Genomic DNA, 72,089 nt, shown 5'->3' with positions numbered 1-72,089 from the left:
GCTTAGCATAATGATCGTTAAGTTTTATTGCTATTGCTTTCTTCATGGCATATACATATTCCTTTGACTATGAGATTATGCAACACCGGGATACCGTAGGAATGCCTTGTGTGCTATCAAATGTCACAACGTAACTGGGTGATTATAAAGATGCTTTGCAGGTATCTCCGAAGGTGTTTGTTGGGTTGGCATAGATCAAGATTAGGATTTGTCACTCCGAGTATCGGAGAGGTATCTCCGGGCCCTCTCGGTAATGCACATCATAATAAGCCTTGCAAGCAATGTGACTAATGAGTTAGTTGTGGGATGATGTATTACAGAACGAGTAAAGAGACTTGCTGGTAACGAGATTGAACTAGGTATGAAGATACCGACGATCGAATCTCGGGCAAGTAACATACCGATGACAAAGGGAATAACGTATGTTGTCATTACGGTACGATCGATAAAGATCTTCGTAGAATATGTGGGAACCAATATGAGCATCCAGGTTCCGCTATTGTTTATTGACCGGAGAGGTGTCTCGGTCATGTCTACATAGTTCTCGAACCCGTAGGGTCCGCACGCTTAACGTTCGATGACGATTTTGTATTATATGAGTTATCTGATTTGGTGACCGAATGTTGTTCGGAGTCCCGGATGAGATCACGGACATGACGAGGAGTCTCGAAATGGTTGAGAGGTAAAGATTCATATATAGGACAATAGTATTCGGACACCGGAAGTGTTCCGGGGTACCGGTACATATCGGGTCACCGGAAGGGGTTCCGGGCACCACCCCCCCCCCCCCCCAGCAAAGATATGGGCCTTATTGGGCTAAGGGCGGGATAGACCAGCCCCTGGTGGGCTGGTGCGCCCCCATATAGGCCGAACTGGAGGAGAAGGAAGGAGGGGAAAGGAGAAAGGAAAGGGGAGGATTCGGCCTCCCCCTTTCCTTCTCCCCCCCCCCTTTCCTTCCCCCTCCGACACTTATGGAAGGGGGAGGCCGACTTGGAGGAGGCGCCCAAGTAGGATTACTCCTACTTGTGGCACCCCTTGCTGCCCCTCTCCCTCTCCCACCTATATATATGTGGGGGCACCGCTAGAACAAACAACATCTATTCCTAGCCGTGTGCGCCGCCCCCCTCCACAGTTTTCGCCTCCGCTCATATCTTCGTAGTGCTTAGGCGAAGCCCTGCACGGATCACTTCACCATCACCGTCACCACGCCATCGTGCTGACGAAACTCTCCCTCGACACTTTGATGGATCAAGAGTTCAAGGAACGTCATCGAGCTGAACGTGTACAGAATTCGGAGGTGTCGTACATTTGGTGCTTGATCGGTCGGAACAAGAAGTTCGACTACATCAACCATGTTGTCAAACGCTTCCGCTTTCGGTCTACGAGGGTACGTGGGCACACTCTCCCCCTCTCATTGCTATTCATCTCCTAGATAGATCTTGCGTGGACGTAGGAAATTTTTTGAAATTGCATGCTACGTTTCCCAACAGTGGTATCAGAGCCAGGTCTATGCGTACATGGCATGCACGAGTAGAACACAAAGAGTTGTGGGCGGTGATCGTCATACTGCTTACCACCGATGTCTTATTTTGATTCGGCGATATTGTTGGACGAAGCGGCCCGGACCAACCTTACATGACCACCTTCATGAGACCGACTCCACCGACAACCATGCAACTAGTTTTGCATAAAGGTGGCTGGCGGGTGTCTGTTTCTCCAACTTTAGTTGAATCAAATTTGACTGCGACCGGTCCTTGTTGAAGGTTAAAACAACAAACTTGACGAAACACCATTGTGCTTTTGATGCGTAGGTAAGAACGGTTCTTGCTAGAAGCTCGTAGCAGCCACGTAAAACTTGCAACAACAAAGTAGAGGACGTCTAACTTGCTTTTGCAGGGCATGTTGTGATGTGATATGGTCAAGACATGATGTGATATACGTTGTTGTATGAGATGATCATGTTTTGTAAAAGTTATCGGCAACTGGCAGGAGCCTTATGGTTGTCGCTTTATTGTATGAAATGCAAACACCATGTAATTGCTTTACTTTATCACTATGCGTTGGCGATAGTTGTAGAAGCAATAGTTGGCGAGACGGCCACGACGCTACGATGGAGATCTAGGTGTCAAGCCGGTGACGATTGAAATCATGACGATGCTTTGGAGATGGAGATCAAAAGCACAAGATGATGATGGCCATATCATGTCACATATTTTGATTGAATGTGATGTTTATCTTCTATATGCATCTTATTTTGCTTAGTACGGTGGTAGCATTATAAGATGATCCCTTAACTGACTTTCAAGGTATAAGTGTTCTCCCTGAGTATGCACCGTTGCGAAAGTTCTTCGTGCTGAGACACCACGTGATGATTGGGTGTGATAGGCTCTATGTTCACATACAACGGGTGCAAGACAGTTTTGCAGATGCGGAATACTCGGGTTAAACTTGACGAGCCTAGCATGTACAAACATGGCCTCGGAACACTGGAGACCGAAAGGTCGAACGTGAATCATATAGTAGATATGATCAACATAGACATGTTCACCATTGATGACTACTCCATCTCACGTGATGATCAGACATGGTTTAGTTGATTTGGATCACGTATCATTTAGTTGACTTGAGGGATGTCTATCTAAGTGGGAGTTCTTAAGTAATTTGATTAATTGAACTTAACTTATCATGGACTTAGTCCTGATAGTATTTGCAAATTATGTTGTAGATCAATAGCTCGTGATGTAGCTCCCTGTTTATTTTTGATATATTCCTGGAGAAAAATAAGTTGAAAGATGATAGTAGCAATGATGTGGACTAGGTCCGTGATTTGAGGATTATCCTCATTGTTGCATAGAAAAATTATGTCCTTGATGCACCGCTAGGTGACAGACCTATTGCAGGAGGAGATGTAGACGTTATGAACGTTTGACAAGCTTGATATGATGACTACTTGATAGTTTAGTGCGCCATGCTTTATGGATTAGAACAAGGACTTCAAAAACGTTTTGAACGCCACAGAGCATATGAGATGTTCCAAGAGCTAGAATTGGTATTTCAGACTCATGCCCGAGTCAAGAGGTATGAGACCTCTGACAAGTACTTTGCCTACAAAATGGAAGAGAATAGCTCAACCAGTGAGCATGTGCTCAGAATGTCTGAGTACTACAATCGCTTGAATCAAGTGCGAGTTAATCTTCCAGATAAGATAGTGATTGACAGAGTTCTCTAGTCACTATCACCAAGTTACCGGAACTTCGTGATGAACTATAATATGCAAGGGATGACGAAAACGATTCCCGAGCTCTTCGTGATTTTGAAATCAACGAAGGTAGAAATCAAGAAAGAGCATCAATTGTTGATGGTTAACAAGACCACTAGTTTCAAGAAGAGGGCAAAGGGAAAGAAAGGGAACTTCAAGAAGAATGACAAGCAAGTTGCCACTCCCATGAAGAAGCCCAAAGCTAGACCTAAGCCTGAAATTGAGTGCTTCTACTGCAAAGGGAATGGTCACCGGAAGCGGAACTACCCCAAATACTTGGCGGATAAGAAGGATGGCGAAGTAAATAAAGGTATATTTGTTATACATGTTATTGATGTGTACTTTACTAGTGTTCATAGTAACCCCAGGGCATTTGATACCGGTTCGGTTGCTAAGATTACTAACTCGAAACAGGAGTTGCAAAATGAACAGAGACTAGTTAAGGGCGAGGTGACGATGTGTGTTGGAAGTGATTCCAAGGTTGATAAGATCACCATCGCACACTCCCTCTACCTTCGGGATTAGTGTTGGACCTAAATAAATGTTATTTGGTGTTTGCGTTGAGCATGAATATGATTGGATCATGTTTATCGCGATACGGTTATTCATTTAAGTCAGAGAATAATTATTGTTCTGTTTACATAATAAAACCTTCTATGGTCATACACCCAATGTAAATGGTTTATTGGATCTCGATCATAGTGATACACATATTCATAATATTGATGCCAAAAGATGCAAAGTTGGTAATGATAGTGCAACATATTTGTGGCACTGCCGTTTAGGTCATATTGGTGTAAAGCGCATGAAGAAACTCCATACGGATGGATTTTTGGAATCACTTGATTATGAATCATTTGATACTTGTGAACCATGCCTCATGGGAAAGATGACTAAATCTCCGTTCTCCGGAACAATGGAGCGAACCAATGACTTATTGGAAATAATACATATCGATGTATGCGGTCTGATGAGTGTTGAGGCTCGTGGCGGGTATCGTTATTTTCTAACCTTCACACATGATTTGAGCAGATAGGGGTATATCTACTTGATGAAACACAAGTCTGAAACATTTGAAAAGTTCAAGGAATTTCAGAGTGAAGTGGAGAATCATCGTAACAAGAAAATAAAGTTTCTACAATCTGATCACAGAGGTGAATATTTGAGTTACGAGTTTGGCCTTCATTTAAAACAATGTGGAATAGTTTCACAACTCACGCCACCTGAAACACCACAACATAATGGTGTGTCCGAACGTCGTAACCGTACTTTATTAGATATGGTGCGTTCTATGATGTCTCTTACCAATTTATCACTCTAGTTTTGGGGTTATGCATTAGAGACAAATGCATTCACGTTAAATAGGGCACCGTCTAAATCCGTTGAGACGATACCGTATGAACTATGGTTTGGCAAGAAACCTAAGCTGTCATTTCTTAAAATTTGGGGTTGCGATGCTTATATGAAAAGGCTTTAGCTTGATAAGCTCGAACCCAAATCGGAGAAGTGCGTCTTCATAGGATACCCAAAAGAAAATGTTGGGTACACCTTCTATCACAGATCCGAAGGCAAGATCTTTGTTGCTAAGAATGGATCCTTTGTAGAAGAAGGAGTTTCTCTCGAAAGAAGCGAGTGGGAGGAAAGTGGAACTTGATGAGGTAATTGTACCTTCTCTCGAATTGGTAAGTAGCTCATCACAGAAAACCATTCTCGTGATGCCTACACCAACTAGAGAGGAAGCTAATGATAATGATCATGAAACTTCAGATCAAGTTACTACCGAACCTCATAGGTCAACCAGAGCATGTTCTGCACCAGAGTGGTACGGTAATCCTGTTCTAGAAGTCATGTTACTAGACCATGACGAACCTACGAACTATGAGGAAGCGATGATGAGCCCAGATTCCACAAAATGGCTTGAGGCCATGAAATCTGAGATAGGATCCATGTATGAGAACAAAGTATGAACTTGGGTGGACTTGCCCGATGATCGGCAAGTCATTGAGAATAATGGATCTTCAAGAGGAAGACGGACGCTGATGGTAGTGTTACTATCTACAAAGCTCGAATTGTCGCAAAAGGTTTTCGACAAGTTCAAGGTGTTGACTACGATGAGATTTTCTCACTCGTAGTGATGCTTAAGTCTGTCTAAATCATGTTAGCAATTGCCGCATTTTATGATTATCAAATCTGGCAAATGGACGTCAAAACTTCATTCCTTAATGGATTTCTTAAAGAAGCGTTGTATATGATGCAACCAGATGGTTTTGTCGATCCTAAAGGTGCTAACAAAATGTGCAAGCTCCGGCGATCCATCTATGGACTGGTGCAAGCATCTCGGATTTGGAATATACGCTTGGATGAATTGAACAAAGCATATAGTTTTATACAGACTTGCGGTGAAGCCTATATTAACAAGAAAGTGAGTGGGAGCACTACAGCCTTTCTGATAAGTATATGTGAATGACATATTGTTGATCGGAAATGATGTAGAATTTTCTGGAAAGCATAAAGGAGTGTTTGAAAGGAGTTTTTCAAAGAAATACCTTGGTGAAGCTGCTTACATATTGGGCATCAATATCTATAGAGATAGATCAAGACGCTTGATAAGACCTTTGATGAGTATGTACCTTGTTAAGATTTTGAAGGAGTTCAAAATGGATCAGTCAAAGAAGGAGTTCTTGCCTGAGTCGTAAGGTATGAAGTTGAGTAAGACTCAAAACCCGACCACGGCAGAAGATAGAGAGAGAATGAAAGTTATTCTCTATGCCTCAGCCATACTTTCTATAAAGTATGACATGTTGTATACCAGACCTATTGTGTACCTTGCCATGAGTTTGGCAAGGGGGTACAATAGTGATCCAGGAGTAGATCAGCGGACAGCGGTCAAAAATTATCCTGAAGTACCTAAAGAGGACTAAGGAAATGTTTCTCGGTTATGGAGGTGACAAAGAGTTCGTCGTAAAGGGTTACGTCGATGCAAGCTTTGACACTGATCCAGATGACTCTGAGTCTCAATCTGGATACATATTGAAAGTGGGAGCAATTAACTAGAGTAGCTCCGTGCAGAGCATTGTAGACATAGAAATTTGCAAAATACATACGGATCTGAATGTGGCAGACCGGTTGACTGAACTTCTCTCACAAGCAAAACATGATCACACCTTAGTACTCTTTGGGTGTTAATCACATAGCGATGTGAAATAGATTATTAACTCTAGTAAACCCTTTGGGTCTTGATCACATGGCGATGTGAACTATGGGTGTTAATCACATAAAGATGTGAACTATTGGTGTTAAATCACATCGCGATGTGAACTAGATTATTGACTCTAGTGCAAGTGGGAGATTGAAGGAAATATGCCCTAGAGGCAATAATAAAGTTGTTATTTTATATTTCCTTATATCATGATAAATGTTTATTATTCATGCTAGAATTGTATTAACCGAAAACTTGATACATGTGTGGATACATAGACAAACACCGTGTCCCTAGTAAGCCTCTACTAGACTAGCTCGTTAATCAAAGATGGTTAAGTTTCCTAACCATAGACATGTGTTGTCATTTGAGGTAACACCCCGATAAGCATGCTACAGTAACCTCCTGCTAATGACTGCCAAGTCATCACAATTATTTTGTCAATCATCACTTTGCTCCAAATCAAACCCAAATTCAAATTTAAATTGCAAGACAAAATTTTATTTCTTCAAACAGTAAAACAAAAATGTCCGTTGTGTGGCAAATATTAAATAAGAAATTGTGATGAATTAACCAACCTCATTTGAATTATTAAAATGCCCTTAACAAATTAATAAGTGGTGCAACAGCACATAACCTAGCCATTTCGAATTCTAAAAACAATTATCCTTTTCCAAATATTCTACAGACTTGTGTGTGGCTCAACAATATTGCCCTGAATTTTTGTGTGAAGTTTCACATTTTACTAAATTCATTTGGTCGCTCAATTAAAATGAAGAGTAGTAAACAAATAAAGAAAAACAGAAATAAGAAATAAGAAAATAGAAAGGGGCCTAAGTTCTACTGTGCACTTAGGCCTACTAGCTACAGGTGCGGCCCAGCCCACCTGGAGTTCCCTACTTCCTCCTACTGCTCATCCGAGCTCGGTGGCCGCCGGGCGCTCGTCCAGGCCGCGGATGGCCACGCGGTGACCATCCGTCGTGCCCCCGCGCGGTTAAGGCCACCCTTGACCCCCTGGAAACCCTAGCTACCCCCAGTTTTCCCCCTCGCTCTCTCTATCGCTCCCGCCGTGAGCTTGCCCGAGAGCTCACCGCCGCCGCTCGATCCCACGGCCACCGTGCCCCGATTGCCCCGCCGACCTGCCCGAACGGCTCCCCGACGTCGACTACGTCGAAAGGAACGAGCCGGGAAGCCTCCACGCTGCCGCCATTTTCTTCTCCTTCCTCGGATCGCCGTCGTCTGTCGCCGTCGATTCCGGATGCTCCGCGCCTCCCCGAGCACACTGCCACTTCCTTACGGCTCCCGGTGAGCCACGGCATCTCTCCCCTCGCTTCCCCGCACGGATCCATCACCGTAGCCACCACTGCAATCGCCGCCCGAAGCTCACTCCGCAGCGGAGCTCATCACCGTCATCCTCGTCGATGTCATGCTCACCCGGGCTCGCCACCGTGCTCTAGGCCTCGCCAGGACCCCGTAGAACCTCCCCAGTAGTCCTGTCGTGCCCTCTAGCCGCAGTTCGCGCGAGGGCCGAACTCCGGCGTCCGCTCCGCCGCTCGCCGCCGTAGTTTCCGGCCATTTACGTCCGCACCGCCACCGTAGATGGATGTGGCATTGAACGCTCGATAGAACGAGCCTAAGCACACCTCGAACGGGCCACCGTAGCGTTTTTCCGGCCAAGTCCGGCGACGCTCCGCCGCTGAAATGGTCGCCGGTGTTGCTCCGGCCGCCACGCTGACCTGGCGCCGGTGGGTCCCGCCCTGTGCCACTGACTGTGGGCCCCACGGGCCCCTTTGACCCCGGTGACTTGGGTCAACGCTGACTGGGCGCCCCTGTGGCTATGACATGCGGGCCCCAGTCCTTTAAACTGTTCAAAATAAATACATAATTAGGTAATTAATTAATTTAATTAATTAAATGGCTAAGCAACCACTGACAGTAGGTCCCACACAATTATTAGTCTAATTAGATTAAACTAACCCCACTGTTAGTACATTGTCAATGACATGTTGGTCCCACTGGACCCACCTGTCTGGTTTGACTGGTCAGCCAACCTGTTGACCTGCTGATGTCAGCATTGCATCATGCTGATGTCATAATTCCCTTTTCTATTAAATATGTAAATTCCAGTAAATGTTAAATCTTTGAAAATTCATAGAAAATAATCCGTAGCTCGGATGGAAATACTTTGTACATGAAAGTTGCTCAGAATGACGACACGAACCCGAATACGCAGTCTGTTCATCCACCACAAGTCCCTAGCATAACGAACATGCAACAATCCACCTTCATTTCATCTGCCCGAAAACGTCAAACACCAAGAATATTTTCCCGGATGTTTTCCCCCTTCGCCAGTAGCACCTACTACTACGATAGTTCACCTCTAGCACCGCTTAATGCCATGTTACACTTTGTGATGCTTTGATTGCTCTGTTATTTATTGTGTTCCCCCTCCTTTACTTCTTTCCGGTAGACCCCGAGATTGCCGGCGACCCCCAGTTCGACTACGGTGTTGACGACCCCTCCTTCTTGCCAGAGCAACCAGGCAAGCCCCCCCCCCTTGATCACCAGATATCACCTACTCCTTCTCTCTACTGCTTGCATTAGAGTAGTGTAGCATGTTACTGCTTTCGGTTAATCCTATTCTGCTGCATAGCTTGTCATTGTTGCTACAGTTGTTGCCCTTACCTACAATCCTAAATGCTTAGTATAGGATGCTAGTATTCCATCAGTGGCCCTACACTCTTGTCTGTCTGCCATGATATACTACTGGGCCGTGATCACTTCGGGAGGTGATCACGGCCATATGTTATATACTTTATACTGTTACATTACTTATGATACTGTTCAGAGATGGGGGGTGAAGGGGCAGGTGGCTCCATCCCGATAGAGGTGGGCCTGGGTTCCTGACGGCCCCCGACTGTTACTTTGTGCCGGAGCGACAGGGCAGGTTGAGACCACCTAGGAGAGAGGTGGGCCTGGCCCTGGTCGGCGTTCGCGGTTACTTCAAAATAACACGCTTAACGAGATCTTGGTATTTGATCTGAGTCTGGCCACTGGCCTATACGCACTAACTAACTACGCGGGAACAGTTATGGGCACTTGACGTCGTGGTATCAGCCGAAGCCTTCGTGACGTCAGCGACTGAGCGGCGCGCACCGGGTTGGACCGTGTAACACAACTTCCTTCTAAATGGAGGTTGCTAGGTCTGCTCACCGGCTGCGTATGCAACGTGCAGGTGTGCAATGGGTGATGGGCCCAGACCCCTGCGCGCATAGGATTTAGACCGGCGTGCTGACCTCTCTGTTGTACCTAGATGGGGCTGCGACGTGTTGATCTTCCGAGGCTGGGCATGACCCAGGAAAGTGTATGCGGCCAAAGGGGATCGAGTGTGTTGGGTAATGTGGTGCACCCCTGCAGGGAAGTTTATCTATTCGAATAACCGTGATCTTCGGTAGCAGGACGACTTGGAGTTGTACCCTGACCTTATGACAACTAGAACCGGATACTTAATAAAACACACCCTTCCAAGTGCCAGATATAACCCGGTGATCACTCTCACACAGGGCGACGAGGGGAGGATCGCCGGGTAGGATTATGCTATGCGATGATACTTGGTGAACTTACCATCTACTCTCTTCTACACGCTGCAAGATGGAGGTGGCCAGAAGCGTAGTCTTCGACAGGACTAGCTATCCCCCTCTTATTCTGGCATTCTGCAGTTCAGTCCACCGATATTGCCCCTTTACACATATACCCATGCATATGTAGTGTAGATCCTTGCTTGCGAGTACTTTGGATGAGTACTCACGGTTGCTTTCTCCCTCTTTTCCCCCTTTCCTTATTGTCTGGTTGTCGCAACCAGATGCTGGAGCCCAGGAGCCAGACGCCACCGTTGACGATGACTCCTACTACACCGGAGGTGCCTACTACTACGTGGAGGCTGCTGACAACGACCAGGAGTAGTTTAGGAGGATCCCAGGCAGGAGGCCTGCGCCTCTTTCGATCTGTATCCCAGTTTGTGCTAGCCTTCTTAAGGCGAACTTGTTTAACTTATGTCTGTACTCAGATATTGTTGCTTCCGCTGACTCGTCTATGATCGAGCACTTGTATTCGAGCCCTCGAGGCCCCTGGCTTGTATTATGATGCTTGTATGACTTATTTTATTTTTAGAGTTGTGTTGTGATATCATCCCATGAGTCCGTGATCTTGATCATACACGTTTGCGTGTATGATTAGTGTACGATTGAATCGGGGGCATCACAAGTTGGTATTAGAGCCGACTGCCTGTAGGAATCCCCCTTCCGCACTCCTTGGCCGAAGTTGAGTCTAGTCGATGAAAAATGTTTTACTAACATGGCTGTGCGGCCCATGGGCCCACGTTGCCATTGGGTGGTATTAGAATCTTTTATTCCTCGTCTATACTCTGGGACTCCGATCTCTCTTCTATTCGGGTTAAATGAATTTTACCAAATCTAACATTAGGATCTCGTGATCACTTTCACCCGGAGAGCCCCTTATCACAGATGATCGCCTGCTGCGCCAGAGGATTTCGAAAATACTCTACGATGTTCTTCCGAGACACTTAGTGCCATCGCTTTTGCAATTCCCTTCCATCGATAAACCTCTATGGATAACCACGTACACTTGCCGTTCTAACTATCATTCCCCGCTGATCTTGTTATTTCAAGATACACTGATACTCTCTTTATTGTTTCGAGAATCCATTATGCCTGCTGCCTTGCAGCTCCATTTCCGCTTTAATACACCTAAGGATAATTCCTCACACTCCTCGAGGATTCGTTCATCCCCAGTTGATCATGTGTTTCACAAAATTCTTTGAAATGCTATTCGGTCTTCCAAAAATCGTGAGCAACCTATTGCTCTTGAAATTCTTCTTGCTTGCATTAGGATCAATCCCATAAGTTTGGAATCTTATTGTCATCCTTTGTCATTGCCATTTTGAGTCCGTTGATTCAATGTGTTGCGAATGCACGCAATCCTCAATCAGATCCTAGAATTCATCCTTCTGGCTCAGACGTCATTTTAAACATGAGCTGGATCTCGACCAATCAAATTGCCATCGATTGTACCCCTAAGGCTATTCAACTTATCCATCCCTAATCAGAGCATTGCTTCTGATCCCTTGTCTTGGAATTCATAATTCCTTTTCAATTGAGCTTTGAAGTAGTCAGTTGTTTCTATCATCTGATCTCCTTGCATGCTTTCTTCTTCTGGTTGAGTACCGATGCTCACATCAGATCCCTTATGGACCACCAGATCCTTTGTTGAATTTTATCCGACAACGTCCTTCATATTCAATAACCTTGTGAGCCTTTCCTCAGATACATGATGCCTTTGGTAAATTGTATCCTCTGCTTTCTCAACCATGCTTTGCTTTCGAGCTTGAGTCATTTACTTCTGAAGCTTCTGGTATATGTTTCTAGATGCCCCGATGGGTTGAACCTATACCTTGTCTAAAACCGTGTGAACCCGAAAGTTTTCATGAGTCATACTCTTCTGGTGCTTCGCCAGAAAAAAATTCAACACTGCAACTTCTTCAAAGACGAGAAGTGAATGAAAGGTTATGCATTAAAGAAGTGGGAGTCGACCTTGAACTTTGTGTTCATGCCCATGGACCCGATGTGGAACTTATCATGGAAGCTTCTTGCAAAATATTTAATCATTTGGGTAATTCTTCCGGTGTCAATAAATTGGATCCCTTGCAGCTATGGTTCCGACCATATTGTTCTTCTTTGATTCCATTTCTCAGGCAAGTTTAAATATTTGTCTTCTACGGATCAATACCCCAGTCCAACCTTTACTTTGATCTATCGTCGTGTATTACACTCTGGTATCTCAAGAATATCATGGAACTGCATAACTTCTTATGGGTTCTTCATCAACTGTTATTTCTCACCGATTCCAAATTTCCTGGGTTCTGGGTTGTCGTCAACCGAGAACACTGATTAGTGAATCGAATCAACACTGTGATTCAATACTCCTAGTACTTTGTTGTTGAGACGTTTAATACTCCATCACGTCACTCCTAGCATGATCGGTTACTTCATGATCGTGCTAATTTTAACTGTGCTACCTGGTCCTTCTTCCCGGAGCACAAATTTCGACGGTGAGCTAATCTTACATCGATCTTCCTCGTCATATCATTTCTCGTTGAACAAAAAACTTGATTTCAATTTTGTGCCGTACCCAAGGTTCCAATAACCTTTCGTTTCATCATTCCTTTAACTTGATGTCATCGCCGATTGATTACATCTTCATGAAATATCTCAACAAATGTGTCATGATCATCATCAGCATTCTGAGCTCTTCCGGGATATCAATTGACTTCATGATGAGAAATACCATCCTTGCCCTCGATGATTTGTGTTGTCATCGACCACTTTATTGCCTTCCCTCCAACACAAACTTGTTCGTGTTCTGTGTTATACCTTGAGTTCCTTGTTATCTAGCATTTGTTCTTCTTTACCTTGGAGGATTACCATCTTTTATATCAAGAATGTCGTGAGGATTACTCCACCTCTTAAGAATTCTTGGTATAGTGATACTTCTCACCATCACCATTCTTTCTTGGTCCCCGTGTTGATTCCAACCGGGGTACCAACAAGTGAACGGTGTTGTTTGGATTCTGCCCTTCTAGCAACCCTATTGCTTTGAAGTTAACGGTCTACATTTCATTCTTAGACCATTGGTTATCGAATCACCATTCTAACATTGGTCATGCTACCTAAGTCCATATTTCGGGTGCACCTTTCAACCAATGTTTAATTGCGTTTGTTTTCCTCGGGCATACCTCATTATGTCATTTGATCTGACAAATGTTATCTCCTTGTTCACATACTTGTGGAAATCCATCTTTTGGAAATCTCGATTAATTGTCGTTGAGTTCATCAGCCACCTCCTCATCCTCTCCTTGGTTTAATGATGAACTCTTGTTTCGGAACTCGCTCCCGTAGTTCATTCCCCGAGAATCTTACCATGACATTTCGTCAATTTGTGTTGCACCTTTTCTTCTCAGGCATCCTGAGTCTGAGGTATCCTGACGCCAATCAGATCTGAATCTCGGTCAGATATGATGGTTGGAACATATTTCCAAGAGTTATAACATTGGTCTTTATATGACTAGGTAAGGTGACGTCATGCCTAGCACACCTGACCGGAGGACCTATTGTTACAATTTCCTTTTTAGCAAGGCTATCCATTCTTCCATGAGGAAATTGTAAAACTTATTCTACAAGTTGTTCCTGATGGATCCTTCATGTATCCGAAGTCTGACCTTTGCTTGAAGACCATGTCAATGCTATCTTGAAGCATGTATGTGGTACTCCGAATTTCAATAAGAACATTTGAAGCACAATGCTAAATTTTCTTTATCAATTATCCAAACACCGTTGTATGGGTAATGGCATGAAATTTCTCTCCCCTTTCCTAAAGGGTTTTATACGTTATATCCCGTCATGGTTATCATGCTCTGCTTGCCCTTGGGAAGGATATATCCTTGAAATATGTGTTTAAACACATTTTCCTTTCCATTGTTCTATTTAATCTGATGATCACCTTTTCCTTTCCATTGTTTTGTTTAACCTTTCTGGTGATCTATATGATCTAAGCAGTAATATTCTTCTGCTTATGTAAACACTTAGGTGTACAATCGTGTCGGTAAGACCCTGTTACTATTGTTGATGACATTCCGGTAACCACCGATGGACGAGAACTTTGCCTATTGGTACGCCTTGTTCAACGAGCAGGAGAATGGTTCTGTTCGTCCCTTGCCCTTGGCACCGACGTTGTTGCCGACATAACTGACGGTCTACCCTCTGACATGCCTTGCTATCATGACCATGCAAGATGTCACCGCTCCTTCTACCTTTATCCCGTATGGTGGGCCCATAACCCACAGTTCCACGGGATCGAAACCTGACTCTCTTACACTCCTTGTTCCCAAGATTGTTCCTCGCGTATGTAATTCACGGCTACCTTCCGAGAGATCATCAATTCTGGTACGAAACACAATATTTATTCTCGTTGCTCTAAACCCCTTTCACACTCTGTTTCCGACAACGAACGATTGTCTATCCGCTTGAAACTTCTTATGGTACCTTCGAACTTTACTCTCGATGTGTTTTAATTGTTCAACTCGAGAGGTACTCGTATGCTCATTCATGGGATAATCCTAGATTATTACCCTTACAGCATTCTGTCATTGCCGATCTGCCCCGTTACCTATTCGTAAGTACGAAGGAACCCCCGAAGAAAGGGTGACGACTTCATAATGATGACCTGAAGCTGTGGAATGAAGACATCAATGTAATGGATCGATCTCTTCGAGAAGAGCAGCCAAGATTGAGAAGATCTGTTAGAATTTTGTAACCAGACCTTTTCCCCTTACTCTACCTCTTAAATCTCGGGACGAGATTTCTTGTAGTGGAGGTCATTTGATGTAACACCCCGATAAGCATGCTACAGTAACCTCCTGCTAATGACTGCCAAGTCATCACAATTATTTCATTAATCATCACTTTGCTCCAAATCAAACCCAAATTCAAATTCTAATTGCAAGACAAAATTTTATTTCTTCAAACAGTAAAACAAAAATGTCCGTTGTGTGGCAAATATTCAATAAGAAATTGTGATGAATTAACCAACCTCATTTGAATTATTAAAATGCCCTTAACAAATTAATAAGTGGTGCAACAGCACATAACCCGGCCATTTCGAATTCTAAAAATAATTATCCTTTTCCAAATATTCTACAGACTTGTGTGTGGCTCAACAATATTGCCCTCAATTTTTGTGTGAAGTTTCACATTTGACTAAATTCATTTGGTCGCTCAATTAAAATGAAGAGTAGTAAACAAATAAAGAAAAACAGAAAACAGAAATAAGAAAATAGAAAGGGGCCTAAGTTCTACTGTGCACTTAGGCCTACTAGCTACAGGTGAGGCCCAGCCCACCTGGAGTTCCCTACTTCCTCCTACTGCTCATCCGAGCTCGGTGGCCGCCGGGCGCTCGTCCAGGCCGCGGATGGCCACGCGGCGACCATTCGCCGTGCCCCCGCACGGTTAAGGCCACCCTCGACCCCCTGGAAACCCTAGCTACCCCCAGTTTTCCCCCTCGCTCTCTCTACCGCTCCCGCTGCGAGCTTGCCCGAGAGCTCGCCGCCCTCCACCGCTCGATCCCGCGGCCACCGTGCCCCGATTGCCCCGCCGACGTGCCCGAACGGCTCCCCGACGTCGACTACACCGACTACGCCGAACGGAACGAGCCGGGAAGCCTCCACGCTGCCGCCATCTTCTTCTCCTTCCTCGGATCGCCGTCGTCTGCGCCATCGATTCCGGATGCTCCGCGCCTCCCCGAGCACACTGCCACTTCCTTACGGCTCCCGGTGAGCCACCGCATCTCATCCCTCGCTTCCCCGCACGGATCCATCACAATAGCCGCCGCTGCCATCACCGCCCGAAGCTCACTCCGCAGCGGAGCTCGTGATCGTCGTCCTCGTCGATGTCATGCTAACCCGGGCTCGCCACCGTGCTCTAGGCCTCGCCAGGACCCCGTAGAGCCTCCCCAGTAGTCCTGCCATGCCCTCTAGCCGCAGTTCGCGCGAGGGCCGAACTCCGGCGTCCGCTCCGCCGCTCGCCGCCGTAGTTTCCGACCATTTACGGCCACACCGCCACCGTAGATGGATGTGGCATTGAACGCTCGATCGAACGAGCCTAAGCACGCCCCGAACAGGCCACCGTAGCGTTTTTCCGGCCAAGTCCGGCGACGCTCCGCCGCTGAAATGGTCGCCGGCGTTGCTCCGGCCGCCACGCTGACCTGGCGCCGGTGGATCCCGCCCTGTGCCACTGACTGTGGGCCCCGCGGGCCCCTTTGACCCCGTTGACTTGGGTCAACGCTGACTGGGCGTCCCTGTGGCTATGACATGCGGGCCCCAGTCCTTTAAACTGTTCAAAATAAATACATAATTAGGTAATTAATTAATTTAGTTAATTAAATGGCTAAGCAACCACTGAGAGTAGGTCCCACTCAATTATTAGTCTAATTAGATTAAACTAACCCCACTGTTAGTACACTGTCAATAACATGTTGGTCCCACTGGACCCACCTGTCTGGTTTTACTGGTCAGGTGACCTGTTGACCTGCTGATGTCAGCATTGCATCATGCTAATGTCATAATTCCCTTTTTTGTTAAATAAGTAAATTCCAGTAAATGTTAAATCTTTGAAAATTCATAGAAAATAATTTGTGGCTCGGATGAAAATACTTTGTACATGAAAGTTGCTCAGAACGACGAGACGAACCCGAATACGCAATCTGTTTGTCCGCCGCACGTCCCTAGCATAACGAACATGCAACAATCCACCTCCATTTCATCTTTCCAAAAACGTCAAACACCGGGAATATTTTCCCGGATGTTTTCCCCCTTCGCCAGTAGCACCTACTACTACGATAGTTCACCTCTAGCACCACGTAATGCCATGTTACACTTTGTGATGCTTTGATTGCCCTGTTATTTATTGTGTTTCCCGTTCGTTACTTCTTTCCGGTAGACCCCGAGATTGCCGGCGACCCCCAGTTCGACTACGGTGTTGACGACCCCTCCTTCTTGCCAGAGCAACCAGGCAAGCCCCCCCCCCTTGAGCACCAGATATCGCATATTCCTTCTCTCTACTTCTTGCATTACAGTAGTGTAGCATGTTACTACTTTCGGTTAATCCTATTCTGCTGCATAGCCTGTCATTGTTGCTACAGTTGTTACCCTTACCTACAATCCTAAATGCTTAGTATAGGATGCTAGTATTCCATCAGTGGCCCTAAACTCTTGTACGTCTGCCATGATATACTACTGGGTCGTGATCGCTTCGGGAGGTGATCACGGGCATATGATATATACTTTATACTGTTACATTACTTATGATACTGTTCGGAGATGGGGCTGATGGGGAAGGTGGCTCCATCCTGGTAGAGGTGGGCCTGGGTTCCTGACGGCCCCCGATTGTTACTTTGTGGCGGAGCGACAGGGCAGGTTGAGACCACCTAGGAGAGAGGTGGGCCTGGCCCTGGTCGGCGTTCACGGTTACTTCAAAATAACACGCTTAACGAGATCTTGGTATTTGATCTGAGTCTGGCCACTGGCCTATACGCACTAACCAACTACGCGGGAACAGTTATGGGCACTCGACATCGTGGTATCAGCCAAAGCCTTCGTGACGTCAGCGACTGAGCGGCGCGCGCCAGGTTGGACCGCGTAACACAACTTCCTTTGAAATGGAGGTTGCTAGGTCTGCTCACCGGCCGCGTACGCAACGTGCAGGTGTGCAATGGGCGATGGACCTAGACCCCTGCGCGCATAGGATTTAGACCGGCGTGCTGACCTCTCTGTTGTGCCTAGGTGGGGCTGCGACGTGTTGATCTTCCGAGGCTGGGCATGACCCAGGAAAGTGTGTGCGGCCAAAGGGGATCGAGCGTGTTGGGTAATGTGGTGCACCCCTGCAGGGAAGTTTATCTATTCGAATAGCCGTGATCTTCGGTAACAGGACGACTTGGAGTTGTACCTTGACCTTATGACAACTAGAACCGGATACTTAATAAAACACACCCTTCCAAGTGCCAGATATAACCCGGTGATCGCTCTTGTTGGGGAACGTAGTAATTTCAAAAAAAATCCTACGCACACACAGGATCATGGTGATGCATAGCAACGAGAGGGAAGAGTGTTGTCTATGTACCCTCGTAGGCCGTAAGCGGAAGCGTTTATCAACGCGGTTGATGTAGTCGTATGTCTTCACGATCCGACTGATCCAAGTACCAAACGCAGGGCACCTCCGAGTTCTGCACACGTTCAGCTCGATGACGTCCTCTCCTTCTTGATCCAGCAAGACGGGCGAAGTAGTAGATGAGTTCCGGCAGCACGACGGCGTGGTGTCGGTGTTGGTGAAGAACAATTTCCGCAGGCCTTCGCCAAGCACTACAGAAACTATGACGGAGGATAAACTAGAGCGGACAGGGTTGCTGGCACACGGCTTCTTTGTTTTCTGATGTGTCTTTGGTGCTAGCCCTGCCCCTCTATTTATATGTTGAGCCCTGGGGTCGAAACTTGGAGCAAAAGCCTCCTCCAAGTCGGTTTTGCCCGAAAGGCAAGAGTCCCACTCGGACTCCAGGACCAAACGCCACAATCCTTGGCGTCTGGCCCAGACGCCATGTCCAGGGTCTCCGGCGTTTGGCCCCCTGGCCTCCGCAAAACTCCTTTTGCACCGACTTATAGCCCCGTGGGCCTGACCCCTTGGCCTAACCATATCATCCAATATATGAATCTTTACCTCCGGACCATTCCGGAGCTCCTCGTCATGTCCATGATCTCATCCGGGACTCCGAACAACATTCGGTCACCAACATACATAACTCATATAATATTATATCGTCAACGAACGTTAAGCGTGCGGACCCTACGGGTTCGAGAACTATGTAGACATGACCGAGACACTTCTCTGGTCAATAACCAATAGCGGAACCTGGATGCCCATATTGGCTCCTACATATTCTACGAAGATCTTTATCGGTCAAACCGCATAACAACATACGTTTGTCCCCTTTGTCATCGGTATGTTACTTGCCCGAGATTCGATCGTCGGTATCTCAATACCTAGTTCAATCTCGTTACCGACAAGTCTCTTTACTCATTCCGTAATACATCATCCCACAACTAACTCATTAGTTACAATACTTGCAAGGCTTATAGTGATGTGCATTACCGAGTGGGCCCAGAGATACCTCTCCGACAATTGGAGTGACAAATCCTAATCTCGAAATACGCCAACCCAACAAGTACCTTTGGAGACACCTGTAGAGCACCTTTATAATCACCCAGTTACGTTGTGACGTTTGGCAGCACACAAAGTGTTCCTCCGGTAAACGGGAGTTGCATAATCTCATAGTCATAGGAACATGTATAAGTCATGAAGAAAGCAATAGCAACATACTAAACGATCAAGTGCTAAGCTAACGGAATGGGTCAAGTCAAGTCAATCACATCATTCTCCTAATGATGTGATCCCATTAATCAAATGACAACTCATGTCTATGGTTTAGGAAACTCAACCATCTTTGATTAACGAGCTAGTCAAGTAGAGGCATACTAGTGACACTATGTTTGTCTATGTATTCACACATGTATTATGTTTCCCGGCTAATACAATTCTAGCGTGAATAATAAACATTTATCATGAAATAAGGAAATAAATAATAACTTTATTATTGCCTCTAGGGCATATTTCCTTCAGTCTCCCACTTGCACTAGAGTCAATAATCTAGTTCACATCGCCATGTGATTTAACACCAATAGTTCACATCACCATGTGATTAACACCCATAGTTCACATCGTCATGTGACCAACACCCAAAGGGTTTACTAGAGTCAATAATCTAGTTCACATTGCTATGTGATTAACACCCAAAGGGTACTAAGGTGTGATCATGTCTTGCATGTGAGAGAAGTTTAGTCAACGGGTCTGACATATTCAGTTCCGTATGTATTTTGCAAATTTCTATGTCAACAATGCTCTGCACGGAGCTACTCTAGCTAATTGCTCCCACTTTCAATATGTATCTAGATCGAGACTTAGAGTCATCCAGATCGGTGTCAAAGCTTGCATCGACGTAACTCTTTACGACGAACCTTTTGTCACCTCCATAATCGAGAAATATATCCTTATTCCACTAAGGATAATTTTGACCGCTGTCCAGTGATCTACTCCTAGATCACTATTGTACTCCCTTGCCAAACTTAGTGTAGGGTATACAATGGGTCTGGTACACAGCATGGCATACTTTATAGAACCTATGGCTGAGGCATAGGGAATGACTTTCATTCTCTCTCTATTTTCTGCCGTGGTCAGGCTTTGAGTCTTACTCAATTTCACACCTTGTAACATAGGCAAGAACTCTTTCTTTGACTATTGCATTTTGAACTACTTCAAAATCTTCTCAAGGTATGTACTCATTGAAAAACTTATCAAGCGTCTTGATCTATCTCTATAGATCTTGATGCTCAATATGTAAGCAGCTTCACCGAGGTCTTTCTTTGAAAAACTCCTTTCAAATACTCCTTTATGCTTTCCAGAAAATTCTACATTCTTTCCGATCAACAATATGTCATTCACATATATTTATCAGAAATGTTGTAGTGCTCCCACCCACTTTCTTGTAAATACAGGCTTCACCGCAAGTCTGTATAAAACTATATGCTTTGATCAACTCATCAAAGCGTATATTCCAACTCCGAGATGCTTGCACCAGTCCATAGATGGATCGCTGGAGCTTGCACATTTTGTTAACACCTTTAGGATCGACAAAACCTTCTGGTTGCATCATATACAACTCTTCTTTAAGAAATCCATTAAGGAACATAGTTTTGACATCCATTTGCCAGATTTCATAAAATGTGGCAATTTGCTAACATGATTCAGACAAACTTAAGCATCGCTACGAGTGAGAAAATCTCATCATAGTCAACACTTTGAACTTTGTCAAAAACCTTTTTCAACAAGTCTAGCTTTGTAGATAGTAACACTACTATCAAAGTCTGTCTTCCTCTTGAAGATCCATTTATTTTCTATGGCTTGCCGATCATCGGGCAAGTCAACCAAAGTCGGCACTTTGTTCTCATACATGGATCTCATCTCAGATTTCATGGCCTCAAGCCATTTCGCGGAATCTGGGCTCATCATCGCTTCCTCATAGTTCGTAGGTTCGTCATGGTCAAGTAACATGACCTCCAGAACAGGATTACCGTACCACTCTGGTGCGGATCTCACTCTGGTTTACCTACGAGGTTCGGTAGTAACTTGATCTGAAGTTACATGATCATCATTATTAGCTTCCTCACTAATTGGTGTAGTAGTCACAGGAACAGATTTCTGTGATGAACTACTTTCCAATAAGGGAGCAGGTACAGTTACCTCATCAAGTTCTACTTTCCTCCCACTCACTTCTTTCGAGAGAAACTCCTTCTCTAGAAAGGATCCATTCTTAGCAACGAATATCTTGCCTTCGGATCCGTGATAGAAGGTGTACCCAACTGTCTCCTTTGGGTATCCTATGAAGACACATTTCTCCGATTTGGGTTTGAGCTTATCAGGATGAAACTTTTTCTTATAAGCATCGCAACCCCAAACTTTAAGAAACAACAACTTTGGTTTCTTGCCAAACCACAGTTCATACGGTGTCGTCTCAACGGATTTAGATGGTGCCCTTTTTAACGTGAATGCAGCTGTCTCTAATGCATAACCCCAAAACTATAGTGGTAAATCGGTAAGAAACATCATAGATTGCACTATATCCAATAAAGTACGGTTATGACGTTCGGACACACCATTATGCTGTGGTGTTCCAGGTGACACGAATTTGTGAAACTATTCCACATTGTTTTAATTGAAGACCAAACTCGTAACTCAAATATTCGTCTCTGCGATCAGATCGTAGAAACTTTATTTTCTTGTCACGATGATTTTCCACTTCACTCTGAAACTCTTTGAATTTTTCAAATGTTTCAGACTTATGTTTCATCAAGTAGATATACCCATATCTGCTCAAATCATCTGTGAAGGTCAGAAAATAGCGATACCCGCCACGAGCCTCAACACTCATCGGATCGCATACATCAGTATGTATTATTTCCAATAAGTCAGTTGCTCGCTCCATTGTTCCGGAGAACGGAGTCTTAGTCATCTTGCCCATAAGGCATGGTTCACAAGCATCAAGTGATTCCAAAATCCCATCAACATGGAGTTTCTTCATGCGCTTTACACCAATATCACCTAAACGGTAGTGCCACAAATAAATTGCACTATCATTATTAACTTTGCATCTTTTGGCTTCAATATTATGAATATGTGTATCACTACGATCGAGATCCAACAAACTATTTTCATTGGGTGTATGACCATCGAAGGTTTTATTCATGTAAACAGAAAAACAATTATTCTCTAACTTTAAATGAATAACCGTATTGCAATAAACATGATCAAATCATATTCATGCTCAACGCAAACACCAAATAACATTTATTTAGGTTTAACACTAATCCCGAAAGTATAGGGAGTGTGCGATGATGATCATATCAATCTTGGAACCACTTCCAACTCACATCGTCACTTCACCCTTAACTAATCTCTGTTCATTCTGCAACTCCCGTTTCGAGTTACTACTCTTAGCAACTGAACTAGTATCAAATACCTCGGGGTTGCTATAAACACTAGTAAAGTACACATCAATAACATGTATATCAAATATACTTTGTTCACTTTGCCATCCTTCTTATCCGCCAAATTCTTGGGGTAGTTCCGCTTCCAGTGACCAGTCCCTTTGTAGTAGAAGCACTTAGTCTCAGGCTTAGGTCCAGATTTGGGCTCCTTCACTTGAGCAGCAACTTGCTTGCCGTTCTTCTTGAAGTTCCCCTTCTTCCCTTTGCCCTTTTCTTGAAACTAGTGGTCTTGTCAACCATCAACACTCGATGTTTTTCTTGATTTCTACCTTCGTCGATTTCAGCATCACGAAGAGCCTGGGAATCGTTTCCGTTATCCCTTGCATATTATAGTTCATCACGAAGTTCTAGTAACTTGGTGATAGTGACTAGAGAACTCTGTCAATCACTATTTTATCTGGAAGATTAACTCCCACTTGATTCAAGTGATTGTAGTACTCAGACATTCTGAGCACATGCTCACTAGCTGAGCAATTCTCCTCCATCTTGTAGGCAAAGTACTGTCAGAGGTCTCATACCTCTCGACACGGGCATGAGTATGAAATACCAATTTCAACTCTTGGAACATCTTATATGCTCCGTGGAGTTCAAAACATTTTTGAAGTTCCGGTTCTAAGCTGTAAAGCATGGTGCACTAAACTATCAAGTAGTTATCATACCGAGCTTTGTCAAACGTTCATAACGTCTGCATCTGATCCTGCAATAGGTCTGTCACCTAGCGGTGCATCAAGGACATAATTCTTCTGTGCGGCAATGAGGATAATCCTCAGATCACGGATCCAATCCGCATCATTGCTACTAACATCTTTCAACTTAGTTTTCTCTAGGAACATATCAAAAATAAAACAGGGGAGCTACACGCGAGCTATTGATCTACAACATAGATATTCTAATACTACCAGGACTAAGTTCATGATAAATTAAAGTTCAGTTAATCATATTACTTAAGAACTCCCACTTAGATAGACATCTCTCTAATCATCTAAGTGATCACGTGATCCAAATCAACTAAACCATAACCGATCATCACGTGAAATGGAGTAGTTTTCAATGGTGAACATCACTATGTTGATCATATCTACTATATGATTCATGCTCGACCTTTCGGTCTCAGTGTTCCAAGGCCATATCTGCATATGCTAGGCTCGTCAAGTTTAACCTGAGTATTCTGCGTGTGCAAAACTGGCTTGCACCCGTTGTAGATGAACGTAGAGCTTATCACACCCGATCATCACGTGGTGTCTCGGCACGACGAACTTTCGCAACGGTGCATACTCAGGGAGAACATTTTTTATCTTGAAATTTAGTAAGAGATCATCTTATAATGCTACCGTCAACCAAAGCAGAATAAGATGCATAAAGGATAAACATCACATGCAATCAATATAAGTGATATGATATGGCCATCATCATCTTGTGCTTGTGATCTCCATCTCCGAAGCACCGTCATGATCACCATCGTCACCGGCGCGACACCTTGATCTCCATCGTAGCATCATTGTCGTCTCGCCAACTATTGCTTCTACGACTATCGCTACCGCTTAGTGATAAAGTAAAGCAATTACAGGCGATTGCATTTCATACAATAAAGCGACAACCATATGGCTCCTGCCAGTTGCCGATAACTCGGTTACAAAACATGATCATCTCATACAATAAAATATAGCATCATGCCTTGACCATATTACATCACAACATGCCCTGCAAAAACAAGTTAGACGTCCTCTACTTTGTTGTTGCAATTTTTACGTGGCTGCTACAGGCTAAGCAAGAACTGTTCTTACCTACGCATCAAAACCACAACGATAGTTCGTCAAGTTAGTGTTGTTTTAACCTTCTCAAGGACCGGGCGTATTCACACTCGGTTCAACTAAAGTTGGAGAAACTGACACCCGCCAGCCACCTGTGTGCAAAGCACGTCGGTAGAACCAGTCTCGCGTAAGCGTACGCGTAATGTCGGTTCGGGCCGCTTCATCCAACAATACCACCGAACCAAAGTATGACATGCTGGTAAGCAGTATGACTTGTATCGCCCACAACTCACTTGTGTTCTACTCGTGCATATAACATCTACGCATAAACCTGGCTCGGATGCCACTGTTGGGGAACGTAGTAATTTCAAAAAAATTCCTACGCACACACAGGATCATGGTGATGCATAGCAACGAGAGGGGAGAGTATTGTCTATGTACCCTCATAGACCGTAAGCGGAAGCGTTTATCAACGCAGTTGATGTAGTCGTACGTCTTCACGATCCGACCGATCCAAGTACCAAACGCACGGCACCTCCGAGTTCTGCACACGTTCAGCTCGATGACGTCCTCGCCTTCTTGATCCAGCAAGACGGGCGAAGTAGTAGATGAGTTCCGGCAGCACGACGGCGCGGTGTCGGTGTTGGTGAAGAACAATTTCCGCAGGCCTTCGCCAAGCACTACAGAAACTATGACGGAGGATAAACTAGAGGGGACAGGGTTGCCGGCACACGGCTTGGTGTTTCTTGATGTGTCTTTGGTGCTAGTCCTACCCCTCTATTTATATGTTGAGCCCTGGGGTCGAAACTTGGAGCAAAAGCCTCCTCAAAGTCGGTTTTGCCCGAAAGGCAAGAGTCCCACTCGGACTCCAGGACCAAACGCCACAATCCTTGGCATCTGGCCCAGACGCCATGGGCGTTTGGCCCCCTGGCCTCCGCAAAACTCCTTTTGCACCGACTTATAGCCCCGTGGGCCTGACACCTTGGCCTAACCATATCATCCTATATATGAATCTTTACCTCCGGACCATTCCGGACCTCCTCGTCATGTCCATGATCTCATCCGGGACTCCGAACAACATTCGGTCACCAACATACATAACTCATATAATACTATATCGTCAACGAACGTTAAGCGTGCGGACCCTACGGGTTCGAGAACTATGTAGACATGACCGAGACACTTCTCTGGTCAATAACCAATAGCGGAACCTGGATGCCCATATTGGCTCCTACATATTCTACGAAGATCTTTATCGGTCAAACCGCATAACAACATACGTTTGTTCCCTTTGTCATCGGTATGTTACTTGCCCGAGATTCGATCGTCGGTATCTCAATACCTAGTTCAATCTCGTTACCGGAAAGTCTCTTTACTCGTTCCATAATACATCATCCCACAACTAACTCATTAGTTACAATGCTTGCAAGGCTTATGATGATGTGCATTACAGAGTGGGCCCAGAGATACCTCTCCGACAATCGGAGTGACAAATCCTAATCTCGAAATACGCCAACCCAACAAGTACCTTTGGAGACACCTGTAGAGCACCTTTATAATCACCCAGTTACGTTGTGACGTTTGGTAGCACACAAAGTGTTCCTCCGGTAAACGGGAGTTGCATAATCTCATAGTCATAGGAACATGTATAAGTCATGAATAAAGCAATAGCAACATACTAAACGATCAAGTGCTAAGCTAACGGAATGGGTCAAGTCAAGTCAATCACATCATTCTCCTAATGATGTGATCCCGTTAATCAAATGACAACTCATGTCTATGGTTTAGGAAACTCAACCATCTTTGATTAACGAGCTAGTCAAGTAGAGGCATACTGGTGACACTATGTTTGTCTATGTATTCACACATGTATTATGTTTCCCGGCTAATACAATTCTAGCATGAATAATAAACATTTATCATGAAATAAGGAAATAAATAATAACTTTATTATTGCCTCTAGGGCATATTTCCTTCAGCTCTCACACAGGGCGACGAGGGGAGGATTGCCGGGTAGGATTATGCTATGCGATGATACTTGGTGAACTTACCATCTACTCTCTTCTACATGCTGCAAGATGGAGGTGGCCAGAAGCGTAGTCTTGACAGGACTAGCTATCCCCCTCTTATTCTGGCATTCTGCAGTTCAGTCCACCGATATTGCCCCTTTACACATATACCCATGCATATGTAGTGTAGATCCTTGCTTGCGAGTACTTTGGATGAGTACTCACGGTTGCTTTCTCCCTCTTTTCCCCTTTCCTTTTTACCTGGTTGTCGCAACCAGATGCTGGAGCCCAGGAGCCAGACGCCACCGTCGACAATGACTCCTACTACACCGGAGGTGCCTACTACTACGTGGAGGCTGCTGACGACGACCAGGAGTAGTTTAGGAGGATCCCAGGCAGGAGGCTTGCGCCTCTTTCGATCTGTATCCCAGTTTGTGCTAGCCTTCTTAAGGAAAACTTGTTTAACTTATGTCTATACTCAGATATTGTTTCTTCCGTTGACTCGTCTATGATCGAGCACTTGTATTCGAGCCCTCGAGGCCCCTGGCTTGTATTACGATGCTTGTATGACTTATTTTATTTTTAGAGTTGTGTTGTGATATCATCCCGTGAGTCCCTGATCTTGATCGTACACGTTTGCGTGTATGATTAGTGTACTGTTGAATCGGGGGTGTCACATTTGATGAACGTGATCACACCATTAGGAGAATGATGTGATGGACAAGACCCATCCGTTAGCTTAGCATAATGATCATTAAGTTTTATTGCTATTGCTTTCTTCATGGCATATACATATTCCTTTGACTATGAGATTATGCAACTCCGGGATACCGAAGGAATGCCTTGTCTGCTATCAAACGTCACAACGTAACTGGGTGATTATGAAGATGCTCTACAAGTATCTCCGAAGGTGTTTGTTGGGTTGGCATAGATCAAAATTAGGATTTGTCACTCCGAGTATCGGAGAGGTATCTCTGGGCCCTCTCGGTAATGCACATCATAATAAGCCTTGCAAGCAATGTGACTAATGAGTTAGTTGCGGGATGATATATTACGGAACGAGTAAAGAGACTTGCCAGTAACGAAATTGAACTGGGTATGAAGATACCGACGATCGAATCTCGGGCAAGTAACATACCGATGACAAAGGGAATAACGTATGTTGTCATTACGGTACGACCGATAAAGATCTTCGTAGAAAATGTGGGAACCAATATGAGCATCCAAGTTCCGCTATTGGTTATTGACCGGAGAGGTGTCTCGGTCATGTCTACATAGTTCTCGAACCCGTAGGGTCCGCACGCTTAACGTTCGATGACGATTTTGTATTATATGAGTTATGTGATTTGGTGACCGAATGTTGTTCGGAGTCCCGGATGAGATCATGGACATGACGAGGAGTCTCAAAATGGTCGAGAGGTAAAGATTCATATATAGGACGATAGTATTCGTACACCGGAAGTGTTCCGGGGGTACCGGGTACATATCGGGTCACCGGAAGGGGTTCCGGGCACCCCTCCCCCCCAGCAAAGATATGGGCCTTATTGGGCCAAGGGCGGGACAGACCAGCCCCTAGTGGTCTGGTGCGCTCCCATATAGGCCGAACAGAAGGAGAAGGAAGGAGGGGAAGGGAGAAAGGAAAGGGGAGGATTCGGCCTCCCCCTTTCCTTCTCTCCCCCCTCTCTCTCCTTCCCCCTCCGACACTTATGGAAGGGGGAGGCCGACTTGGAGGAGGCGCCCAAGTTGGATTACTCCTACTTGGGGCGCCCCTTGCTGCCCCTCTCCCTCTCCCACCTATATATATGTGGGGGGGCACCTCTAGAACACACAACATTTATTCCTAGCTGTGTGCGGCGCCCCCCTCTACAGTTTACGCCTCCAGTCTTATCTTCGTAGTGCTTAGGCGAAGCCCTGCGCGGATCACTTCACCATCACCGTCACCACGCCGTCGTGCTGATAGAAGTCTCCCTCGACACTTTGCTGGATCAAGAGTTCGAGGGACGTCATCGAGCTGAATGTGTACAGAACTCGGAGGTGCCATACGTTCGGTGCTTGATCGGTCGGAATGAGAAGAAGTTAAACTACATCAACCGCGTTGTCAAACGCTTCCGCTTTCGGTCTACGAGGGTACGTGGACACGCTCTGCCCCTCTCGTTGCTATGCATCTCCTAGATAGATCTTGCGTGGACGTAGGAATTTTTTTGAAATTGCATGCTACGTTTCCCAACATCGCTAACGTGCTCTGACACATCGGCTATAGTGGGGGCTTCAATATCACCTCACTGACATGCTTCATCACCTCGGCTACACTGGGGGCTTCGACAACGCTTCATCAACCTACTCTAGGGACTTCGGCGTCACTCTACCACCCTGCTCCGTCACCTTGGCTGGACTAGGGACTTCACCTCGCCACATCGGTCGTGCTATGTTGCCACTTCGGAGTGCCGAGCTCCTCGCTCGATCACCTCGGGATGGGTTTGGGGGCTGGGACCTCAGTCAAGCACGGGATCATGCACCATGTCGGATCTGTCAAAGTTTGACGGGTGTCCTTGTCGCGCCACAAGCCCAGACCGTGTCATCAGTACCAAGCACATTAACCAGCTAAGTCGCTTTCATGCTCAAAAAAAATCAATTTAAAATCTTTGTCTAGCTCGATCAGGCATTATATTTGTGTTAAGCAAAAAAGTTGTTTGTTAAAAACGTTGTTCTAAAACACTTTCTTTGCCCAAGTTAACTGGGTGCTTAAATTAATACGTGCCATTTTTAAGTGTTTTCTTCTTCTTCATTGCAAAGTCTTTTTCTACTACTTCTTTTTTTTGTCTCGAAGAACGGCCGGCCAACTAGTTGGATGTCTTGCTTCTCTATGTGTCTCTCGAGTTTAGTTCGCTAAACTGACATGAGAAGCACTCTGTATGCGCCTTCGGGGCAAGGAGGTTGAAGCGGAGGGCTGGCCCATTCGAATCCTAGACATGGGATGTATCATGTGAAAGCACGACGGAAGCACAAATTAATTTTAAGACCAATTTCAGATTGGTAGCAAAAAAACTTGATTTAATTCAGATGTAAAGTTTTTATATAAGTTTTTTGGTTTTCTCAGCTTATGACACTTTTATCCTATTTGTATTTTTTCCCAGGAGGTAGGACATCGTCTAGGTCGAGGTGTCCTGCGTGGTAATTCTGCTCGGGAAATATCTTTTCCGACCCGCAGTTTGGCATCTTCCCTGCCGAGCTGCACCTCGGCGATGGCGAAACGTAAAATGAGGCTGACTAAGTTCCCTAGGAGATGTGATCCTAGGGTCGGCTATGTGGCCCAACCCAAGTCTTAGGGGCTACTGCATTGACGATTCAATCTCGGAGGCTACCGCACATTGCATTTCTGTTCGTAAAGTATGCTGCTGAGCAATGACTTGATCCTCAGGCTAATTTCGCGAATTGACCTGAGACTCGGGGGCTACTAGGATCAGCGATTTTATGTTATCCTTCAGGCGCACCTCGGATTTAGGCCGACATGCACCTTGAGGGCTACTGGCATACATCTTGGAGAGAATAAATTGCAACTGGCTTGGCGGAAAACTTTTTTTTTGGAGCCGACAATCTACATCGATAACTCCAGATCGAGGTGGTGCACCACTTCAAAGGCAGTTCGGCATTGGAGCTCGTCTGCAAGAAAATAACAAGGCGTTTGATAAAGGCCGAGAACTTAAAGGGGATCCTCTGATGCCGGACATGTGAACTCTTGGGATACACCTCAGCGATCCTCGAGATCGGAGATGAGAAGATTTGTTGAACCAGCTTTCAAGACCGACCACCGAAGACGAAGAACAGTTCAGAAGAACCAAGGAGGGTCCCCAACTTGAAGACCAGTTCAGGGGCTACTGATGGTGTCCTGGACTAGGGGGTACTCACCATGTCATCTCCCAGCCAGGAGGGCCGGGTCGAGAACTCCCGTGGCAGTTCATTACTAGGTCACTTCGGACAGCCCATGACGGAATACAAGGGAGATTTCACAAGACTTGGCGCACAAGACGAGGACTCCTGTTATCCTAGGCCTCGGGTGTATTATGTAAACTGAGGCTAGGCTAGTCAATAGACCGTCTCATATTTAGTAGATTCATTCACATAAGATCTCGAGGTGGATCAACCTGTATTATGTACCCCATCCACAATCAATACAGTACAAGTAGGACATAGGGTTTTACCTCTTTGAGAGGGCCCGAACCTAGGTAAATACCATGTCTCTTCTTCGTCTTGTTAGCATCTAGCCAAGATCACCATCTTGTTGGGTCCTGCCAGATTTAGCTGTCACTTGTAAACCAAGCTAGTCATCTGCTGCAATATATTTGAGAGTGTTTCTCGTTGTTCTTTGCTACTTGAGATAGATAGTTGCTCCTTCTTGTGAGTTGTTTGGTACTGTGAAAGATCGTTCCAGCGGTGTCCCGCATCAAACGCGTTAGAATAGCAACCTCCGCTGATGAAGAGAAATATAGATAGAAAGAATCCAACCTCTAGACACATGAATACTGACTAACAAGACTGGATCCAAACAGATCCACAGAAGACCAACACCAACTGAATCCTTCGATATCCGCCAGAGACACATCTCCACACGCCCTCCAATGATGCTAGATGCATCACCAGAACTGGACTAGACGGAGAGTAATGACCTTCAGGAGCTGCCACCACCTCGTCTTCTTGAGCTTGACACAAACCCTAAACGAACTCATAAAAACACCTAGAACGGAGCAGGATCCCTCCCGCCGGCAAGGGCCGGGGTCCACCACACCTCCATGGCCCCAGGGCAAGCAGAGACGAGGCAGACCGACGACGCTGACAAGAGCCAGAGAAACTCTGGTCTTCTTTCCTTGGAGAAGAGAAGGCGTCATAGAAAGATCATCTCGAGACATCCAAGGAAATTTGAAATTCAAACTTAAAATTCTAAATTATCAACTTGAGAAACTCAAATGAAAATATCATCCCAAGGGCTTCTACTTAAATAGCAGTGCACTTTGCATGGTAAGAGATCCAAGTGGAATGGAAGTTAAAATAAAACTAGATGATACCCCGTGCGTTGCTACCGGATTGATTGCAATATTTTTTTGATGAAATTTTAATGAAAATTAAAATAGATATAATATATTGTATTTGATTATTATATACTCGTAAATATATATAGAACATAAGTTGCATTTTTCATGCATGTTAAGAAAGATATAATTAGTATATTGATGAGGTGGCATCTGTAGTGAGTTGTGATGTGTGCCTGTTAAGAAAGAATAAAAAGGCCATTTCCCATGCATGTTAAGAGAAATATTAAAGGCGTCTTTGGTTTGTGACTACGCATGCCACAGCTCCCTACGCCTAAACTTAGCCGATGTTTGCTTTATGCCGGTGTTGTGGCGTGCCGCACCGCTCGCCACAGCTTGCTAGTTCATTTTTCACGCCCCAACTTGCCAAAAGTGTGGCGCTCGTTTCGTTCGCCGCACTTGCGGCGCGGCCGCATCTTCGGTGTGGCGTGTTCTGGTGATAAACCAAACACGTCGTTAGTGGCGTGATGAGATGGCATGTGTGGTGAGGTGATATGTGTGCATGTTGAGAGAACAGAGATAGTGTTAGTGAGGTGATATGTGTGCATGTTAAGAGAACTGAGATAGTGAGGATCAACTATTCAGGTATATAGGATAACTGGACAATCCGCCGCGTGGCTTGTCAATTAACACACTCAATATAAGATTTGGGCTTTCAATTCATGGCTAATATGCTTTTTCTTTAGCATCCTGAATATAATAAAAATTACTTTAAGATCACTGGACCACCAAATGTCACTGTTGCCATCAAAAGAAGCCATTGACACATTGTTGTCGACGCTCTCATACCGAACCGGCATAACCTTGTCGATGACGGACAGAAAGTCTTTGTCCATATTGTCACCGCTACCAAAGCTGGGCTGGCCTTGTCGATGACAACCGAAAAGTCTTTGTGCACGTGTCCCTAAGGACGCCTCGGAGCGATAAACAACTCATCAAATCTTGTCATCGCATATGCACAATGAGAAAGCCTAGCCTGACCGTCTAGCATATGCACAATGAGAAAGCCTAACCTCACTGTCTAGGGAGCTTGTCACAATGAAATTAAAAAGGATCGGGGCCTGAAAGATTGACTTAAAAGAAGAAACGTCGCCATCCATCCGAGTGTCGCCCTTCTTGGACTAAAACCCTAGCATATCTACTAGCCGGAGCCAATTCTCCCCACCAGCAGCAATTTAGCACATGGTCTTTGTAACATCTACTGTCTAAATGATCCTACCAGTGCGTGTAGGAAATCTAACAGACTGCAAATTCATCATCTGAACATGTTACGAATGTAACTTTGATTCTCAGCGTCAAAGCTACAGTTTCCAAAGTTCAAAACTAATGCATGACATGACAGTCCTCTTTTTTATGTAAAACAAAGGATTTGGCTTCTCGTTTCAGAAGTGTCTATTTTGGCGCAGAGTAAAAACATGTTTGAATGACACAAGATTTTCCACACTGAGGCCCATCGTTGCACGAACTGAGGTGTGAGCAAGGACACAGATGAGGTTAGTAGTGCGCCAAGCACCATCTAGAGTTGCTTTATGGTCAATTCTGCTCTCAGATGTAGTACTCCATTGATGAAGAAGAGGCTATCATCAGCCATAAACGACGGCCAGGGAATTGCAAAGAGATTGCGGTAGCCAACCGCCTTTCCACCAGTGAAGGTGTAGCAGCCCTTGTACTTGCTGACAAACTCACCCGATGGCCTTGTCCTTGCAGCAAACTCGTAGTCCACGGTAACACTCGTTGAGCCTTTCTCTTGCATCCCTAAGAAGAGACCAAAGCAGTGGAAAGCACTTTGCTGATCCATGTTGCAATGTGCTGACAAGAAGAATCCCTGTCCGGCAAGATGGAATGCTTGCGAGTAAATCCGCCCAGATGGGAATAGTCGGCCACACTCCTCACGCTTCAGATCCAAGTATGCTATGCACTGAGGATACGGTCGGTCAAATTCCACCACCTTAAGTGGACGATATTTGTAAGCTCGTTCAGTATATTTCCTAGAGGTCAACACATCTGTAGCAAGGGCACGCTGTCGATGTGGTGCATCAGCTTTGTACAGGAGTGCATCAGTGACACTTTTAGTTGCTTGCTCATTATCCAGGTCACTGCATGCAAGGACCTTCCGCAACTTCCTGCAGGTCATATGAGAAAACCTAACAAGTGGCAGCAACCGAGTCCCCAAGATTTCACGTCTTTCTTCCGTTCTTGAGTATTGAGCACGAGCCCACTTGATCACAAAGTCATAGACTGCATCCTCTGATGCCACCTGAAGGTCGTTACTACATAAGATAGCTTCAATCCCAGCAAGGGGAATGTTCATCACTTCATCCTGAAACCTGAAAAGAGGAAGCATTCCTTTAGTTCAACAATGTTATTTCAATAATTTAGTTGGCTCTCTAAATAAAGAGACCACCCACTTAGTCAAGTCCTTGTATTTGTTGGCAAGGAATTCCTTGGCAGCATCAGTCAGTGGCTGAACTGCTGCAGCCATTGAAATGCTGGAAGGCAGATCTAGATAGAGAAGTGCAGATTCTGTGGTCATAGGTAAGCTTCTTAGTAGTTGACTGCAGTGTCTCATGCAAGAAACAACTTCAAATTTGTCAGACATCATCAAGATATCAAGCAGAAGGGTTGGCTGATTGGTCGTCAACTTTCCACTGTAAATAAAACTTAAAAGCTCCATAAGGGCACTTTCCTCTGTTCCAAGTAGAAATACAACAATCAGACATAAGGTAACTGTTAGCTCGAAAGCAAAAGAAAAATATATTTGCAAAATGGTGGGGTATAGACAAATAACTTGCTTGCTGAACTGAAAAATTAATCATGGATAACCTCATTGACAATGATCATGTCAGTACTACAAAATCGATCATTCAAAACATTAAGCAAAACTGTACAGCAGCTAGGATAGAACATGTCCTACTGGAGCTCCCACATTACCTGAAGCAGTTATTCTAAGAGTTGCATGCCTCTGGTCGGATTCTTTCATGCCATTTGAGAAAAGCTAACAAGATGAAAGTTATGACACTGTTAGCTAGATAACAATACATAACTACACCACAATGAACTCATTTTACACACAAATTAGATCCACCTTGTAAAAGAAGGGACTTTTTGCAGCTAGAATCGCAGAGCTGATATATATAGACTTCACTCTCAAAACCTGATTACATTCCATATTCCAGGATGAGTCACTGTCTCCATCCTCACCTGATACAAACAGCAAGGTCCAATGAAGCAGAGAACAAACGGCCACATAGGCATGTAGTATAAAGGAACAAATGGTGCACAGGATTCACATCTTTTATATAGACAAGGATATGATGCTTTGGAGCACAATCAAATGGGGAGCATAGTGACAGTGTATCGAATCATATGACTTATCAGTAACAACATGGTGCACAAACTTCAGAGATCTGGTAGCTTCAAAAGTTAAAGTACATTTGTCCACATGTATAACAATTGTACACAAGTTTACTTACAGTTATGTCAGAATTATATCCAACAGAAGTATAATCCATCCAACATAACCCAATTGTTCCAAAATTAGGTGGGGCAGAAAGAATCAAGTAATCAAGCTCGTATAAATCTCAACCAATCAATAGTAAAGTGAGGAATTTAAAATGATTACCACATGTCTAATATTATCAACGCAATGGCTGGCAGAAAGGCTTCACCGGTACCAGCATGTCTCCACAGTTTCAATACAAAGGAATGAGTTACTCGCTCTGATACATTGTGCCATCAACTAACTCTAAAATCACATATGATCAGTACCAATGATTGCTACGCATAACAGTTCTCCAAAAAATAATTTTAATTATCTGGCATAGGTGCACAGAATTCTGTGTTTATGTGTTAAATTTTCTGAACCTGACTGCCATATACTACCTCTGTACCAAAATATAAGACATTTTTGTAGGCTAAACTAGCCTAATAAACGTCTTATATTTTGATACGGTGGGAGTACTTCGGAGTAATTAAAAGATATTCAATTGCACTAACCATCTTGTCCAATATCAGGTGGAGATTCTTCTATCATAGCTACAGGCTCCTCGTTGGTTTCCTCATAGGTATCACGTTCATCTGCTTCAATTTTGATGTTTGCTGGTTCTGACATATACTTTCCACATTCTGGGGGCATGAGATGATAGCAGGAGGTCATTGAAAATGGAAGTTATTGCACTCTAGAATAAGAACATGATTAAGAAAGTGTGAATAGTATAAGTGCATTGGCATCAGATCGTCATGACAGAAACATATTCTGATAAAGCAAAGCAAGAGTACAATAGTTTCAGATGACAATGACAGAAAAAGATCCAAGCAATAAAGCATAAATCCTAATAACAATATGAGGCCCATGAACAAGCATTAACGATGAATGCCTAGAGTGCACATTCAGAGCGAAGTTGGATGCAAGCAAAATATATTGGGTACTCCGAACTTTTCATGGGACGCTAATAGGATGTCAAATACTTCCTATGTCCGTGTTTATTAGGCCAGAGAACCAGTGAGCCGCATCCGGTCTTAATTAAGTGCAGATTTCGCAGGTTCCGTTGCTCGTTCCGTCCACTGATTGAGGGAGATAAATCTCCAGCCGCTACATGTGCGAGGTAGGCGAAACGGTTTCGCTAATTAATGCCGCTAGCCCATGTGTTCTAACAGGGCCAATTCAAAACTGGGCAACTACACGCGTTGTGCCTTGGTCCCAGCACTTCGCCCTGGTGGCCTAATAAACACAGACTGGGAGTAAGTAGTTAAGAGTAAGAACTTCTAACTTCATTACTGCTCCATCCTCCCCTTAATATACCCACTTTCATGCTTACTTTTCTCAAATATAGAAACTTAGAAGCATTATGTAACACCTAAAACCCTTGTTAGCCCATTACAACGAATGCATGCTCAGCTAAACGAGACATTGGACAACATCTGGCCGTACTATTAATCAGGCAATAACCAAACTAACTTCTGTCTATAGCTTATAACTTTATATACAACTTATTGCATCTACTGGGCTTGAGGTTGGTTCGGTTACGGTGCACAATGCTCTTTGCAAATTCAGGATCATACTAGGAGCAATGTCACAGAGTTTTCTTCTGCGGAATTAAGAGTTGAATAAGATCTTGCAAATAGAGTCCAGGATAAATCCCCTAAAATTCCACCCACCAATGTCATCTCCTGAACACGACGTTGCTAAGAAGATCATATTGTGGCTAAATTCCGTGTGGCAACAACTGAGAAATTCAAATCAAGGCAAACAACTAGGAAATCATAACTTCACTTCAATCAAAAGGAAAAGCTGCCTCACCATCTTTCTCCCACCTTATACCAAACGTAAGGCTTTTGATACCTAAATCCCCAACAGGCAATCAAAACAAATCAGCGGGAAAAGCAAGTAGTACTACCTCCATTTCCCAACTCCCCACCCACCCGCTGTCAAATCAGTACGAATACAAATTCAAACCCACCCACGCCCAAATCGCCCCGTACCGAAATGATGACGAGACGTAGACCAACCTTCCCCACCTTTCTCGCGGCGGAGGTCCTCCCTGCGGCGCTTGCGGTGGCGCGCCCAGTCGGCGATGGAGGAGCAGCCCTCGCCGGCGGCGCCCTTGGCCCCCGGCGCGTCGTCCCCGGCGACGATCTCGATCCGCAGGACCCGGTCGGAGAAGTTGACCGAGTTGAAGGCGAACTCGAAGCTCGGGCCGCCGCTCGCCCGCGAGAAGTCCGGGTCCATCCCGGCCACCACCGCCCCCTTCCTCCAATACCAATCCGGCCACGCCCGCCGCCTCACCTCCGCCGCTGCGCGCAGGCCGCAGAAGACATCATCACCGCCGTCGGAGCCGGAACCCTAGCCCGAGAGAAGGTTCCAGAAGGTCGCGGAAGCGGGGGCGTGGGGACAAGAGTGAGACGGAGAAGAGAGAGGCGTGGCTGTGGTGTGATGGGGAGGAAACCAGAGGGTGGTAAGCGTGAAACGGGTGCGGCGATTTGGGTGCAGAGACCGGCAGGCCGCTTAACTAGGAGGCGTGCGCCGTGGGTCCCGGCTGTCCGCGGGCCACGTTTCCCACACGTGGGGCCGGCGCGTCAGCGGAGGGTGAGGGTCTGGTCGGCGTCGGCGTCGCGATTCTGTGCCTTGCTTCGCTCGCGACGTGACCTGTGTTGCGTCTCTCCTTTCCTTTTAGACTACTAGTAGAGTGAGTAGAGTTGGGCTGGTTGCGGTTAGGAAGGGGGGACGCAGGCGGCAGGTCGACGGAGAGGACGTCAAAGCTTGCGGTTCGGAGGGGGTGGGTTTTGGTGTCACGGGTTTTTCCCCTTGTGGAGTAATCATCATCATTTTCTCATGGAGTACTTTCCTGTCCATGAACATGCATGGAGCATGATTTGGGCAACTGGGATTACTCTGATTGCAGAATGAGAGCATCGTATTGGATTTCGAACTGTTAGAGTAACTCGGTTTCCAGGGTATATTTTATGCCCTATTTTATGTTGCAACCTAAGAAAGCCTTAGGGCATCTCCAATGCAGTGACCCAAACAACACGAATTTTATTCGCTTTTTATTCTTTTAGGTCAACAAAATAGACAGCGGACATAGACGGACATGCGGACACAGCCCAACGGAGCTAACGCATTTTGGGACGGACATGCTCTTACCCAACTATCGCTCGGGGAGGAGGACGTCAAAGAGGTGTATACCCGATGCGGAGGGCACGCCGCCGCGCCTGATGTGGATGATGTTCTCCGCCACGGAGACGACATGGACAGCACCACCGAGCCTGCCGGCGATGCGGTTGTCGGGGCCACCGCGACGGCGGTCTCGAGGCCGGTCGGAGTGAGCGCCATCATGCTTCGTGCCTCCTCTGTCTCCCATCGGCGTGGTGGAGATATTTGTGCGGTTCATGGGTGGATGTGTGGACCGGGAGGGGAAAAATGAGGGAAGAGATTGAAAAAAAGACGGTGGGTGGTGGGCCAGGCCGGACAAAGAGGACACAGATGGACAACGCACGTTGTCCGCTTCGGATCCAAATTTGACCCAATTTTTGGGACAGAAATGAGTCCGAGACACACACAAAGTGGACATAAAAACATAATGGCTCTCTGCATTGGGCTGCATTTTTTGTCTCTGTAGATCCAAATGGACGCCGGCGGATGAAATGGAGCCTTGCGTTGGAGTTGGCCTTAGAGCATCTACAACCATACATAGCTAATTTGAGTTGCCAAACGGGTCAGGCACGTTCGCAAACGGTGACCGGTCATACCCCATATTTCACCCCCAACGATCATAGTAGCCACTTCACGATTTGCATCTTCATACAAAAGCATGTACCGACATGATCTACGTACCAAGTACACTCCCACAACTACAATACTCGTCCCCCTCACTGGAGATGTTGATGAAGTTTGTGCCGAAGCCGCTGACCTAATGGTCATGGGCGGCTGGCGCACCTCCGGCTCCGCCTCCTCTTGCTCCTCGTCGGCCAAGATCTCGTTGAGCTCCACGTCTGCCTAGTGAGGAAGCGACGGTTGGCCTCCACCTCCGCCTCCGACTGGATGGAGTCGAGGATGGTTTGTTGCTCCATTGCGTCCTCTGCTTGGGCCACCTCGAACTCCGCCAGCGCGTTGGCAATGGTGAAGCCCGCAGACTGCCTCCTCCGCCTCCGGGTCCTCCAGGGTCTCCTCCTCCTCTGGCTCCGGCTCGGATGAATCCGGAGGCAGGCTGACTACGATCCGAGCTTCGTGCCTAGCCCGGTTCTCCTCCAACAGCTGCAAGCGTTGCTCCGGGGTGAGTATGGCGTAGATGGTGATCCTACTACGGGCCATGGCTAGCGGCTAACGATGACCGGATTGAAGGTGGCGGCGTGAAAGGAGGAGAGGGTAGAAATGCAGACAGGCTAGGGTTGGGTTGCCGTCGTCCAGCTTAAATAACCGTGCTTGGTCCTCAGGCGGCACGTCGTGCGACGCCACGCAGCACCATGAATGCATTCTCACTAAAAAATGAAGGAGGCGCCCTTCGGACTGATGGTTTCTATGAGTGTTCATGTGGGCCCTTGTGGTCAGTCCTACATGGTGGGCGTATCCGGGTGTCCCCACATCCGCCCCACATATGCACCGGTTATGAGAAGTGCCAGTCAACCAGGGTGTTTGAGCCAGATTTGCCAAATCTGGTTGGGCGGCTGTTTTCTGTGCGGTCGGGCAGGTCAGGCGTTTGACAGATACGAGGGCTCATGTAGATGCTATGAAGCCTTGTTTTTGGTGGGCTGGTTTTCGACGTGTGCAACCCCATGGATCCCATGCAAACCCTCACCCCCTGTAAACTCAACACGCCCTCTTCCCCTCGTGTATTCTCTACCCAAGCACAACTCTAATGCAAATTATAAGGGGTTGAGGGGATTAGGTGAAGGGAAAGGGTTCCACCAGATCCCTTCCCATCCCCGGCCCTCTTGCGTTGCGTTTGTAATTGTCGCGGTGGCTAATCTATTGATTAGCTTGGTGTGAAGTTGTACTACACTTGTTATTCGCATCAAGTTCTTAGTTTCCTGTACTTGATTTTCGCCTTTTATGAAAATATGGTATGCTTAGACTTACTCGAAAAAAAATTAGGTGAGAATCCTCCGGCGATTCTAAAAAAATGTGGCAATCAATCAACAGCCGTATTGCCAAATGACCAAACTTTTGCCAACATCGCCCAGCCGCAAACTAAACAAACAGAGCCTATAGCTATACCTGGCAGTTTCTAAAAGAAAATACAGTAAGGCCCTGCTTGGATCGTTGGTTGCCTCCCAAATACTCTTTCCGCCTCATAATATAAGAACGTTTTTGACACTGACGTCAAAAAAGCTCTCATATAATGGGACGGGACGGAGGGAGTACCTCCGTAATCGATAGACCTCCAGCCATCGTTTCTATTCCAAACGGAAAACACACTACAGCCGGTAATTTACACCTGTAAATTAAATCCAGCTGTATAAACTTACACCGAATCCAAGCGGGGCCTAAGATGCAAAATCCATCGTTCGAAGTAACCTTTTTCTTTTCTATAGAACTGACTTGCTTATTGCCATCATTTAGCAAACGCTCTTTGTACCTTGACTACATTCTAGTACATGACACTATCCAAGCATGTCGTATGTCCCTGAAAGGATTACCATCAAAATGAGTAGAAATTTCAACAAACTGCAAATTTAACTCATGTAGCGCTACACATTAAGAAAAAACTTATGTGGCGCAACTACACCTTCACAGTTCATAAGATGTTACTTTTCAGTTTTCACAGTTCACAGATTTTGCTTCTCATTTCAAAAGTGTCTATTTTGGTGCTCAGGAAAAACATGTTTGAACCACACAAGATTTTCCACTATCTATGATTGCTTTATGGTCAGTTCTGCTCTCAGATGTAGAACTCCATCGATGAAGAAGAGGCTGTCATCAGCCATAAACGACGGCCAGGGAATTGCAAAGAGATTCCGGTAGCCAACTGCCTTTCCACCAGTGAAGGTGTAGTAACCCTTGTACTTGCTGACAAAATCGCCCGATGGCCTTGTCCTTGCAGCAAACTCATAGTCCACGGTGACACTCGTTGAGCCTTTCTCTTGCATCCCTAAGAAGAGACCAAAGCAGTGGAAAGCACTTTGCTGATCCATGTTGCAATGTGCTGACAGGAAGAATCCCTGTCCAGCAAGATGGAATGCTTGCGAGTAAATCCGCCCGGATGGGAAAAGTCGGCTACACTCCTCACGCTTCAGATCCAAGTATGCTATGCACTGAGGATATGGTTGATCAAATTCCACCACCTTAAGCGGGCGATACTTGTAAGCTCGTTCAGTATATTTCCTGCAAGTCAACACATCTGCAGCAAGGGCACGCTGTCGATGTGGTGCATCAGCTTTGTACAGGAGTGCATCAGTGACACTTTTCGATGCTTGCTCATGATCCAGATCACTGCACGCAAGGACCTTCCGCAACTTCCTGCAGGTCATATGAGAGAACCGAACGAGCGGCAGCAAGCGAGTACCCAAGATTTCACGTCTTTCTTCCGTTCTTGGGTACTGAGCACGAACCCACTTGATCACAAAGTCATAGACTGCATCCTCTGATGCCACCTGAAGGTCATTACTACATAGGATGGCTTCAATCCCAGCAAGGGGAATGTTCATCACTTCATCCTGAAACCTGGAAAGAGGAAGCATTCCTTTAGTTCAACAATGTTACTTTCAATAATTTAGTTGGCTCTTTAAATAAAGAGACTACCCACTTGGTCAGATCCTTGTATTTGTTAGCGAGGAATTCCTTGGCAGCATCAGTCAGTGGCTGAACTGCTGCAGCCATTGAAATGCTGGAAGGCAGATCTAGATAGAGAAGTGCAGATTCTGTGGTCATAGGTAAGCTCCTTAGCAATTGACTGCAGTGTCTCATGCAAGAAACAACTTCAAATTTATCAGAAATCATCAAGATATCAAGCAGAAGGGTTGGCTCATTTGTCGTCAACTTTCCACTGTAAATAAAGCTTAAAAGCTCCATAAGGGCACTTTCCTCTGTTCCAAGTAGAAATACAACAATCAGACATAAGGTAACTGTTAACTAAAAGGCAATAAAAAAAACTGAGACTGTTTGTTAATATAGATTTGAAAAGCTTTTGAGTAAGGTACAATATCCTTATTCCAGGGAGATGAAAGATGAAAGATGCAAAATGGTAGGGTATAGACAATCAACTTGATAGCTCAACTGAAAATTCAACCGTCAATAACCTCATTGAGACTGATCATGTCAGTGCTACAAAATCGATCGTTCAGACATTAAAGAAAATTATACAGCAGCTAGGATAGAACATTTAAAATGCCGAGTGTCCTACTGGAGCTCCCGCATTACCTGAAGTAGTTATTCTAAGAGTAGCATGCCTCTGATCGGATTCTTTCATGCCATTTGAGAAAAGCTAACAAGATGAATGTTATGAGAATGTTAGCTAGATAACAATATATAACTGCAGTGCGCAATTTACTCATTTCATGCAGCAATTAGAATTACCTTGTAAAAAAAGGGACTTTTTGCTGCTAGAATTGCAGAGCTGATATAGATAGATTTCACTCTCAAAACCTGATTACACTCCATATTCCAGGATGAGTCACTGTTTTCTCCATCCCCACCTAATACAAACAACAAAGTCTAATGAAGCAGGCAGCAAAATGCCACATAGTATAAAGGAACAAAATGGTGCACAGCAGCAGCATCGATTCTTAACGTACTTGTAGCACAATATTCACATCTTTTACTGAATCATATGAGTTATCAGTTACCACATGATGCACAAACGTCAGAGATCTGGTAATTTCAAAATGTAACTTAGTTCGTCCACAAGGATAACAATTGCACACAACTTATGATTAAATATCTTAGAATTATATATCACAGAAGTATAATCCATCCAACATAACCCAATTGTTCCTAGCTATTTAGGTGGAGTCTCAAGAAACAAGTAATAAAGCTCATATAAACCTCAACCAATCAACAGTAAAGTGAGGCATTTAAACTGATTACTGCATGCCTACAAAATATTGAAATTGTCAAAGGAACGGCTAGAAGAGAAGGTTTACCATCAGTAACAGCACACCTCCACAGTTTCAATACAAAGGGATGAGTTACTCACTCTGATATATCGTGCCAGCAACTAACTCTATGATCACATATGGTCAGTACCAATGATTGCTAAACTTAACAGATATCCAAAAATCATATTAATTATTTGGCATGGGCGCACCGAATTCCGTGTGTATGTGTGTTCAATTTTCTAAACCTGACTGCCACTTATTTCGGAGTAATTCGTAGAAGATATTCAATTGCACTGACCATCTTGTCCAATATCAGGTGGAGATTCTTCTATCATAGCTACAGGCTCCTCACCGGTTTCCTCATAGGTATCACATTCTTCTGCTTCGATTTTTACCGTTGATGGTTCCAACATGTACTTTCCACATTCTGGAGGCATGAAAAAATAGCAGGAAGTCATTAAAAATGGAAGCTATTGCACTCTAGAACAAGAACAAGATTAAGGAAGAAGTGCATTAGTTTCAGAGTGTAATGACAGAAACATATTCCAATAAAGTATAGCAAGAGCGCATTAGCTTCAGATGATAATGACAGAAAAAATCCAAGCAACAAAGCATAAACCCTAATAACAATATGAGGCCCATGAACAAGCATCAATGATGAATATCTTCACTCTAGACTGCAAATTCAGTGTGAAGTTGGATGCAAGATATTGGGTACTCAGAACTTTTCATAGGGCACTAATAGAAAGTCAAATACTTCCTGTGCCCGCATTTATTAGGCCAGAGAACCAGCGAGCCTCGTCCATTCTTATTAGGCCAACTGTAATTAAGTAGTGCAGATTCCGTTGCTCGTTCCATCCACTGACTGAGGAAAATAAATCCCCAGTCACTACATTCACGAGGGAGTTGAGTCGGTTTCACTAATTACTGCCGCTAACTGATGCGTCCTAATAGGGCCGATTCAAAACTGCACAACCGCACGTGTTGTGCCTTGGTCCCAGCACCTCCGCCCGGTGGCCTAATAAACACGGACGGAGGGAGTAACTGGTTAAGAGTAAGAACTTCTAACTTCATTACTGTTCTTTCACTCCCCTTAATATACCCTCTTTCATGCTTACTTTTCTCAAATTAGAAACTTAGAAGCATTATAGCACGTAAACACACTTGTTAGCACATTACAATGAATGCATGCCCAGCTCAGCGACACATTGGACAACATTTGGTCGTGCTATTGTAATACAACAAGGTGATAAAGATTGGCATAAGTAATTAAGTATGATTGGCATAAACATAAAATGCTAATAGGGAAGTGGCCTGAAAATAAGAAACAGGTAAGCATGATATTAGAAAGCTTAACTGGATGGCTTTTATATCATTATACCAAATATTCTTGGAACTCGTTTTAAAATGTGCAGGCAGTGAGCTTATAAGCTGGGAGGAAAACGGTACACAGTTTACTATACATTGGTATTTGGTAGAACTATAGGAGACTACAGTTACTAGTCGATCAAGGAAATAAACAATCAATAGTTATTTGTCAATCAAGCAAATGAAAATCCACGCATCATTATGAAATACTGATAGAGGAACACTATCTGACTGCTTAACATGATCGCATTGTAAAGAACAGCTCACATACTATTACAACAACTCTACATAGACAAAAAGGTCATCTGAACTTCATATAAAACAAAGAACTGTGAAGGTACCATCAGCCACGGACTGTTATTTATCAGGAAATAACCAAACTAACTTTTGACCATAATTTAAACAAGTTATTTCGTCTACTGAGCTTGTGGCTGGTTGGGTTACAGTACAGTGCGCAACGCTCTTGGTAAATTCAAGGTCATATTAGTGCAATGCCCCAGAGTTCTTATTCTTCTATGAAACTGAGAATTGAATAAGATCCTGGCAATAGTCTAGAAGGAATCACCCAAATTCAAATCATGCGGTTACAATCGCCCTCACCACCTCCCCTAAATCCCAACGACGAATGACATCTCCTCAACACCACATTGCTCAGAAGATCATAATAAAGAAGCTAAATTCCCGTGTGGCAACAGCTAAGAGATTCATCAAACCAAAGCAAACAACAAGTTGGAAATCGTAACTTTGACTTTGATCAAAAGCAAGAGATGTCTCGCCATCTTTCTCCCACCCTTATGCGAAACGTAAGGCTTTTTGACACCTAAAATCCCCAAACAGACAGCCAAAACCAATCGGCACGAAAAGAGGGCACCTCCCTTTCCCATTTCCCCACGCCGGCGGTCAAATCAGCCCCAATTCAAACTGCCCGAATCGACCCCGCACCGAAATGATTTTAACGTAAACCAACCTCCCCTCACCTTTGTCGCGGCGGAGGTCCTCCCTGCGGCGCTTGCGGTGGCGCGCCCAGTCGGCGATGGAGGAGCAACCCTCGCCGGCGGCGCCCTTGGCCCCCGGCCCGTCGTCCCCGGCGACGATCTCGATCCGCAGGACCCGGTCGGAGAAGTTGACCGAGTTGAAGGCGAATTCGTAGCTCGGGCCGCCGCTCGCCCGCGAGAAGTCCGGCTCCATGCCGGCAGCACCACGGCGCCCTCTTCCCCCGAATCCAATCCCAACCCCAATCCCAATCCGCCAACGCGGGGCCGCCTCACCCTCGCCGCCCCCGCCCCCGGCCCCGCCCCGCGCCCCCCGCAGCGGACCTCTTCACCACCGGCCGAGCCGGGACCATAACCCGAAAGAGAAACGAGGCCCTAGAACGCGTGGGGGGGGGGGGGGGGGGGGGGTGTGGGAGCCGCGGGGAGAGGAGTGAGGGAAGGGAGACGGAGAGGACGCGGAGCGGAGGAAGGCGTGGTCGTGATGGTGTGCGAGGGTGGTAAGTGTGAAACGAGTGACCGCTTAACTACGAGGCGTGAGCCACGTTGGTCCGCGTGGGCCCGCCTGGCGGCGATGTGATTCTTTGCCTTCCTTCTTCTGCGCTTGCGAGCTGCGATGCGGCTTGGGTTAAGTTTTTTCCTTTCCATTTTGTTTTGTTTTGTTTTGGTTGGTTGCAATTAGGCCGGAAGGAAAGGACGCACCGCCGCGCGGTAGATTTGACGGACGGAGAGGCGTTGAAAGCAAGGAGAAAAAAAGGGACAGGTTTCGCCCTCATGGTGTAAATGTGGGTGAGAAAGTTGTGAGTACTTTCCTACTTCTATTCATGGGATTAGTGCAATGATTCTTTTAGGCATTGCGGACCCTCAAAACGCCCATAAATGCTCAGACCGAGCAGTCCGGACACACTTTTGAGATTTCATCGTTTCCGTTGCATTATACTCGTCGTCCTCGTGACGATGCTCCTGGTGTGCCACCGCCACAGTCACCTTCGGCTCCTTTACCTGGGGATCCACTCAGGTCTTTTGAGATTCCACCGATTCGGTTGCACTAAACTCGTCGTCCTTGTTCTCTCACTCCGCTTGACGATGCTCCTTGTGTGCCTTCACCCGCTCATGTTCCTGTTTCTCTTTCTCGGTATGCCCTTCCTGATTGGCATGATATGCAGCCAATTGACTAGGATGGCTTTGCGTCATGCGCTCTTCTTGAGCCCGCGACCTACCGAGAGGCAGCCGTCCATCAGGAGTGGCAGCACGCTATGGCCGAGGAGCTTGTTGCCCTAGAGCGCACGGAGACTTGGGATCTTGTTCCTTCACCGCCTGGTGTCACTCCTATCACCTGCAAGTGGGTTTACAAGGTTAAGACTCGCTCTGACGGTTCCTTTGAGCACCACAAGGCTCGTCTTATTGCTCGTGGTTTTCAACAGAAGCACGGTCCTAACTATGATGAGACCTTTGATCCGGTTGCTCGCATGACCACGGTTTGGGCCTTACTGGCAGTTGCCTCCATTTGCCAGTGGTCAATCTCCCAACTGAATGTGCAGAATACCTTTCTCTATGGCGAACTACGTGAAGCGATCTACATGCAGCCGCCTACAAGGTACTTTGTTCGTCCAGGCACGGTTTGTCCTCTGCAGCGTTCTCTTTATGGTCTTAAGCAAGCTCCTCGTACCTGGTTTGAGCGCTTCTCCTCTGTGGTTACCAATGCTGGCTTCAAAGCCAGTGATCACGACCCTTCTCTCTTTGTTCATATTTCTCCTCGTGGTCGGACGCTTCTTCTTCTATATGTTGATGACATGATTATCATCGGTTATGACTCTCAGTTCATTCATTTTGTGAAGAAGCGTCCTCTTTGATACTTCATTAGTCTTGAGGTGTCGCCCACGCCTGATGGCATTTTTCTTTCCCAGGAGAAGTATACTCACGCTCTCCTTGCTCGTCCGAGTCTTTCTGATCAGTGCACGATTGATACTACCATGGAGTTGGGCATTCACCTCGTCCCATGGATGGAGAACCTCTTGAGGACCCCAGGCGATATCGTCACCTTGTTGGGAGCCTTGTCTACCTCTGCATCACTCGTCCTGACATCTCTCATCTTCTCCACATTTTGAGTTTACTCAGCTTCACTACTTCCACCTCCTTCGGGTTCTATGATACCTTCATGGAACCTCCTCTCGCCGCTTCTTTTTTCCTCTTTTGAGTTCTTTGCAGCTTCAGGCGTACTCTGATGCGACCTGGGCTAGTGATCCATGTGATCGCCGATCCCTCTCGGCCTATTGTGTTTTTCTTGGTTCCTCTTTGATTGCTTTTGGAAGACTAAGAAACTGGTTGAGGTGGTTTCTTGATGATTTTGGTGTTTCTACTATTGCACCGACCCCTCCCTCATCGAACAGCACCGACACGATCAACATGCTCGAGATCCTGTGAAGCATGAGCTCACCAAACATATTGGCGTGGATGCTTCTTATACAAGATCGCAGGTGTAGAACCAGATTGTGGTTCTCCTGTTCGTGCCTTCCGAGCTCCGGCTAGCAGGTTTCTTCACGAAGGCATAAACTCAAGCTCCACACAACTATTTCCTTTCCAAACTCAGTGTTGCCCACCCTGGGTTTGAGCGGGGTTGTCAAGTGTTATAGTGTTGTGTATAGGGTTGTGTAGTTTTCTCCCTTGTATAGGGATTTATTTGCATATGTACATCATACTTATCTGGCATGTTTGGCCCATAGCAATACAAGGTCCATTCATCCATTCCTCTATCTAACAATATCAAATATCTACGAATAAACAAAATGAAAACACTAAACTATATCTCAACTCCCCACAACCAAACAGATGCAAATAATCAACCTAACCAGAGAAAAATATTATTTTTGGCGTTTTTTAGTCGGAATACTCTCTATTCCATTAACCAATACGACCAGTCAAATCACTGGCAATAAGCGCATGCACAAAGTTTGGAGCCCCATCCGGCCACAAGGCTGAGGATGCATGGCTCATACGTGCACCGTGAGCAGCTAGAGAATCGACTACATTATTACAGCCTCTTGGGCAAAAAACAATCTCAAAAAAGGAAGAGTTTAAACTAGCAAAGATTTTAATCTCTCTGAAGACAATACCGATGGAAGAGCGGTCCTCGTCCGTCACTTTGATTGCATGCAGGAGACTACTGGAATCCGTCTCGATGATCACTGACGTCATACTTGCGTTGTTGGTTCAGCTGCAGAGACAAAGGAGGGAAGGGCACATAACTATATGTAAATGAAACCTTCACAAAATTAACACACACATCTTAGGTATTTGATCCTAAAACCAAAGCTTGGCACATTATTTTTATAATACAATGGATATACACAAGGGGATAATTATTTACAGAGAAACTTTCATGAAAAATTCTACATTGTTTCCGTGAGCATGAACACAAGTGCTCAAGGTCGACCCTCACTTCTTCAATGCATAACTTTCCAATCACTTCTCTTTTTGAAAAACTTTTTAGGCAAGGAAGGCAAGTAATTTTTTTTGTATTTTCATTCTTAATTTTTTTGTATGTTTCACCCACAACTAAACAGAAACAAAAAGGAAAAACAAAATCTACTTAGTGAAGAAAGCAAACAAGCACACACGAGAATATCAACCCCACGCTATTGCTCTCCGGCAACGGCGCCAGAAAAGAGCTTGATAATCCCCAAGTGCAGGGAATCATCGTAGCAATTTCCAAAGGTGGAAGTGATAAGTATGGAGTGTTGAACCCACAAGGAGCTAAACGTAAGATCAATATTCTCTCAAGCCCTATCTGCCACTGATACGACTCTACGTGCACCGAACGTTTGCTTCCAACTAGAAACGAGAAATAAAACTATGTTGTGGGTATGAAGAGGATAACTTTGCATGGTATCGGAGAGCTAAAATATAAAACTAGGTGCTGTTATCATAAAGTTGGAATATATTACTAAATATTATAAATAGCGAATGTGGAATAATGATGGATCGGTGTGCGGAATTGTCCTAGGCAATTGTTAACAAGACCGGTAGTCGTCATTGCAATTTCATATGAGGGAGAGGCATAAGCTAACATACTTTCTCTACTTGGATCATATGCACTTATGATTGGAACTCTAGCAAGCATCTGCAACTACTAAAGATCATTAAGGTAAAACCCAACCATAGCATTAAAGCATCAAGTCCTCTTTATTCCCATACGCAACAACCCCCTTACTCGGGTTTGTGTTTCAGTCACTCACCAACCCACTATAAGCGAATCATGAACGTATTGCAGCACCCTACAGCGGGAATCCCTCACGCTTGTGCGACACGGAGGGCACCATAGGACAGCACCAAAATAAAACATACAACTCGTTCCAATCTAGATCATCAATCAACCCAAAGACAAATGATATCTACTTAAAACATCATAGGATGGCAACACATCATTGGATCATAATATGTGGCATAAAGCACCATGTTCAAGTAGGGATTACAGCGGGGTGCGGGAGAGTGGACCGCGTAAAAGAGATGAGGATGGTGATGATGGTGGTGATGTTGATGAAGACGATCACCGCGGTGATGATTCCCCTCCTCCATGGCCTCCGGTGATGATGGCTCCCTCCGGCAGGGTGCCGAAGAGGGCCTAGATTGATTTCTCGTGGCTATAGAGGCTTGCGGCGGTGGTACTTCCGATCTAGGTTTCTTTCTGGAAGTTTGGGTGTATATGAGAGGTGTTGGCGTCGAGAACAAGTCAGGGGGTCTCCGGGCTGTCCACGAGGCAGGGAGGCGCGCCCAGGGGGGGTGGGCGCGCCCCCCACCTCGTGGGCAGCCCGGGACTCTTCTAGCCCAACTCTTTGACTCCGTGGCCTTCTTCTGGTCCAAAAATAAGCTCCGTCAAGTTTCAGGTCAATTGGACTCTGTTTGGTTTTCCTTTTCTGCGATATTCTAAAACAAGGAAAAAACAGAAACTGGCACTGGGCTCTAGGTTAATAGGTTAGTCCCAAAAACCATATAAATGCATATAAAACATCCAAGGTTGATAATATAATAGCATGAATACTTCATAAATTATAGATACGTTGGAGACGTATCAGCATCCCCAAGCTTAATTCCTGCTCGTCCTCGAGTAGGTAAATGATAAAAGAAATAATTTATGAACTGTGAATGCTAGCAAGTGCACAAGTTTGATCAATGATAGTTCCAATCACTTTTTCTAGCATCATTATATGTCATATCAGTAGCTCATCTTCATAAAACTTTTCATGATCAAGTAACAAGCTATTCACGTGTTAAAGTATAGATCATAAACTTTCTTGAAACTAACAAACTATATTCTTAGTCATCAAACAATTGCAATTCATCTTATTTTCAGGAAGGGTCTATGTCAGAGCTTTGATTTAGCAAACTCCACATACTCAACTATCATTTAATCTTTCACAATTGCTAACACTCATGTGATATTTATGGGTTCAAGGTTTTAATCGGACACAGAGAAAGACAGGGGCTTATAGTTTCGCCTCCCAACCTTTTACCTCAAGGGTAATGCCAACAATAATAACTCATGAAAACCTACATCCAAGTAGATATATATATATATATATATATCCGGATCGCTCCAACACAAAGTGCTTGCCAAAGGAAAAAGTGTAAAAAGGAAAGGTGATGATCACCATGACTCTTGCATAAGGTAGAAGATAAAAGTAAAACATAGGTCCTTCGCAGAGGGAAGCAGAGGTTGTCATGCGCTTTTATGGTTGGATGCACAAAATCTTAATGCAAAAGAACGTCACTTTATATTGCCTCTTGTGATAGAGACCTTTATTATGCAGTCCGTCGCTTTTATTACTTCCCTATCACAAGTTCGTATAAAGCTTATTTTCTTCGCACTAATAGATCATACATATTTAGTGAGCAATTTTTATTGCATGCACCGATGACAACTTACTTGAAGGATCTTACTCAATCCATAGGTAGGTATGGTGGACTCTCATGGCAAAACTAGTTTAAAGGAAATTGGGAAGCACAAGTAGTATCTCTACTTGGTGCAAAGAATTTGGCTAGCATAAGGGGGAAAGGCCTCGGCATGTTGGATGATCCATGACAATATACTTTATTTCGGATATAAGAAAACATAACCCATTACGTTGTCTTCCTTGTCCAACATCAACCTTTTAGCATGTCATATTTTAATGAGTGCTCACAATTACAAAAGATGTCCAAGATAGTATATTTATATGTGAAATCTCTCTTCCTTCAATATTCTTTCATGAATTGTTCAAGTGACCAATTCTACGTTTGCTAACTTCAATGAGTTTACTACCTATACTTATTATGTGTGAAGTATTACTCCACATGTTATAAGCATATGAAACATATATAAATTCAGATTTATGACATTCAATTCATTCAACCATTTACCCATAGGATATACATGAAGCACATGAGTAAATGACAAACTACTCCAAAAGATATGAGTGAAGAACACTGAGTAGTCAAATAATTAACTAGCCATGGGAGGATTCTTTTTCATTCAATATTTCAGATCCAATGATTTTATTCAAACAGCAAGTAAAAATGAAAATACGCTCCAAGCAAAACACATATCATGTGATGACTAAAAATATAGCTCCGAGTAAGGTATACCGATAGTTTTGAAGACGAAAGAGGGGATGCCTTCCGGGGCATCCCCAAGCTTAGACGCTTGAGTCTTCCTTGAATATTACCTTGGGGTGCCTTGGGAATCCCCAAGCTTAGGGTCTTTCCTCTCCTTATTCTCCTCATATCGATATCTCACCCAAAGCTTGAAAACTTCAATCACACAAAACTTAACGGAACTTCGTGAGATAGGTTAGTATGATAAAGAGCAAACCATTCACTTTGGCACTGTCAAAGACAAGGTTCATAGTTGTTCTCACACAATGCCTACTGTACCATATCATTTCTACAATTTATATTGAAAAATATAAGCCATAGAAACTAGAAAACAAGCAAACTATGCAATGAAAACAGAATCTGTCAGAAACAGAACATTCTGTAATGATCTGAACAGCAACCATACTTCTGCTACTCCAAAAATTATGAAATAAATTGGTGGACGTGAGGAATTTGTCTATTAATATTCTGCAAAAAGAATCAACTCAAAAGCACTCTTCTGTAAAAAATGGCAGCTAATATCGTGAGCGCAAAGTTTCTATTTTTTTACAGCAAGATCACATTAACTTTCACCCAAGTCTTCCCAAAGGTCTTACTTGGCACTTTATTGAAACAAAAGCTATAAAACATGATTACTACTGTAGCTTAATCATGTAAACACACAAAAACAGTAAGGGTAAATATTGGGTTGTCTCCCGACAAGCGCTTTTCTTTAATGCCTTTTAGCTAGGCATGATGATTTCAATGATGCTCATATAAAAGATAAGAATTGAAACATAAAGAGAGCATCATGAAGAATATGACTAGCACATTTGAATCTAACCAACTTACTATGCCTAGGGATTTTGTGAACACATAATTTATAGGAGCAAGAATCAACTAGCATAGGAAGGCAAAACAAGTATAACTTCAAAACTTTAAGCACATAGAGAGGAAACTTGATATTATTGCAACTCCTACAAGCATATATTCCTCCATCATAATAATTTTCAGTAGCATCATGAATGAATTCAACAATATAACCATCACATAAAGCATTTTTTTCATGATCTACAAGCATAGAAATTTTTCTACTCTCCACATAAGCAAAATTCTTCTCATTCGGAATAGCGGGATCACTAGTTACTAAAGTTGACACTCTTCCAAACCCGCTTTAGATGATAGTATTATTCATACTCCAAAAGATATAAGTGAAGTTCATGGAGCATTCTACAATTAATATAGACTAACCAATATCCAAGCTCAATATATATAAGTGAAGCACACGAAGCATTCTATAAAACCATACTCAAAGAGATTTAAGTGAAGCACAAAGAGCAATTCTGTAAGATCGTACTTAAAAGATATAAGTGAAGCACATGAAGTATTCTATAAATCAATGAAAGGCTATCTCATACTAGCATGGTTCTTAAAGAAAAAGAAAAACACAAAGGACACAAATCATGTGAACAAAACAAAAACCGAGGTATACCGATAATTGTTGAAGAAGAAAGATGGGATGCCAACCGGGGCATCCCCAAGCTTAGATGCTTGAGCATCCTCTTAAATATTTACTTGGGGTGCCTTGAGCATCCCAAGCTTGAACTCTTGCCTCTCTTTATTCTTCTCATATTGATAGCTCCTCGATCTTCGAACACTTCATCCACACAGAACTTTAACAAAAACTTGTGAGATCCGTTAGTGTAACAAAGCAAATCACTACTATAAGTACTGTTGCAAACCAATTCATATTTTGTTTTTGCATTATAGCTACTGTAATATAACTTTTCCATGGCTTATTCCACTGATAGAAATCGATAGTTTCATCAAAACAAGCAAGCAATGCATCAAAAACAGAATCTGTCTTAAACAGGACAGTCTGTAGTAATCTGGAAGTTTAGCAAACTTCTGTAACTCCAAAAAATATGAATTTTTTTTGAAAATTTGAACAATTTGTACAGAAGTAATGTGCAAAACGTTTCAGACCCATTTGACCTTCCAGTAAAAAAATTAAAATCACGCACTACAGCCGAAGTTTCTGTTTTTGTTCTGCACATAGTAAACAAGCAATCTAATCATCCTAAAACCAAAGCTTGGCACATTATTTTTATAATACAATGGATATACACAAGGGGATAATTATTTACAGAGAAACTTCCATGAAAAATTCTACATTGTTTCCGTGAGCATGAACACAAGTGCTCAAGGTCGACCCTCACTTCTTCAATGCATAACTTTCCAATCACTTCTCTTTTTGAAAAACTTTTTAGGCAAGGAAGGCAAGTAATTTTTTTTGTATTTTCATTCTTAATTTTTTTGTATGTTTCACCCACAACTAAACAGAAACAACAGGAAAAACAAAATCTACTTAGTGAAGAAAGCAAACAAGCACACACGAGAATATCAACCCCACGCTATTGCTCCCCGGCAACGGCGCCAGAAAAGAGCTTGATAATCCCCAAGTGCAGGGAATCATCATAGCAATTTCCAAAGGTGGAAGTGATAAGTATGGAGTGTCGAACCCACAAGGAGCTAAAGGTAAGATCAATATTCTCTCAAGCCCTATCTGCCACTGATACGACTCTACGTGCACCGAACGTTTGCTTCCAACTAGAAACGAGAAATAAAACTATGTGGTGGGTATGAAGAGGATAACTTTGCATGGTATCGGAGAGCTAAAATATAAAACTAGGTGATGTTATCATAAAGTTAGAATATATTACTAAATATTATAAATAGCGAGTGTGGAATAATGATGGATCGGTGTGCGGAATTGTCCTAGGCAATTGTTAACAAGACCAGTAGTCGTCATTGCAATTTTATATGAGGGAGAGGCATAAGCTAACATACTTTCTCTACTTGGATCATATGCACTTATGATTGGAACTCTAGCAAGCACCCGCAACTACTAAAGATCATTAAGGTAAAACCCAACCATAGCATTAAAGCATCAAGTCCTCTTTATTCCCATACGCAACAACCCCCTTACTCGGGTTTGTGTTTCAGTCACTCACCAACCCACTATAAGCGAATCATGAACGTATTGCAACACCCTACAGCGGGAATCCCTCACGCTTGTGCGACACGGAGGGCACCATAGGACAGCACCAAAATAAAACATACAACTCGTACCAATCTAGATCATCAATCAACCCAAAGACAAAGGATATCTACTCAAAACATCATAGGATGGCAACACATCATTGGATCATAATATGTGGCATAAAGCACCATGTTCAAGTAGGGATTACAGCGGGGTGCGGGATAGTGTACCGTGTTGGGGATATTACCACTGGGCGTAAACCGGCCAGGAGAGGCCGGGTTAACCTCATAAGTAGTTCATCTGTATCTGAAGCCCATGAAGACAGACGGTGACGCTTCATAAAGGCCCAGGGCCCAAAGCCGGTTTAAGGCCTGTAGACACAAACCGGCATTGATATGTAAACTTGTGTTGTAAGATAGAAGTAGCAGAGACCGAGCCGGACACGATTATGAGCCGGTTCGGAATCTGTAAACCGACGGGCGTCAACCCATGTATATAAGGGGACGACCCGGCGGCGGTTCAAGGACAGAAAACAACAACTCGAGACTCAGGCAAAGCGTATTCGCTCCCTGGTCATCGAAACCCCATCAATTCCATCACAACTAGACGTAGGCTTTTACCTTCATCGTAAGGGGCCGAACTAGTATAAACTCTCTTGCGTTTCTTGTCCGCTTTAACCCCTTTAAGCTAACTCGTAGCGATGGCTCCATGACTAAGTCCTTTCTCTAGGACATCTGCCGTGACAAAACCATGACAGTTGGCGCCCACCGTGGGGCTATCGCACGACGGTTTCAAGTTCTTGGAGGGCAACTTCGAAGGACTCAAGGGTTACGCTGTGGGCCGGATGACCAAGAGTCATCGCAGCAAGCTCTACATCGACGATGCAGGCTGGGGCCCCGAGGCTGGCTCAATCGAGTACGGGTACCGGGTCCCCTTTGGTGGCATACACGTTTTCATTGGCAAGATCGGCGATCCGGGCCCTGAGCCGGACATCTACACCGACCTCGTCGAAACGGCTCAGCGTGTGAGATCTGCCCGGGTCAAGCCTGTCATCACGAGGGGGAAAATGGAAAGACCCCCTGGCCCTATTTATAAGGGAGATAAACGACAGACGCGAAAATCGAGGAGCCGAGTTTTTGGATATGAGGCGATGTTGTCGCCTCGATTGTCGGAGGCTCGTTAATGACAGGTGACGTCACAGCGGTTTACCAAGATCCTAGAAGATGATGTCATGGCGGTTTACAAGATTGTGTGAAGATGTTGAAGAAGAAATTTTCTTAAGTATTGAAGATTGACACGAACCAGTTCAAATCAATCTGGGGCCTAATGTTGGGGATATTACCACTGGGCGTAAACCGGCCAGGAGAGGCCGGGTTAACCTCATAAGTAGTTCATCTGTATCTGAAGCCCATGAAGACAGATGGTGACGCTTCATAAAGGCCCAGGGCCAAAGCCGGTTTAAGGCCTATAGACACAAACCGGCATTGATATGTAAACTTGTGTTGTAAGATAGAAGTAGCAGAGACCGAGTCGGACACGATTATGAGCCGGCCTCGGAATCTGTAAACCAGCGGGCGTCAACCCATGTATATAAGGGGACGACCCGGCGGCGGTTCAAGGATAGAAAACAACAACTCGAGACTCAGGCAAAGCGTATTCGCTCCCTGGTCATCGAAACCCCATCAATTCCATCACAACTAGACGTAGGCTTTTACCTTCATCGTAAGGGGCCGAACTAGTATAAACTCTCTTGCGTCCCTTGTCCGCTTTAACCCCTTTAAGCTAACCCGTAGCGATGGCTCCACGACTAAGTCCTTTCTCTAGGACATCTGCCATGACAAAACCACGACAGACCGCGTAAAACAGATGAGGATGGTGATGATGGTGGTGATGTTGATGAAGACGATCACCGCGGTGATGATTCCCCTCCTCCATGGCCTCCGGTGATGATGGCCCCCTCTGATAGGGTGCCGGAGAGGGCCTAGATTGATTTCTCGTGGCTACAGAGGCTTGCGGCGGCGGAACTTCCGATCTAGGTTTCTTTCTGGAAGTTTGGGTATATATGAGAGGTGTTGGCGTCGAGAACAAGTCAGGGGGTCTCCGGGCTGTCCACGAGGTAGGGAGGCGCGCCCAGGGGGGTGGGCGCGCCCCCCACCCTCGTGGGCAACCCGGGACTCTTCTGGCCCAACTCTTTGACTCCGTGGCCTTCTTCTGGTCCAAAAATAAGCTCCGTCAAGTTTCAGGTCAATTGGACTCCGTTTGGTTTTCCTTTTCTGCGATATTCTAAAACAAGGAAAAAACAGAAACTGGCACTGGGCTCTAGGTTAATAGGTTAGTCCCAAAAACCATATAAATGCATATAAAACATCCAAGGTTGATAATATAATAGCATGAATACTTCATAAATTATAGATACGTTGGAGACGTATCAAAACCATTCTGATGTCCGAATACTACCTTCCAATATATGAATCTTTACCTCTCAACCATTTCGAGACTCCTCGTCATGTTCGTGATCTCATCTGGGAATCTGAACAAACTTCGGTCACCAAAACACATAACTCATAATACAAATCGTCATCGAACATTAAGTGTGCGGACCCTACGGGTTCGAGAACTATGTAGACATGACCGAGACACATCTCCGGTCAATAAACAATAGCGGAACCTGGATGCTCGTATTGGTTCCTACATATTCTACAAAGATCTTTATCAGTCAAACCGCAATAACAACATACGTTATTCCCTTTGTCAACGGTACGTTACTTGCCCGAGATTCGATCGTCGGTATCATCATACCTAGTTCAATCTCGTTACCGGCAAGTCTCTTTACTCGTTTCGTAATGCATCATCCCGTAAATAACTCATTAGTCACATTGCTTGCAAGGCTTATAGTGATGTGCATTATCGAGAGGGCCCAGAGATACCTCTCCGATACTCGGAGTGACAAATCCTAATCTTGATCTATGCCAACCCAACAAACACCTTCGGAGACACCTGTAGAGCATCTTTATAATCACCCAGTTACTTTGTGACGTTTGATAGCACACGAGGTGTTCCTCCGCTATTCAGGAGTTGCATAATCTCATAGTCAGAGGAATATGTATAAGTCATGAAGAAAGCAATAGCAATAAAACTTAACGATCATTATGCTAGGCTAACGGATAGGTCTTGTCCATCACATCATTCTCTAATTATGTGATCTCGTTCATCAAATGACAACACATGTCTATGGTTAGGAAACTTAACCATCTTTGATTAACGAGCTAGTCAAGTAGAGGCATACTAGGGACACTCTGCTTTGTCTATGTATTCACACATGTACTAAGTTTCCGGTTAAAACAATTCTAGCATGAATAATAAACATTTATCATGATATAAGGAAATATAAATAACAACTTTATTATTGCCTCTAGGGCATATTTCTTTCAGTAGGTAGGTCCAATGAACTAAAAATGTGAGATCTCGCTGGTCAAAGAATAGTCGGTTTGCTTCTACATGATTCCACGAATGCCTCTCGATCTCTCTCCTCTCTCTTTTTCTCTCCCGAGCTCTCTTCGTCCCATCTCCGGCCTTCACCCGCCTTCACCCTGCCTGTAGTATCTCCTTGCACCGCCCCTATCTAGATCCGGAAGCAACCCCGAGGTTGCCCCCTCCCCTAGATCATCGTCCACATCAAGCTTTCGTGTCATACGCCATTGATTCTGTTGCCTCCATTTCTGTCGGCCCATTATCCTTTCCGTGCACAACCGTTGCGGTGGCCGGGGACTGGAATTTGGGGTGGAGCGGTGTCCTACTTTGTGAAGGGACTGCGATGGCCGGGGACTGGAATTTGCGGTGGGAAGTCGGTTGTGTCCTGCTTTGTGAAGGGATATGCGTCTACGTATAGTGCTCCGCCCGATCCTCACCTATCACCATGGATTGTCCACAGATTCAATATGACTTTGTCGCATCTGCCACGGATTAACCGACTCCCTCATCAGGTTCTTGAATTTTTTGTTCTGTTTTCATGTTCATGTTACGGGGGGAACCTTTCTTTTGTTCAGATCTTCCTTCCATGGTCATGTGGCAATGAGTTGATATGTTTGCTTGTTCGTTAAAGAGAAAAATAATCAACAATAGAGCATGCTTCCTTTTGTGATGTTATACTACTCTATTGTTCGCATCTAGCTAGCTTATGGTTTCTTGGTGAGTCAATCTGAACATTTACCTATTTTGATGCATGGTTGTACGGGCTAACATTTTAGTTTAAGGCAGCAACTATACCATGTGTGTTGCACGAATGTACATGCAATATATCTTGTGCCTTGGAGGCATAGGAACACTTGATTGTCATGAGTGTGTCTCAGTTGGTTCTTTATAATATAATACTAGAAATGTGAACAGATGGGGTCCATTTATGGAGTATTAGTGGATGTTGATTTCCTTCCCTCACATTCAACCAATTTATGCGTTTAGTTCCTTACTATATTAATTTGTAAACTAGACTTAACAATTACACAATATCTATGTGTATTTGTACTCTGTTGGTTGGGCAACCGGAAAAAGATCAGTTTTGTCATAACATGTGAAAGTGAGTTCATTTACTTTTATTTACCTGCACTGTGGCTTTTAGTTAACAAATACTCTATGTTTGTGAAATAGTAACTTAGCCAACATATTGAAGCTTTGCAAAGGAACTTATGGCAAGGCATACAGGGCTGGAAGCACTGTCTATAAAGTGCTACACTTTGATGGAGATTCATTGGTAAGTGAAGAAACCCTGAACATTTATTCATCTACTTGTGTTGTTGTCCACTTTGAATGCTCTATAGATATTTGAAGAAGTATTATAAGAAGTTTCACTCGAGCACATGGGCTGCGGGGTGGTTCGGCATGATCTTCGAGTGGAAGGGGGGGGTCGTGGAGGACGCCATCCTGCCGGAGCGGCATGCATTGCTGACCATCGCAGAGGAGGAGGGCAAGTTGTTGCCGCCGTCGTTCGTGCTAAGGGTTGAGGGGATGAAGGACGAGCACGCCGCCTCCAAAGTGTTCAGCTGGTCCTTGGATTCCTTGGAGTTCCGACACCTAGCATCTCACAAGGAGGAGATCCACGGCGGCAGCGCCCAGCGTTGGTTTTCTTGACCCCCACCCCCCCACACACAAAGAGGGTTTCTCTTCTTTATAAGCACTACTAATTGATGATAATCCTATACACGGTTATTTTAATTTATTCTTTGACATTTAATGATTAATACTTGTCTATCAATAACAAATTCATTCATATTACAATCTTTACGCTGAAACAAAACAATAAAAGAAAGTCTGTGTGTGGTTTGTGTTGACACTTGTGGTTAGAAAAAAAAATACTAATAGTAAGTTATTTATGTACCAACTCCCCTCATGATATTTGCATATGCTGTTCAAATTTAGCTATTGAAGAACACATGAATCGTACTAATGTGTATTTAGGATAGAGATATTTCAAGTTTACAAAATCTCAAAGAAGTTGCATGTTGGTTTCTCTTTATTGTTCTGAAATCGCAGCCCTTGTTGGATTGTTCTGCGTCATACCTAAAACAAAATTTTACAGTTAGTATATTTGGTGGACTATATTCTTAATTGGGGATCGAATAGAAAGAACTGGGAATCATTGTCTTAGGCTGGTATTCTTGAGATGGTGTATGGCATGTGCTTTTGTGGGATATAAGAAATTTAGATAATGATTGGATATTCGTGCATATGTATCTTAATGTTTCAGAGTCGGTCTTGCACCGCCTCTTCCAGTCATCTCCCAAACCTTGAGGTTCCAAATATCGCCCTATAGAGAACACTTGATGTTCACCATGCTTAAATGGCAGGATCTTCATGTAGAAATATCTGGTAGAATATAATTTTCGCAAACACATGAAAAGTTCCATTTTATTGGTTTTTCTGTTACTAGTTTGCATTTTTTTTGCCTATTGTGGGGGACTATTCAAAGATACTGCTGGTTTTAAAAATAAAAATACTATACACATTAACATCAAACAATTTTACAGAAAGTGGACCTTTTAAGTTTAGGAAAACCACATGATGTCATCTCACTCCGTAAATATGTAAATCTGGTTTTGTGCTCTCTAAATTTATGTCACCCCAACTACCTGGTCCAGTTCCAATAACAGCCACTTGATGGCCGGTTCAGAAACACCTTTGGTGATATGTATGGAGTACAACTAGATAGTTGAGTGTCCAAAGCACTCCTTGTTTTTCTTATTGATACTTATTTGGGTTGCTTTTACAAGATTTATCCTAAACCATTTTTAAGGTCCTATTTGCCACATGATCCATGAATATAGAAGCAAAGGAGAAATGGTAGAAAGAAAAGCGGCGCGGCAAGGCGCGCATGGTCCTAGTAATCTTGAAAACTCCAGAAAAGTCATACACCAACTCGTTTGCCGTAACAAATGACTACAAATATGATCCACACGAGCCACGTGGCGTGCCACATCTGCACCGCGCACATGCCCGCATATACATTTATCCAGAAAACCCCCTACGGTGCATAGATCGGCAGTGAAATTCCCCGTTCCTCTGTTCCAAAATTCCCCACCCGCGGCGAACCCTAAGAGCATCTCCAGCCGTTCGGGCCCCCAGTGCGCCGAAAAAGAGCCGTCTGGGGGCGAACCGGCGCTAACTTGGCTCGTGGGGGCGACTCAGTTCCCAGTCGCCGCCAATATCGCGTAATTCGGCGATATTTCGTACAAATTTTGTGCAAACTCGGCGATCTGGCACGAACTCGGCGAAATTTCATTGACTTTTGTACAAAAAACATAAAATATGCAAACTACGCCTACTGCTACGCCAAACTACGCCTAGCCACTACACCGCGTCCACCGTCCCGCCATCTACATGCCGAGAAGCCAGTAGAAACACGTGTAGTCGCCGCCGTCGTCGTCGTCGCGCGCCCCGCCGAAGCCGCCGCCGCCGTCCCTGCTGCACCCTTGGCCAGGGTCGCCGACGCGCGGTTGGGCGCTGGATGGCCCGGCCTCGTCCTTGTCGTCGCTGTCGAGGATGATGACGCCGCCCTCCTCGCGCCCGCGGCGCCGGGCCTGGAGCTCCGCGTATGCCCGGCGCTGGCGGCGCACCTGCTCACAGACGTAGTCCTCTTTCGCCCATTTGAGGGCGGCCTCATCGTCGGGGGCCACCATGTCGGCGTGCTCTGGCCTCATGGGGAGCAGGCCCGGCTCGGGCTTCGGCCGGACCAGGCGGAGGGAGCACGGGGAGGGGCGGGCACCCTTGTTGATGACGAGGGCGCTGCTGCGGGTGCGGCGCTGGAGCGGCGTCTCCTCCGGCTCGGGCTTGACGGGGCGGAGGGCCGGCGAGCCAGAGTAGAGCGAAGACGAAGAGGACGTCCCCGGCTCCATCCGCCGCGGCGTCCAGGAGCTGCCATGGCGGCGAGCGAACGACGGCCGCGGCGGGTACTCGAGGCGCGGCGTGTTGCCGGTCTCGATGTGGTGGAGGACGACCTCGAGGGTGCGGCCGGGGACGCCGCACTATAGGGGAACGTAGTATTTCAAAAAAATTGCCTACGATCACGCAAGATCTATCTAGGAGAAGCATAGCAATGAGCGGGGAGAGTGTGTCCACGTACCCTCGTAGACCGAAAGCGGAAGCGTTTATCAACGCGGTTGATGTAGTCGTACGTCTTCACAATCCAACCGATCCTAGCACCAAACGTACGACACTTCCGTGTTCAGCACACGTTCAGCTCGATGACGTCCCTCGTACTCTTGATCTAGTTGAGGCCGAGGGAGAGTTGCATCAGCACGACGGCGTGGCGACGGTGATGATGAAGTTACCAGTGCAGGGCTTCGCCTAAGCACTACGACGATATGACCGAGGTGTGTTTTTTTTGGAGGGGGCACCGCACACGGCTAAGAGAAACTTTGGTGTGTCTTTGGGGTGCCCCCTCCCAAGTATATAAAGGAGGGAGGGAGGAGGAGGCTGCTACCTCTTGAGCACTGCGTTGGTTTTCCCTTGAAGAGAAAAGGGTGATGCAGTAAAGTAGCGTAAGTATTTCCCTCAGTTTTTGAGAACCAAGGTATCAATCCAGTAGGAGACTACGCTCGAGTCCCACGCACCTACACAAACAAATAAGAACCTCGCAACCAACGCGATAAAGGGGTTGTCAATCCCTTCACGGTCACTTACGAGAGTGAGATCTGATAGATATGATAAGATAATATTTTGGGTATTTTTATGATAAAGAGAAATAAAGATGCAAAGTAAAATAAACGACAATAAACATAACTAAGTGTTGGAAGATTAATATGATGAAAAATAGACCCGGGGGCCATAGGTTTCACTAGTGGCTTCTCTCAAGATAGCATAAGTATTACGGTGGGTAAACGAATTACTGTCGAGCAATTTATAGGATTGAGCATAGTTATGAGAATATCTAGGTATGATCATGTATATAGGCATCACGTCCGTGACAAGTAGACCGAAACGATTCTGCATCTACTACTATTACTCCACACATCGACCGCTATCCAGCATGCATCTAGAGTATTAAGTTCATAAGAACAGAGTAATGCTTTAAGCAAGATGACATGATGTAGAGGGATAAACTCATGCAATATGATATAAAACCCATCTTTTTATCCTTGATGGCAACAATACAATACGTGCCTTGCTGCCCCTACTGTCACTGGGAAAGGACACCGCAAGATTGAACCCAAAGCTAAGCACTTCTCCCATTGCAAGAAAGATCAATCTAGTAGGCCAAACCAAACTGATAATTCGAAGAGACTTGCAAAGATAACCAATCATACATAAAAGAATTTAGAGGAGATTCAAATATTGTTCATGGATAATCTAGATCATAAACCCACAATTCATCGGATCTCGACAAACACACCGCAAAAGAAGAGTTACATCAAATAGATCTCCAAGAGAATCGAGGAGAACTTTGTATTGAGATCCAAAGAGAGAGAAGAAGCCATCTAGCTAATAACTATGGACCCGAAGGTCTGAGGTAAACTACTCACACATCATCGGAGAGGCTATGGTGTTGATGTAGAAGCCCTCCGTGATCAATGCCCCCTCCGGCAGGACGCCGGAAAAGGCCCCAAGATGGGATCTCACGGGTACAGAAGGTTGCGGCGGTGGAATTAGGTTTTCGTGGATGCTTCTGATGGTTTGGGGGTACGTAGGTATATATAGGAGGAAGAAGTAGGTCAGTGGAGCCACGAGGGGCCCACGAGGGTGGAGGGCGCGCCTGGGGGTGGGGGGTAGGCGCGCCCCCTACCTCGTGGCTTCCTCGTCTGTTGCTTGACGTCCACTCCAAGTCCTCTGGATCACGTTTGTTCCGAAAATCACGTTCCCGAAGGTTTCATTCCGTTTGGACTCCGTTTGATATTCTTTTTCTGCGAAACACTGAAATAGGCGAAAAACAGCAATTTGGGCTGGGCCTCCGGTTAATAGGTTAGTCCCAAAATTAATATAAAAGTGTATAATAAAGCCCATTAATCATCCAAAACAGAATATAATATAGCATGAAACAATCAAAAATTATAGATACGTTGGAGACGTATCAAGTATCCCTAAGCTTAATTCCTGCTCGTCCTCGAGTAGGTAAATGATAAAAACAGAATTTTTGATGTGGAATGCTACTTAGCATAATTTTCAATGTAACCCTCTTAATCGTGGTATGAATATTCAGATCTAAAAGATTCAAGATAAAAGTTTAATATTGACATAAAAGTAATAATACTTCAAGCATACTAACTAAGCAATTATGTCTTCTCAAAATAACATGGCCAAAGAAAGTTCATCCCTACAAAATCATATAGTTTGGTCATGCTCCATTTTCGTCACACAAGAATGCTCTCATCATGCACAACCCCGATGACAAGCCAAGCAATTGTTTCATACTTTAGTAATCTCAAGATTTTTTCAACTTTCACGCAATACATGAGCGTGAGCCATGGATATAGCACTATGGGTGGAATAGAATATAATGATGGGGGTTATGTGGAGAAGACAAAAAAGGAGAAAGTCTCACATTAACGCGGCTAATCAACGGGCTATGGAGATGCCCATCAATTGATGTTAATGTGAGGAGTAGGGATTGCCATGCAACGGATGCACTAGAGCTATAAATGTATGAAAGCTCAACAAAAGAAACTAAGTGGGTGTGCATCCAACTTGCTTGCTCACGAAGACCTAGGGCATTTGAGGAAGCCCATTGTTCGAATATACAAGCCAAGTTCCATAACGAAAAATTCCCACTAGTATATGAAAGTGACAAAACAAGAGACTATCTATCATAAGGATCATGGTGCTACTTTGAAGCACAAGTATGGAAAAAATAGTAGCATTGCCCCTTTTTCTTTTCTTTCCTTTTTTTGGGCCTTTCTTTTTTGGCCTTTTTTTGGACAATGCTCTATGAATGATGATCATCACACTGCTATTTATTTACAACTCAATGATTACAACTCGATACTAGAACAAAGTATGACTCTATATGAATGCCTCCGGCGGTGTACCGGGATGGGCAATGAATCAAGAGTGACATGTATGAAATAATATGCATGGTGGCTTTGCCACAAATACGATGTCAACTACATGATCATGTAAGGCAATATGACAATGATGAACGTGTCATGATAAACAGAACGGTGGAAAGTTGCATGGCAATATATCTCGGAATGGCTATGGAAATTCCATAATAGGTAGGTATGGTGGCTGTTTTGAGGAAGATATAAGGAGGTTTATGTGTGATAGAGCGTATCGTACCACGGGGTTTGGATGCACCGGCGAAGTTTGCACCAACTCTCAAGGTGAGAAAGGGCAATGCACGGTACCGAAGAGGCTAGCAATGATGGAAGGATGAGAGTGCGTATAATCCATGGACTCAACATTAGTCATAAAGAACTCACATACTTATTGCAAAAATCTATAAGTCATCAAAAACCAAGCACTACGCGCATGCTCCTAGGGGGATAGATTGGTAGAAAAAGACCATCGCTCGTCCCCGACTGCCACTCATAAGGAGGACAATCAAAGAACACCTCATGTTTCAAATTTGTTACATAACGTTTACCATACGTGCATGCTACGGGACTTGCAAACTTCAACGCAAGTATTTCTCAAATTCACAAGTACTCAACTAGCACAACTTTAATATCACTACCTCCATATCTCAAAACAATCATCAAGCATCAAACTTCTCTTAGTATTCAACACACTCATAAGAAAGTTTTTACTAATCTTGAATACCTAGCATATTAGGACTAATTTCACAATTAAAGCAAATTACCATGTTGTTTTGTAGGACTCTCAAAATAATATAAGTGAAGCATGAGAGAACAATAATTTCTATAAAACAAATCCACCACCGTGCTCTAAAAGATATAAGTGAAGTACTAGAGCAAAAACTATATAGCTCAAAAGATATAAGTGAAGCACATAGAGTGTTGTAATAAATTCCGAATCATGTGTGTCTCTCTCAAAAGGTGTTTACAGCAAGGATGATTGTGGTAAACTAAAAGCAAAGACTCAAATCATACAAGACGCTCCAAGCAAAACACATATCATGTGGTGAATAAAAATATAGCTCCAAATAAAGTTACCGATGGACGAAGACGAAAGAGTGGATGCCTTCCGGGGCATTCCCAAGCTTTGGATTTTTGGTGTCCTTAGATTACCTTGGAGTGCCATGGGCATCCCCAAGCTTAGGCTCTTGCCACTCCTTGTTCCATAATCCATCAAATCTTTATCCAAAACTTGAAAACTTCACAACACAAAACTCAACAGAAAATCTCGTGAGCTCCGTTAGCGAAAGAAAACAAAACACCACTTCAAGGTACTGTATTGAACTCATTTTTTATTTATATTGGTGTTAAACCTACTATATTCCAACTTCTCTATGGTTTATAAACTATTTTACTAGCCATAGATTCATCAAAATAAGCAAACAACACACGAAAAACAGAATGTGTGAAAAACAGAACAGTCTGTAGTAATCTGTAACTAACGCAAACTTCTTGAACTCTAAAAATTCTATCAAAATAGTACGACCTAAATAATTTGTTTATTGATCTGCTGCAATTGGAATCAATATTTTATCACGTTCGGGTGATTTTTAATAATTGTTTTCGTGAACAGAAAGTTTCTCTGGAATTTTCAGCAAGATCAAATAACTATCATCCAAGAAGATCCTATAGGTTTAACTTGGCACAAACACTAATTAAAACACAAAAACACATCTAACCAGAGGCTAGATCAAAGATTTATTCCTAAACAGAAGCAAAAAGCAAAAAAATAAAATAAAATTGTGTTGCCTCCCAACAAGCGCTATCCTTGAACGCCCCTAGCTAGGCATAAAAGCAAGGATAGATCTAGGTATTGCCATCTTTGGTAGGCAATCCATAAGTGGATCTCATAATAGATTCATAAGGTAATTTAATTTTCTTTCTAGGGAAGTGTTCCATGCCTTTCCTTAACGGAAATTGGAATCTAATATTCCCTTCCTTCATATCAATAATTGCACCAATCGTTCTAAGGAAAGGTCTACCAAGAATAATAGGACATGAAGGATTGCAATCTATATCAAGAACAATAAAATCTACGGGCACATAGTTCCTATTTACAACAATAAGAACATCATTAATTCTTCTCATAGGTTTCTTAATAGTGGAATCCGCAAGGTGCAAGTTTAAAGAGCAAACATCAAATTCGCGGAAACCTAACAAATCACACAAAGTTTTTGGAATCGTGGAAACACTAGCACCCAAATCACATAAAGCATAGCATTCATGATCTTTAATTTTAATAGTAGGTTCCCACTCATCATAAAGTTTTCTAGGGATAGAAATTTCCAACTCAAGTTTTTCTTCATAAGATTACATCAAAGCATCAACGATATGTTTAGTAAAAGCTTTATTTTGACTATAAGCATGAGGAGAATTTAGCATGGATTGCAACAAGGAAATACAATATATCAAAGAGCAATTATCATAATTAAATTCCTTGAAATAAAAAATAGTGGGTTCATTGATATCTAAAGTTTTGACCTCTTCAATCCCACTTTTACCAATTTTTGCATCAAGATCTAAAAACACCGAATTTTTGGGACGCCTTCTAACAAAAGTTGACTCATCTCCAATCCCATAATTATCAAGATTCATACTGCAAAACAAAGATTTAATAGGGGACACATCAATAACTTTTAGATCTTCATCTTTATTTTCATAGAAACTAGAAGAACACGCTTTCACAAAGCAATCTTTCTTAGCACGCATCCTAGCGGTTCTTTCTTTGCACTCATCAATGGAAATTCTCATGGCTTTGAGAGACTCATTGATATCATGCTTAGGTGGAATAGATCTAAGTTTCAAAGAATCAACATCAAGAGAAATTCTATCAACGTTCCTAGCCAATTCATCAACCTTAAGCAATTTTTCTTCAAGCAAAGCATTGAAATTCTTTTGAGAAACCATAAATTCTTTAACACTAGTCTCAAATTCAGAGGGAATCTTATGAAAATTTCCATAAGAGTTGTTGTAGGAATTACCATAATTATTAGAGGAATTACTAGGGAATGACCTAGGATTAAAGTTTCCTCTATACGCGTTGTTACCAAAATTATTCCTACCAACAAAATTCACATCCATAGATTCATTATTATTCTCAATCAAGGTAGACAAAGGCATATCATTAGGATCAGAAAAAATCTTTTAGTAGCAAATAATTTCATAAGTTCATCCATCTTTCCACTCAAAACATTAATTTCTTCTATCGCATGCACTTTTTTATTAGTAGATCTTTCGGTGTGCCATTGAGAATAATTAACCATAATATTATCTAGGAGTTTAGTAGCTTCTCCTAAAGTGATTTCCATAAAAGTGCCTCCCACGGCCGAATCTAAAAGATTTCTAGAAGCAAAATTCAATCCGGCATAAAATTTTTGTATAATCATCCAAAGATTCAAACCATGTGTAGGGCAATTACGTATCATTAATTTCATTCTCTCCCAAGCTTGTGCAACATGTTCATGATCAAGTTGCTTAAAATTCATAATATCGTTTCTAAGAGAGATGATCTTAGCGGGAGGAAAATACTTAGAGATAAAAGCATCTTTGCACTTATTCCATGAATCAATACTATTTTTAGGCAAAGAAGAAAACCAAGCTTTAGCACGATCTCTAAGCGAAAAAGGAAATAGCTTCAATTTAACAATATCATTGTCCACATCTTTCTTCTTTTGCATATCACACAAATCAACAAAGCTATTTAGATGGGTAGCGGCACCTTCACTAGGAAGGCCGGCGAATTGATCTTTCATGACAAGATTCAACAAAGCAGTATTAATTTCACAAGATTCAACATCGGTAAGAGGAGCAATCGGAGTGCTAAGAAAATCATTATTGTTGGTATTGGTAAAGTCACACAATTTAGTATTATCTTGAGCCATCGTGACAAACAAGCAATCCAACACACAAGCAAACAAGAGGCAAGCGAAAAAGAGGCGAACGGAAAAGAGAGGGCAAATAAAACGGCAAGGGTGAAGTGGGGGAGAGGAAAACGAGAGGTAAATGACAAATAATGTAATGCGAGGGATAAGAGTTTGTGATGGGTACTTGGTATGTCTTGACTTGTGCGTAGACTCCTCGGCAACGGCGCCAGAAATCCTTCTTGCTACCTCTTGAGCACTGCGTTGGTTTTCCCTTGAAGAAGAAAGGGTGATGCAGTAAAGTAGCGTAAGTATTTCCCTCAGTTTTTGAGAACCAAGGTATCAATCCAGTAGGAGACTACGCTCGAGTCCCACGCACCTACACAAACAAATAAGAACCTCGCAACCAACGCGATAAAGGGGTTGTCAATCCCTTCACGGTCACTTACGAGAGTGAGATCTGATAGATATGATAAGATAATATTTTTGGTATTTTTATAATAAAGAGAAATAAAGATGCAAAGTAAAATAAACGGCAATAAAAATAACTAAGTGTTGGAAGATTAATATGATGGAAAATAGACCCGGGGGCCATAGGTTTCACTAGTGGCTTCTCTCAAGATAGCATAAGTATTACGGTGGGTAATGAATTACTGTCGAGCAATTGATAGAATTGAGCATAGTTATGAGAATATCTAGGTATGATCATGTATATAGGAATCACGTCCGTGACAAGTAGACCGAAACGATTCTGCATCTACTACTATTACTGCACACATCGACCGCTATCCAGCATGCATCTAGAGTATTAAGTTCATAAGAACAGAGTAATGCTTTAAGCAAGATGACATGATGTAGAGGGATAAACTCATGCAATATGATATAAACCCCATCTTTTTATCCTCGATGGCAACAATACAATACGTGCCTTGCTGCCCCTACTGTCACTGGGAAAGGACACCGCAAGATTGAACCCAAAGCTAAGCACTTCTCCCATTGCAAGAAAGATCAATCTAGTAGGCCAAAGCAAACTGATAATTCGAAGAGACTTGCAAAGATAACCAATCATACATAAAAGAATTTAGAGGAGATTCAAATATTGTTCATAGATAATCTAGATCATAAACCCACAATTCATCGGATCTCGACAAACACACCGCAAAAGAAGAGTTACATCAAATAGATCTCCAAGAGAATCGAGGAGAACTTTGTATTGGGATCCAAAGAGAGATAAGAAGCCATCTAGCAAATAACTATGGACCCGAAGGTCTGAGGTAAACTACTCACACATCATCGGAGAGGCTATGGTGTTGATGTAGAAGCCCTCCGTGATCAATGCCCCCTCCGGCAGGATGCCGAAAAAGGCCCCAAGATGGGATCTCACGGGTACAGAAGGTTGTGGCGGTGGAATTAGGTTTTCGTGGATGCTTCTGATGGTTTGGGGGTACGTAGGTATATATAGGAGGAAGAAGTAGGTCGGTGGAGCCACGAAGGGCCCACGAGGGTGGAGGGCGCGGCTGGGGGGGGGGGGGGTAGGCGCGCCCCCTACCTCGTGGCTTCCTCGTCTGTTGCTTGACGTCCACTCCAAGTCCTCTGGATCATGTTTGTTTCGAAAATCACGTTCCCGAAGGTTTCATTCCGTTTGGACTCCGTTTGATATTCTTTTTCTGCGAAACACTGAAATAGGCAAAAAAACAGCAATTTGGGCTGTGCCTCCGGTTAATAGGTTAGTCCCAAAAATAATATAAAAGTGTATAATAAAGCCCATTTATCATCCAAAACAGAATGTAATATAGCATGGAACAATAAAAAATTATAGATACGTTGGAGACGTATCAGAGGCCGGCCAAGGGTGGCGCGCCCAAGGGGGGGGAGTCCTACTCCAAGTAGGATTCACCCCCCCTTTCCTATTCCTACAAGGAGAAGGGGGGAAAGAGGAGGAGGTGAGAAAGGAAAGGGGGGCTGCCCCCGACCCCTGGTCCAATTCGGTTTGGGCTTGGGGCACGTGCCTCCACCTGGCTGTTGCGTCCTATCTTCCACTAGGGTCCATGAAGGCCCATTAACCCCCCGGGGGTTCCGGTAACCCCCCCGGTACTCCAGAAAATACCCGATACACTTCGGAACCATTCCGGTGTCTGAATATAACCTTCCAATATATCAATCTTTATGTCTCGAACATTTCGAGACTCCTCGTCATGTCCGTGATCTAATCCGGGACTCCAAACAACCTTCGGTCATCAAATCACATAAACTCATAATACGAATCATCATCGAACATTAAGTGTGCGGACCCTACGGGTTCGAGAACTATGTAGACATGACCGATACACATCTCCGGTCAATAACCAATAGCGGAACCTGGATGCTCATATTGGCTCCTACACATTCTACGAAGATCTTTATTGGTCAAACCGCACAACAACATACATTGTTCCCTTTGTCATCGGTATGTTACTTGCTCGAGATTCGATCGTCGGTATCACCATACCTAGTTCAATCTTGTTACCGGCAAGTCTCTTTACTCGTTTCGTAATGCATCATCCCGTGA

General features: G+C 44.2%; 2 protein-coding genes across 6 annotated transcripts; both read right to left on the bottom strand.

Annotated features, from left to right (window-relative positions):
• Positions 1 to 32,832: 32,832 nt before the first annotated feature.
• LOC109735342 (BTB/POZ domain-containing protein POB1) lies at positions 32,833 to 37,723 on the bottom strand. 4 transcript variants are annotated; one of them, XM_020294559.4, is made up of 6 exons: positions 37,099 to 37,723; positions 35,578 to 35,706; positions 34,667 to 34,782; positions 34,513 to 34,576; positions 33,990 to 34,269; positions 32,833 to 33,908 (listed from the first exon to the last, which is right to left on the bottom strand). In XM_020294559.4, exons 1-6 carry the CDS (start codon positions 37,307 to 37,309, stop codon positions 33,098 to 33,100), a joined length of 1,611 nt encoding a protein of 536 aa, XP_020150148.1. In that variant the 5' UTR covers positions 37,310 to 37,723; the 3' UTR covers positions 32,833 to 33,097. The 4 variants fall into 4 exon arrangements, with proteins under 4 accessions (XP_020150148.1, XP_020150147.1, XP_073360242.1 ...); XM_020294558.4 differs by having other exon boundaries at positions 37,090 to 37,562; XM_073504141.1 differs by having other exon boundaries at positions 36,881 to 37,557.
• A 3,011-nt stretch (positions 37,724 to 40,734) lies between these two features.
• LOC109735341 (BTB/POZ domain-containing protein POB1) lies at positions 40,735 to 45,969 on the bottom strand. Of its 2 annotated transcripts, none has more exons than XM_020294555.4 (6): positions 45,459 to 45,969; positions 43,412 to 43,540; positions 42,593 to 42,711; positions 42,437 to 42,500; positions 41,823 to 42,102; positions 40,735 to 41,740 (listed from the first exon to the last, which is right to left on the bottom strand). In XM_020294555.4, exons 1-6 carry the CDS (start codon positions 45,667 to 45,669, stop codon positions 40,930 to 40,932), a joined length of 1,614 nt encoding a protein of 537 aa, XP_020150144.1. In that variant the 5' UTR covers positions 45,670 to 45,969; the 3' UTR covers positions 40,735 to 40,929. The 2 variants fall into 2 exon arrangements, with proteins under 2 accessions (XP_020150144.1, XP_020150145.1); XM_020294556.4 differs by having other exon boundaries at positions 43,466 to 43,540; positions 45,459 to 45,911.
• Between the last annotated feature and the right edge of the window lie 26,120 nt (positions 45,970 to 72,089).

Source organism: Aegilops tauschii, chromosome 7, assembly GCF_002575655.3.
Source record: "Aegilops tauschii subsp. strangulata cultivar AL8/78 chromosome 7, Aet v6.0, whole genome shotgun sequence".
Classification (NCBI taxonomy): domain Eukaryota; kingdom Viridiplantae; phylum Streptophyta; class Magnoliopsida; order Poales; family Poaceae; genus Aegilops; species Aegilops tauschii.
This window is presented reverse-complemented; position numbering and strand designations above follow the sequence as displayed.

Excerpts from the sequence above, each read along its gene's own strand:
- LOC109735342 (XM_020294557.4), bottom strand. The coding sequence starts at position 37,309 with ATGGACCCGGACTTCTCGCGGGCGAGCGGCGGCCCGAGCTTCGAGTTC. Across the intron at positions 35,707-37,062 it reads TACGTCTCGTCATCATTTCG|AATGTGGAAAGTATATGTCA; the intron begins GTACGGGGCGAT and ends TCATGCCCCCAG. Across the intron at positions 34,577-34,666 it reads AAAGTCCCTTCTTTTACAAG|CTTTTCTCAAATGGCATGAA; the intron begins GTGGATCTAATT and ends TCATCTTGTTAG.
- LOC109735341 (XM_020294555.4), bottom strand. The coding sequence starts at position 45,669 with ATGGAGCCGGACTTCTCGCGGGCGAGCGGCGGCCCGAGCTACGAATTC. Across the intron at positions 43,541-45,458 it reads GGACCTCCGCCGCGACAAAG|AATGTGGAAAGTACATGTTG; the intron begins GTGAGGGGAGGT and ends TCATGCCTCCAG. Across the intron at positions 42,712-43,411 it reads ACCTGATATTGGACAAGATG|GTGGGGATGGAGAAAACAGT; the intron begins GTCAGTGCAATT and ends TGTTTGTATTAG.